This window comes from Antechinus flavipes, chromosome 5 (assembly GCF_016432865.1).
Source record: "Antechinus flavipes isolate AdamAnt ecotype Samford, QLD, Australia chromosome 5, AdamAnt_v2, whole genome shotgun sequence".
NCBI classification, from domain to species: Eukaryota; Metazoa; Chordata; class Mammalia; order Dasyuromorphia; family Dasyuridae; genus Antechinus; species Antechinus flavipes.
This window is the reverse complement of record NC_067402.1, coordinates 222,807,185-222,879,273: the sequence shown is the minus strand read 5'-3', so window position 1 is coordinate 222,879,273 and position 72,089 is coordinate 222,807,185. Positions and strand designations below refer to the sequence as shown.

Sequence of the window (72,089 nt, the reverse complement as noted above, 5' to 3'; positions counted from 1 at the left end):
CTGGGAGATGCAACAAAGTATAATGGAAAGAAAGTATTCTTTCAAATATTATATTTGACTGGGAGACCTGAGTTCAGATCCTGGCTATGATATCATCTATATAACCATAGGAAGGCTCTCTGTGCCACTTTGTTAATCTATGAAGTTGAGATGAAAATTCTTGTGTTAACCGCCTCAGAGGACTATTGCGAAAGATGATTAGAAGAGAAATAGCTAAAGAGTTATTAGGGTATGTGTCCAGCTCATAAAATATACAAACGAAATGCAGAATTAGCTTATATTGAAGATTAGGTGAATATCTCCTTGATGGGGAATGTAGTTCTGAATTTGAGGATTGCTTTGGCTCTAGTGCTGTGTGACATAAAACTAATTGCTCATCCTCTCTGGTCCAAAGACAAAATGATGTCTATCCTTTTCTCAAATCAGAGAAGATTAGCATAAGAATCTAAATCTAAATTGCCTAGCTCTGTATTATTGTAAATAATAATTCACAATGATATAGTGCTTCAAGGAACTGTATGTCAGTCATACTAGCATGTTCAAATCCCATTGCTACAGCAGTAAATGTCTTCAATATATGCTATCAGTGCATTTGGCACCATAAAAAGAAGTCATTTAGGAGGAAAAGTTTTGAACCCAACTCAGTTATTTCTTCTTTTCCCTAATTTTTAAACATTTTAATTTAAAGTTTCTCCCTCTTTTCCTTCTCTCTCTCTACTCCTTGAGACAGTAAGGATTGTCTTAGATCACTCTATTGTTGAGAGTAGCTAAGTCACTCACAGTTCTTTACTGAACTTTATTACTATTACTGTGTATAATGTTCCCCTAGTTCTGTTCACTTCCCTATATATCAGTTCATGTAAGTCTTTCTAGATTTTTCTTAAATCATCCTCTTGTCATTTCTTATAGCACAAGAACATGAGAATCAAAGCCCACCATTCTACAACCATATGCCCGAGTTTGGTTAGGACTTTCCCCCAACTGATGGACACCCCTTTGATTTTCAATTCTTATGTACCACAAAAAGAGCTGCTATAAGAATTTTAACCAAATAGGTCCTTTTCCTTTTTTTGGATGTCTTTGGGATAATGACTTAGCAGTGGTATTGCTGGATCAAAAGATATGAGCAGTTTTATGGCAGATTCCCAAATTACTCTCTGGAATAGTTGAATCAGTTCACAACTCCACCAACAGTACAATAATGTACTAGTTTTCCCACATCCCCTTCAACATCCAACATTTCTATTTTTTGTCATATTAGTCACTTTGATAGGTGTGAGATGATATCTCCAAGTTGTTTTAATTTGCATCTAACTGATCAAAAGTGATTTAGAGCATTTTTCTCATATTAACTATACATAGCTTTTATTTATTTGTCTGAAAACTATCTGTTAATATTCTTTGATCATTTATCAACAGGGGAATGATTTGTATTTTTGTCAGTTTGATTTGGTTCTCTATATATTTGAGAATGAGCCTTTTATCAGAGATACTTGTAAAAAATTCCTCCAATTTTCTGCTTTGCTTTTAATTATGGTTGCATTGGTTTTGCTTGTGTAAAAACTTAAAAATTTTATATAATTAAAATGAAATCTAGTTTACATTTTGTAATTCTCTCTTTATCTTTTTAATTCTAAATTCTTCTCTTATCCCCATATCTGACAGGTAAATTATTCCGACTTCTTTTAACTTGCTTATGGTATCACCCTTTCTGTATAAATCATGTAACATTTTGACCTTACCTTGATGTACACTGTGAGATGTTGATTTATATCTAGTTTCTGCAACACTGTTTTCTACTTTTCCCAGTAGTTTTTTTTTTTTATCATATAACGAGTTTTTGTTCCAAATGTTTGGAACTTTGGGTTTATCATATACTAAATTACTATGGTCATTTACTATAATATGATTTGTACCTAATCTATTCCACTGATCCACAACTCTGTTTCTTAGGAGTATGCACAGTTTGATAGCCCTTTGGGCATAGTTTCATATTGCTCTCCAAAACATTTGGATCAGTTAAAAAAAAAGATTAAAAGAAAAGCTATTATTCAATTTTACATCTAAAATAATTTTTCAGGAAATCAAAGCCCTGTTAAATACAAAGTTTTGGTTGGATCTTCTAGCAGCTATTTCACTAGGAAGGATTTTTAATAGCTCTGGATGATGTGAGTACATGCCATGGAAATCTTGACAATAAATAGTATGAAATCTGATGGTAATAGCCATCTTTTTGCATCATATTGCCCTGTTCAGCTCACTCCTGATCCAGTGGAGTTGTTCTCAGCCACAACAAGGAGAGAATGGAGAGAAGGCCAAAAGGTCTGCTCTGAGATGAAATATGGTAAAGTAGAGCAGTGGTGAGCAGAATGGTTCAAATTCTGACTCTGACACATTGTGGCTGTGTTATTTTAGACAAATGACTTGACTTCTCAGTGACAATAGGCAATTCTCTAAGACTATAAGTTGTATAGAGAATCTCAACCCGAATAATAGAGGGGCTTTCCTTATCTGGGAGATCCCTCTGTCAATGACACCATAAGTCCAGTCTTTATCTTTAAAATATACATGGAACTTTTCTTACAACATCACTGCTAGGTAGTGCAAGAATGATTATCTCCAGGTAAAAAAAGAAGCTTATGCTTTAAATTGTATGTGTACTCTGTTCCATTGATCTATTTTTCTATTTATTAATCAGTACCAGAGAGTTTTGATAATTATAGTTTAAGATATGGTATTGTTATATTTCCTTGCTTTACTTTTTATTATTTCTTTTGATTTTCTTGATTTTTTTGTTCTTCCAAATGAATATCTTTTTTTCTAATTATATATATATATTTATAATTCAGGTGGGATGATATTGAATGTATAACTTAATTTAGGCTAAATGGTAATTTTTATTATATTAGCCCTGCTTAGCCATGAAAAACTAAAAATTTTCAAATTATTTTGTTATTTTGTTATTTATTTTATTAATGTTAATTTTATTATATTTTATTTATTTTATTATGTTTTTATTACTATTAATTTTATTAATATTAAAAGTTTTACACACATAAAAAAAGAAGAAAGAAGCTTAAATAGTTTAAGTAATCAATTGATATTCTAATAAGATGAAATGATTTGCCTATGGTCATGAACTTAATAAGAGGCAGAAGGATTCAAATTTGGAGCTCAAACCAGCACTGAATATTCCATTAGTGTTTTTAAATTCAGCAGGTGATCAATAAATGCTTATTCCTAGGCTAACTTTGAGCAATTTTCTGAAATCTTTCTATTAGAAATGTTACCTTTCTCTCATCTATGTGTTTTTAAAGAGGCAAGATAAAGTGTGTTTATGTAAGATGTAGAGAGCAAAGATCAAGCCATCCATGAGATACACTTCCTACACTTCCCAATCAATACGTCAACCACTCCTTGACTGGAAAGAGAAAAGAGTGTTGATATAACATGATTTCTTAAGATGGATCTAGGAAAGTAAGGTCTTTGAACAATCTCAAATTTGTCCTTCCCAACCCCAAGAGACAATCAGATCAGGCAGGCATTAAGGAGATATGTTCAAAACCTCAGGATTTCAGAAAAGGTTCTAGATAAGAGGAAATGATGACAGGCAGAAGGCTGGAGACTTAGGGATGGACACATTTCTCCCTCCCTGATCCAATGATGTCATCTGCATCCAAACTGTGGAGTCTCTGGGGAGGTAAATATGACCCTTACACGGATCATAAGTGATACTGAGCTCATCCTAGTTTTCCCAACCCCATTTGATTGTGTCAAAGACTTCCAGAAGGACTAGGACAGCCTTGTCCAAATAGTTGTTCCATTATTGTGAAATTCTGATATCTCATTTCAATCCTTTCTTCTTATGCAGTTTTTCATGAAAATATAACACCTCTTCAGAATAAGAACCCTCCAGGACCTTGTCTGCAGTAGAATTGGTTTCAGAAGCAACTAGGTCACCTAGTAGATAGAATGATCTAATTGGAATCAGGAGGATCTGGGTTCAAATTGGGTTTCAGACACTTATTACCTGTGTTCCCCTGGGCTTTACTTCTGATGGTCTCAGTTTCCTCAACTGTAAAATAGAGATAATAATAGCACTTAACTCTCAGGATTGTTGTGAAGATCAAATGTAAAGTATCATGCAAACTTTGGAATGCTACATAAATACTAGCTATTATGATTATTTCCCCTCTCTTCCAAAATTCCTAATTTCAACTCTCGTCCCCTGTCCTTTTTCTAGGTTTATAGAAAAAGTCATTACTCTCTGCCAGTGACTCCTTGACATTATCCCTAACCTCCAAACTTCTCCCTAACTTTCCTTTCTTCACAACATTTGGAATTGGGCCAAATCCTGATAATAATATTACCCCAGCAGCCTTCTTGATCGTGTTGCTAATGGAAACCTCAGCTGATAGGTGGGAGCAATAAATAATAATAAAGATAAATCTTAATTAAAAAAAAAGATTCTCTCCATGTATCTTTGAATCAGCTTAGCCCTTCTAGGTCCCCCTTCCAGGCTTCATTCCTCTATTCTAGACTTCTTATTTTTAGCAGTTTCCTAACATGGCCTCTATATATCTGTCAGCTTGAGTCCTTCTGCACTAAACACCTGCTTAGAGTCTTTAGTAGTCATTGTATCAATCCCTTCCTCCCCATAATTCCAATTATCTTTATTTCCCATTTTCACAAGGGAGGCCTCCTCTCACTAACAACCTCTCTGGCTCTAGGTTGTCACATTCTCCTGTTCCCTTTTCTTTCACTTGTATATACTGACTTCTAACAACCAAAATATTTTTATAGTCATTTCTAGAGAGTATCTAGCTTTTCTTCCTCAGCAGAATGAGAGCTCTTGAAAGGCACAGATCCCTACTCCCTCTTCCCTCTGGATTTTCTCTGTGAGCCCAAGACAGGGCTGACTGGTAGATTGACAGATCGTGGAGCCCTTCAGACCTCCCCAGTTGCTGCTGTCCCCGAGCCAGGAGGAAGCAGCTCCCCTTGCCAAAGAGATCTTGGTGGACAGTTATTGAAGCCTCTCAGCTGGGGACTCCTCTCTGGTCTTAATCTGAACTGCCCTCAAGGAAATCATAACTAGCTCTTAAAAACATGTTCTGACTCAAACCTGTGTGTGTTTGAACAGAGTTTCAGACATCTACTTAACACGAGGGGCCTCGGGGCTTTTGATTTCTACCTGCTGCTTTGCCCTCTCCCCCTGTCTGGCTGGTGTTTATCGCCCAATAAATTGTTTAAATCAGTGTCATTTCTTATAAACATTTCACTCTGAACACTACCCCCTACTCCAGAAGTTCATCCATCACCACTTGAGGGGTCTACTTGAGAAACCACGCTTTGGGGCAGGAGATATGGACCCCTTCATCTGTCCTTCCTTAAGCCAAACCCTTCCCTCTCACTCCCACCTCCTGCCACTTTGGTCCTCTGCCTAAACTACCTTCTCAGATTTCACACTATAAGAGCTACCTCATTGCAATGAAATGGGGCACTTAGGACTGGGGGTTATTTATAACAGGCACACTGGCAACAAGCAATGGGATAACAACCAAGAAGATGGACACTTTCTCTTTCAAAGCTCAATAAATAGACATGGATTTCTTTTACTTCTTGGTGTTTCTGGCTCCTTTTTTTATTTTCCATGCTGGCTACAGGATGAAGAGGACAGAAGGAATTGACTTAGATGAATCAGCTTGAGGTTGACTGTTTAGGGCTCCATCAATTTCATCTTGATATTGTACTTTCTCTCCTGTCTCCCATTTAAAACCAGAAATTTCCTTTTTTTGAATGAACTTTTCCCCTCTAAATTCTGTGCCCTTCGCTCTCAGCAGAGGGAAAGACTCCTTTGCTATCCAGTTAAATGGAGAGCATCTTTCAGAAACAGGAATGTAAGACAACCTGAGCAAGAAAGAGCTCTTGTACTGATCAGGATTTCAGGAGAGAGTGAGATTTCAGGGAAATCTCTTTTTTTAAAGAATTTTGAGAATTGGTTGAAAAACACCCATTTCTTTTAGTAATTACATAATAGTGTGGAGACAAGGGAACAACTGAATTGACCCCTGAATCTGACCTAAGGATAGCCAGCATTTATATGGACTTTAAGGTTTGCAAAGAACTTTACAAATATCATCTTATTTGACCCCCTTTTCCCCCCCCCCAGTAGCTGGGAGTGTCATGGGAGGTAGGTGCTGTTATTATCCCCATTTTGCAGTTGAGGAAATTGAGGCAATCAGAGGTTAATTGCTTTCCCCAGGGTTATATAGCTAAGTATTAAGGCTAGATTTGAACTCAGGTCTTTCTGATTCCAGATTCAGAGCCCCATCCACTTTCCTTCCCCATTCCTCAAGGTCATCTTCATTAATCATTATTGATCAAACCAATTTAAGGATTCTGTTGACTTTGGGGCACTGGAAGATCTCAAATCACTCAACTTTCCTACCCCTCTTTCCTGCTCCTCTAGTACTCCATAAAGGAAAAGGAATAACTAATCCCTCAGCCCATCCCAAATGTAGTGTGAAATCTAGCCACTTACACACTGGCACTGTTACCACTGACTAGTCCCATTATATATTGTGCCCACTCCTGCAGATGGCTGATGCATCAGAGAACCCAGGTTAGTAAAGAGGATGAGGCAGGGGATATGGTGGACATGAGGAGAGGTATTCCTTGTTCTTGAGGATCAATATTTCCTGACTTGAGCGAAAGGAGTAGAAAAAAGTTGCTAGGGGAGAATATGACTCCATAAAATAAAAGGAAATAATTGGGAGCGATATCTAATTTATCTATTGAATGCCTCCTACGTACTCTTTTATCACTTAGACGGACAGACTATAATTGGTGTGCTGAATGCCATCAATCTAAGGGCCTGGGCTTCCTGCTCATGCTACACCTATTACTGTCACATTATGACACTATAATACCAAGATCAATGACATTTTAAATGCACTCCAGTTATGGGCAATCGCTGACAATAAAAACAGTGACAAATTGATGAAATTCAGGCAGCAATGATCTGGTGTCGAAAATAAACCATAAATAATCCACTTTCCAAACTGGGAAAAGAGTTTGAGATACCAGCTTGGGAAATGGTGGGCTGGGAGAAAGGGAAGCCCCATCCTGTTCCCATCACCTCAATGGTCTTCCTCCTTGAACTTTTGGTCTTGCACAGAAAATTCACCTTGCCTGGATCAGTTGACTTTTGCTGGAGAAAGATCAGAAATCAGAGACTGAGTTGCTCCATTATTCTCTCAGTTTAGTACTATGTGAAGCAGAGAGAATCTTTTCTTCAAAGATTCAATAAGAGAGGCCATCTTATGACCTATTGCTATTCAGGTAGGCTTCCTCATTGCCCGTAGAGGAAGACCACTGGGGCACTGAAAAGGAGTCTTTATCAGTATCCCAAAGAGATCATAAAAAAGGGGAAAGGACCCCCATGTACAAAAATGTTTGTGGCAGCCCCTTTTGTAGTGACAAGAAACTGGAAACTGAGTGGATGCCCATCAATTGGAGAACAGCTGAATAAGTTATGGTATATGAATGTAATGGAATATTATTGTTCCATATGGAATGTCGAGCAGGCTGATTTCAGAAAAGCCTGAGAAGACTTACATTAAAGGAAGCTTGTCTTATGTGGCACATTTACAATTTTAGAGAGTGTGTGTGTGTGTGGGGGGATGATATCAGGGAATCCATTCTCCCAAAAGTGCCAGAGATTTCCCATTGGGTCATCTCACATGTTAGGCAGCTCAAACCTTACCCAAAAAGGAAGCAGAAAAAATTATCTAAATTACATACTGTGGGGAGTGGATCATATATGAGATGAGAGGGGCTAGATTAGGAGTGGACTAGAGATAATGTGAGAATGAAGCACAGATATAAAATTGGTAGACGTAGTCCTATGCTCCATGGGCAAATTTCCTATTTGGCACCTTTCTCATCCTCTAATCATCTAATACTCTTCCTGCTGGTCTCTGACTAGTAGGGCATACCTAGACTTGGTTTTTCTTTTTCTCTCTTCCCTTTTATCAATATATGATTTCTCTATACTCAGCCACTCATCATAGAATTATAGGATCTAGAGCTTAATAAGACCTCAAAAGCCATGTAGGCCAACTCTCCCCCTCTTTATTGATGAAGAGACAAGGACTCTGAAACATTAAACAGCTTGCCCAAGCTCATTAATGTAGTGAGTAGCAGAGCCAGGGTTTGACCTGAAGTCATCTAAATTTGAATCTATTTGTATTCAATTCTCTTCTATTGTCTTTGTTGTTCAACTCTTGGTGACTCCATTTGGGGATTTTCTTGGCAATAGCACTGAGTGATTTGATTTGAAGTTTACTTCTCCAGCTCATTTTATGGATGAGGAAATTGAGACAAAGAAGGTTAAGTGACATCCCCAAGGTCACATAACCAGTAAATGTCTGAGCTTGGATTTGAACTCAATCTTCCTGGATTTAGACACCATGTCATCTACCTCTCCTATGAATGGGTTACTGTGTTATTTCTTCAAGGTTTATGATAACATGCATACTAGTGCATATTTCTTTCTGTGGACAATGACAACCCAGAGGAAGGATTTTCTGCTCTTTGGACCTTAGCCCAAAGAATGGGAATTTCAACTCTCAGGGGTTCTGAGTTAGATTTGGACAGGGGGCTGTGCTAGACTAATCTTGACTTGAACAGTCCATAGGATGATCTGACTCAGATTGCATGGCCTGATCCTAAATGGGTTCAAACTAACCCTCCTGGTCCCTAGAAATCTTTTCTTTTGGACAATTCTCTATTTCCAGCCTCAGCTGCTCTTTCAAGAAAAATGTGAAGAAGATAAGACATCTCTCAAGAAAATGAGGATTAGGGAGTAGCCAAGATAGTCAATTTCCCAGGATGCAAATCATGAATGAATACACTGACGAATAAATGAATGAAAGACTATTTAGCATTTATTACATACTTACTATGTGCCAAGCACTGTGCTAAGTACTGGGAATGTTCCTAGATAGTCCCTGTAATACATAACAAAAATCACTTAAAGGACAAGTAGAAGGACAAGTTCCAAGGCTGGAAGTTCTAAGGGTGAATAAATAATAGGGTGAATGGTAAGGCTCAGAAGTCCTTGGATTACTTAAGTAGTTAAGATCACAGTGTTAGAGGAATACAGTGAAGGCAGAAAAACTTGATTGTCTTCTATCTCCTCAGTCAGAATGGAGCTGTGGACTTCATCTCGTTCAAATGCTGTGGGGGTCCTCAGACAAGGGGAAAGTGAAGGGGATATGATGTCAATTCTTCCTTATGAACTGTATTAGGTTGGTTTTTGGACAACCCAGGCTAGGTGAAAGAGAGAGGCAAAGGGAGAGGCAAAGGGTCTAGATCTCAGTTTCTTAAATTCCATATGGGTTCTCCTAACTGAATGTTGGGGGGGGGGCGGTCACAAAATTTTGATTTATTATCAATGAATGTTTGATTTGTATACTTACTTTATACCAAGGGTCATGTAAACATTTTTCAGGTGAAAAGAGGTGGCAAGTAGAAAAAGTTTAAGTTATGGTATATATGCCATATATATCATATATATCTCTAGATAGCAGTGTCTCCTCCCTCTAGCTAGCTGAGAGTTACAACAAGGGACAATTTTTAATATGACTTTTTTCTAAGTGCACGAATTCTTCACTTTCAGTGATGATTACATGTTTTACAATAAAGGTTAAAAATCTCCAAGGGAAAATGACTTGTAAGGAGGGAGTAGGGGGAGTGGGAGGGAAACACTTTTTAAATTAAAGGGAATTAAAAAACAACAAACAAACAAATTAAGGGAATGCAATATTCAAATCTGGGCCAGATATATAAATGTCTCTGTCCAATAGTATCCAGACTAAGGCATAAGTAGAGATAGAGATGTTTAGTTCCTCTTCCTATGCCCATACTTCCTCATCTTAAAAAAAAAATCTTATTTTTTAATTAACAAAAATCTACTTTCTATTCTTCTCTCTTCTCTCTCCCTTTTGAAAAAAAATGAGAAAACAAAACCCTTGTAATAAATAATAATAGTGAATAATAACTAGCATATATATTGATTTAAGATTTGAAAATTGTTTTGCAAAAATTCTCATTTAATCCTCACAACTCTATAAAGTAGATGCTATTATTATCTCCATTATAAAAACAAATTAATTGCCACTGAGAGGTTATGTGACTTGCCCAGGGTCATAGTGCATGAGACAGGATTTGAACTTGGGTCTTTCTAACTGAAAAGCCAGAATAATCAAAGCAATGTGTATTATCAGTCAAAACAAATATGCTTAGTCAAATAAAGTAAATGCCCTCATGGTTAATGTCCTCCAAAAATTTTGTCTCATTTTATATCTTGAGTCTATCACCTTTCTTATCAGAACATGGGTTTTCCTTCTCTTCTTCCTGGTTTCACCATAAGATGAAAGCCCCAAATTTCCATTCCAGAGGCATTGAGGCCCTTATATTGAGGTAGCTGATTGTCTTGGATCTGTTTGGGTTGGACAGAGCAGATAGACCCTAAGACCAGGTCTCAGGGCAGTGGTCAATATGTAACTCCTTTGGTTACACATCCTATATCTCTGGGTGTCCTTTCTATCTTCTGGGTGTATTTGAGGTTGTGAGTTAACCCAGCACCTTATTCTGATATATCTAGGAAGGTAATCTAGGCATCATATTTAGTCTTGCTTCTCTGAACTCATGTTCTATGAAGGAATAGATCCTTTTTATACTGCAACATATTTAACATATATAGGACTGCTTGCCATCTTGGGGGGGGTGGAGGAAGGGAGGGGAAAAGACGAAATATAAGCGATTGCAAGGGATAATGTTGTATAAAAATTATCCTGGCATGGATTCTGTCAATACAAAGTTATTATTAAATAAAATAAAATTTAAAAAAAATTGGATAACTATCACTTATACACATATATTTTATTTGCAAACCCAACAGCTAACAAAAAACTTACACTTAATATTCAATGGATACCCATTGAACTTGCTAATAAAAGATAATTCTTATATGTCAATCCAAAAAAAAAAAAAGGAATAGATCCTTTTGAGAAAAAGAAATTAGGAAGATTAATCACTTGCTTAGAGGACCTTCCTCCCCTACTCTCTAGGAGTAGTAGAGAGTTGCAGAATACTAGAGAGTCTCCTTCTGATGGAAAATGTATTGTCATCATCAACATTATTATTATCATCACCTGGCTTGTCCTTATCTTTTTTTAAATAGAGGTCAGCTAGAAACCTTTTAAGGATGTCATTCTATCATCAATGTCATTCTCTTCCTTCTTCTTCTCCTCTTCCTCCTCCTCCTCCTCCTCCTCCTCCTCACCATTTTTAATGAGGTCTGTGATTGCATTGACTTAGGGAATTTTCAAAGAGAAAACTTACCCTTTCATTGCAAATTAAAGTTTGTTCTACAAATTATAGCCTTAGAGAGTAGTGTTGACCAACTAGTATGTGTCTTAAGTGCCTAGCACATAGTAGGTGCTTAATAAATGTTTATGGATTATATGTGAGGTTTTTCTCAGGTATTCCTGACATCTAAGTCAGCTCTATAGCCACTGTAAGATGGCTGCCAGATGATGACTACAGTAATAATTCGCCATGCTTCAAAATATTTGTGATTGGTTGATATTTCTATTGATAGAACTTCTACCTCTTAGTAGATGGTATTTTGTGAGTGTTTGTGGTCAAAATAATATCCTCTGATGACCAATCTTGTAATAAATTTTTTGAATAATGAGACTTGTGTCCCCTCTATAACCTTAGGAGCTAAAGAGTAGAAGCATGATGAAGAATCATGTTGATTTTTCATAAGAATAACAATAATATTAGTAATGGAACATTTTGTGGGTATGGATGTAGAGTGTGTGTGTGTGTGTGTGTGTGTGTGTGTGTGTGGAGTACTTTTTGTCTTTTTAAAACAAAAATCTCCCTCTGATCTCATACTTAATCGTTCTAAAACCAGGTGAGCTAAGAAGAGCACCTATTATTTGCAGCATTTTTCAGATGAAGAAATTGAAGCTCAGGGGACAGTAGTAATACATGATATAATGGAAAGATTATTATGAGGATAAAATAAGACAATATTTGTAAAAAGTTTTTAGTAGGCATATATACAGTTTGCAAATGTCTATTTTTCATAACAATTTCAGGGTATAAATGCTATTATAATCCCTATTTTATAATTGAGGAAACTGAAGTAATCTTGTCCAGGGTCACACAGGTAGATGTGACTCAGGTCTTCCCTCTCAATGCTGAAATGCTATTCTCTGCCTTGAACAGTAACTACTACTCTTTATTTGGATAGAAGAGATAGATGGAATTACCATTCCCTTAGATCTTGATTTTTAAATGTGGGACCCATGAACTTTAAAAAATAATATTTTGATATTTTTATTCTGAGCCATGACACAAAAAATAATTAAGAACTTTTGCTTTAAACAAACCTGTGGGGTCCTGGTTAAATTTGAGGCTCCTTTATAAAGGGAAGCATTATTATTAATTACTATTTTATATTTCAAATGATTGATGATTTTGTTAGTAAGAGTAGTGCTCCTGTTAGCAGCACTATCCTGGGTACAAGGAAGAGACCAAAAGAAGGAGTTTATCCCAGTTATATCCAAGTCTGATGGGGAGAAAAGGAATGCTCATCTGGAATAGAGATATCAACATCAGTGTTGCAGTAAAGAAAATAGGGGTTCTGATGGTCAGGATAGGCTTTTTGTAGGAGTAAAGTGGTTCAAAATAGGAAAAACCTGGCTTAGGTAGAAATATGGGGGGAACAGGAAAGAGTGTCCAACAGAGGGATGAATTGTTCATTGGCTTGTTCCTGAAAAAAGATAGTCATATGTAGAGTTGGTGGAGGGTACTCAAGGACCTGAGCTGGGTTTGAAGTTGCAGTGAAATAATGGGTGAGGGTCACACTATGTGTTATCTGAGATATGGGGAGACGGATAATATTTTAACATCCTTCTCAGAGTGGAGATGTGATTGGATTTGGTTGAGAATCAGTCCCTAAGATGCAATTTTGAGAGCCCCCCTCCCGTCCATCTTGTTGATGAATATGGAAGCGAAGCAAAACTGGGGAGCGTGGGAGTCTGACGAGGTCTTTATGATCCTGGAATCACTTATTACATTCTCCTCCTCCTCTGCAGCAGTGGCTAATGGGCTGCGGGTGCCCACGGCACAGAGGGCAGGCAGACATGGACGAGTTGTTTGCCGGTAATGGGGAAACCCAGCAGGCCTAGCAGAAAGCCAGCCAGCAAGCCTAAGAGAAACTACACAACAGGCTGAAAAGCACAAAAAAGGGGACCAACCAGGTATCTGTCCTGGCTATTGCCTGATAAGTTCAGCCTTTATGAACACTGAATTAGGGCCTTCTTATCTATCTGCTTGCTTCTAGGCAGGATTGTTCCTCATCTACCCCAAACTACTAGGGTTTCCTTCCCCCATCGTTCTTCTAGATACACAGAGGAAGATTCCATAGCTTCTCACATTTACCCATTCCTAGACACATTAGTCTCTCCTACTGCAGAGTGTACATTGATCCCTATGGACCAGCCAAGTAACAACTTCCCCAGAAAAAGCCTTTGCAGCCTTGAATACTATGATTCCTGAAAGTTTACCACCATCCCTAGCCTCATCCCACCACCTTAGTCCCCATCTTTCTCTCTTCCCTGTGTCAAATAACCACATGCCAATTCTTCTTTCTCCCCCCCTCTCCTGCTTTCCTCTCTCCCTCTTTCTCTTTTTTTTATCTCCCTCTTTCCTTCTTTCCCTTCTTCCATCTTTCCTTCCTGTCTCTCCTCTTCTTCCCTCCCTTCCTCCCTTCCTCCCTCCCCCCTCTCTTTCTTTCTTTCTTCCTTCCTTTCTTCCTTTCTTTCTCTTTCTTTCTTTTTCCTGTCCTTTAAACCCTGGAATCACTCCATTGTCTGGTTTGACTGGTGAAACAGAGGTGTTGTGGAGGGAATGAGGAAGGGGAGGAGGAAAGGGGTAATTTTTTCTCCCTCTGGTTTTAATCCAACTGTAGCTGAAAAGACAGATCACCTGTTCCCTCTTATTCAAAACCTGGTTTGTCTCCAAACTATGACCCAGGGAGGTTTGGAGGAAGGGGAACAGGGAGGAGGAGGGGAAGAAACCTGAGTCAGACTGCAGAAATAGCCTTCTCACACAACATAACCCTTCTCTTCTAAGCCCACCAAGAAAGGAAGTTTAGAAACTTCCTTACTGCTCTCTGTGGCTATCTTAACCCTGCCTTCCCAATGTTATAGAATCACTATTATTATAAAAGAGAGGGAGTATATCCCTTGGTTAGAGCTGGGAGGCCTGCCTATTGGATGGATACTTCCCACTTTGGTTTTCCACAGGCATCTCAAACTTGAGAAGTCCAAAGCACCATCTTGTCTTCAAAACCCTGCCTCTCTTTCCATCAAGAGCACCAACATTCTTCCACTTACCTAGAATGTAACCTTGGAGTCATTCTCTATCCCTACTCTTCCTCACTCTACGTATCCATCAGCTACCACACTTTCTTGTTCCTATATTCACCAGTATCTTTGGAATATCTTTCCTCTCTACTAACCCAGCCACCTTTCCTCCCCACTCTCCAGCTATTTAAATAACCACCTAATAGGTCTCCTGCCTCAAGTCTTTTTAAGCCATCCATTTTTCCTATAGCCACCAAATTGATTTTCCTAAAGCACAGGTGTGACTCAAGTTACTCCACCACTCAACAAACCCCTATGGCTCCCTACTATCTGTTGTCAGATAGAAACTATTTTGTTTGGCATTTCAAGTCCTTTATAACCTAGTTTCAAACTAGCTTTGCAGTCTTCTTATACATTACAATGTAGATATTTCAAACCAATTATAATATTGCTAACCCAAGATACACTCTGTCCTATCTTTGTACCACCTCACCTCTGCCTCTGAGAAGAATCCTAATTTCCTTCAAAGCTCAAGTACCATTTTCCACATGAAACATTTCCAGCTCTCCCAGTTGTTTGTTAGTGCCTTCTTCCTCATATATACATATAGGAATGGATGTGTATACACACACATGAGTACATACATACATACATATATAATATTCATATATCCATATTGTCTTTCCTTGAGGTGAGAGGTTTTGTTTACTTTTTTGTTTTGCTGTTTGTTATATTTTCTTGCCTTTTTTGTTTTATTTCGTTATATTCCACTCCTCAACATAAATTCTAGGATGAATTATTTTGGATATTTTTATCTTGGTAACCCCAGAGGCCAATACAGTGTCTTTCATAGGATAGACTCTTAATCATTGTTGAATTGAAAAACAGAACAAAAGTAGCAGTAGTAGATAGAAACAGTCGATTCAAGTTTATTGGGAGAAGAAGGAGTAAACAGGATTTATTATCTACTATGTAGCAGACATTGTGCTAAGTGCTTTACAAATATCTCCTTAGTATCTCACAACAATTCTGTGAGGTAGAGGATGTTATTATCCTGACTTTACATTTGAGGAAAATGAGGGCTTCTTGCCAAAGTCACACAGCTAGTAAGTCTGAGTTGTGCATTAAACTTAGTCCTCCTGATTAAATCCTGTGCTTACCTAGCTGGGAAGATATCCTCACAATTAGAACTATCCAAAAATGGAATGGGCCCAATTTATGGGTGATGGATTTCTCATCACTAGAGTTCTTTAATCAAAAACTCTAGGACCACTTGTCAGGTAAGTTTAGAATAGGGTCAGGATTCTTTTTCATTTGGAGTCTGAACTAGATGACATTTGAAGTCCCTACTTCCCAACTGAATTTCTCTGATTGGGTCCTTCCTTCCTAGGCACTGCATTATACCCCCAAGCCTTGGGCAATGTGAGAATGGGAGAATACAGAAAGCAATCTTAGTAACATGATAAAGATGGTTTGAGTCTGAATCAAGAGAACTGAATTTAAATTCTATCTCTGGCTCATGTTCAATTAGCTGGCTTAACTGGCTATGTTCAATGCAATTCAATTAACATTTATTAAGTGCCTATTATGTGCTAAGCTATGTGAGTTTAAGCAAGTCTCTTCTCCTTAGTATTTTCATCTCTAAAATGGGGATAATACTACTTTTATCACTTCTGAATGAAGAAATGAAGAAAACATAGTAAGGGGTATTTAAATACTTCTTTTTATTTTGAATTTAACAAACACCAAATAGTCTTCTCCATCTACATAGTAGAATAGAAAAAAATGATTGTATGTAAAATTGCAAATCTGTTATATACTGCTTGTTTTTCTCTCAAAATATATAAGAAATTTAACCTGTAGCTTTCAAAATTTCCTGATTTGTGTAACACTTTCTCATTTTCTTCTGATCTCTTGTGGATTCAAAATATATTTATATGACTTTAAATATTTTAAATTTATGTAATTTAAATTTTACATAAAATGTTTTATTTCATTTGTATTTAGAGATAGCTATATTTACAATGAGGACCTCAATGACCTCCCTTTCTTTCCTCTCTCCTCTTTCTCCCTCCTTTCCTCCCCTTCCTTCCTTCCTTCCTTGCTTCCTTCTTTCCTTCCTTCCTCCCTTCCTTCTTTCTTTCTTCTCTTTTCTTCCTGCCTCTCCTTCATTATCCTTATGTCTCTCTCTCCCTCCCATACACCTACTGGAAAATTAAAAAAAGGAAGGAAAAACAAAGGTTTCATTTAGCATGGTTAAGCAGAACAAATCCCCACATTGATCTGGTCAGAAAATGTATGTTTTGGGGCAACTGGGTAGCTCAGTGGATAGAACACCAGCCCTGAAGTCAGGAGGACCTGAGTTCAAATGTGACCTCAGACACTTAACACTTCCTAGCTGTGTGACCCTAGGCAGGTCACTTAACCCCAATGCCTTAAGAAAAAAATATGTTTTATTGTGCATCTTGGATCCATCACCTCTTTGTTAAGAAGTAGGTAACATGGGGCAACTGGACAGCATAGTGGATAGAATATCAGCTTTGCAGGAGAACCTGACTAGCTATATGATATTAGGCAAATCATTCAATCCCAATTGCCTCAATAAATAAATAAAAAACTTAGGTAATATACTTCACCATTGGTTTTTTGTGATTGTTTATTGCATTGATCAGAGTTCTTGGATCTCGTAAAATTGCTTTTCTTTATAATTTTGTTGCCCTGTGCATTCTAAACTAAGGTATTATATAATTAAGCTATTATTAGCATCAATCTTTGGGTCCAGGTCACCTAGGTCATTTCCTGACCTATATCTCATCCAGATCATGATTCTACCTAAATTTAAAGTTCCTGAAGAAAGAATATTCCATGCCCTCTTCTACTCACACAACCTATCATTTACCTTTGTCCTTTGTCGACAACTATCTTTTTATATATTTGGAAAAATAAAATCCTATAAAAAAACAACTTTGCCCTATATTCTTTCTTATGTCTACCTTTAATCTCCTTTGCTGCAATGTGAACTCCATTTCTTATTATCCTCGAAATATATAGAGACCAGTGAATTATTCTCTTCTTTGGTTTAGAAAATCAACTTATTTCTCTCTCTCTCTCTGCTACCTTCTCTCATCTGGTATGATCAGTATCTTTCTATTATTGTCATGTACCATTTCTCTTCTTCTCTTCTGACTCCTCATTTTCCTTACTATGTGGTTTCAGGAATCCCAGGGCCAGAATGGGACTCGTCCTATGGATTATGGGGTCTATATCTCTTTATCTATCTATCTAATGTATCTATCTATGTCTATGTATCTGTATTTATGTATCTTTATATCTCTATATTTGTATCTCTATGTGACTATGTATCTATTTCTATCAACCTCACTATTCTCTTATCTGGAGATGAAAAGAGTGAGTTAACCATGTTGTGATCTATGTAACTATGCCCATGCTTCTCATCCTATTATATTTGGATATCTCAATATCGTCGTTGTTTGTCCTGCTCCAAGAGGACCAAAATGACATCACAGCGTTGAGGTCAATGTATACTGACTGTAGCTGAGTTTTTAAGGCCCTATTACAGGTTGGATACAAATTGTATCTTAGTACAACATTCTGAATTTTCTCGATTTGGAGGGGGGTACTCCCTGTTCTCCAACACAATATCTATTCTTTCTTACTTCTGAACCTATATCAGAGACTGAATGCCCCTGCCTAGGAATTCTTTCCTTTCCCATCTGCCTCCTCTCCTTCAAAATCTTCCTTTGCAGGAAGTATTCCATTATTAAATCTGCAAGGTTCTGATCCTACTTCCGTTCCTTTCATTTTGTTGTTGTTTAGTCATTTCAATTGTTTGCAATCCTTCATGACCCCATTTGGAGTCTTCTTGGCAAAAATATGAAAGCCATTTGCCATTCCCTTCTCCAGCTCGTTTTACAGGTGAGGAAGCTAAAGCTAGTCACACAGCTAATTAGCTTCTGAGGCCAGATTTGAACTCAGGAAGATAAGTCTTCCTGACTTCAAGCCTGGCCATCCATTTGATACACCACCTAGCTGCCTTGAAAATTCCTAGAGAATATTTAATTTATATTTGTTGATAGAAATCATGGAAGAGAGTGGTGATATTCTAATGTATCAGCTTAGGAGTCAGGCTTCTAGTTTTAGCTTTATCCGTTACTAGTAGTGTTGACTTTTGATGCATTATTTAAGCTTTCCGGGTCTCAATTTCCTCATGTGTAAAATGAGACTGTTGGAGTCAAACATCTCTAAAATCCTTTTCAGTTTTCCATTCTATAACTGTGTCCTATTTTCCCAAGTAGCTTGCATAATCCTGGGCTATTAGCTCTGTGGGTCTTAGACAACTCCCTAGGATTTTTTCAGCAAGAGGTGAGTCATGAACTATTGGGATATTCTCCAGGCTCATAAAATCATTTTTGTTAGATATATGAGGAAAGAGACTTGAAAAATCCTTATTAATTAATACATTCAAATCTAAAGCTCGTACAAGATAACCAGCCTTGTGGTGAGCAGGAATCTGGATTCAGACACTTAAAAACATTAGCTATGTGTCTCTAGGAAAGTCATTTAACTGCTGTCTGCCTCAGTTTCCTCAATTGTAAAATGGAGATAATAATAGTAAGCAGGGTTATTGTGAGGATCAAATGAGACAATATTTGTAAAGTGCGTAGCATAGTGTCTGGCATATAGTATTATATAAATGTTTATTTCTTCCTCTCCCCTCGTTTAAGGGGGATAGGGAAAGAATCTATGAATTCATTGGTACAGGAAATGTTGATATAAGGAAAGTCCCTCCAGTGTATCTCAGCACTTTCTTGCCAATTTATAGTCTTAGAGAATTGCCTAAAAGAAACCATTTTTTTTTTAACCTAGGATTCACCATAAGACATTTTAAAACAGCAGGACCCCTGGAGTGTCTAAGCTAGAATTCCATTTCCATTTGCTCTTTTGGGAGCACATAATTTAATGGAAACACCTCTAAGAAACCCCAAGACAAAGATCAAGGGTTATTTTTGGTTCTTTGTAATTATTCTCTCAGTGCCATATACAGAACTTTGCAAACAGGTCCTTTTAAAAATCTTGTTTTTATCACTGCCCCATTTCTTTTGATTTAAAATTTTGAATTCCAAATTCTATTCCTCTCTTCCTCATTGAAATGGCAAGCCATTAGATGTAGGTTAAACATGTGCAATTATGTAAAACATTTTCATATTAGTCATTTTTGTATAAGGAGACTTACAGAAACAAAATGAAAGAAAAACATGAAAAATGGCACATTCCAGTCTGTATTCAATCAATATCAGTTCTTTCTCTGGAAGTGGATAGTATGCCTCATCATTAGTCCTTTGAGATTGCCTTAGATCACTGTATTGCTGAAAATTGCTGTGTACAATGTTCTTCTGGTTCTATTCACTTCACTATGCATTAGTTCATGTAAGTCTTTCCAAAATTTTCTGAAATCATCTGTTTGACATTTCTTATAGCACAACAATATTCTATTCAATACTATACCACACCTTGTTTAACCAACCCCTCCTCCACTGATAGACATCCCTTTGATTTCCAGTTCTTAGTCACCATAAAAAGAAATGCTATAAATATTTTTGTACAAATAGGTCTTTTTCCCGCCTTCTTTCTTTCTTTTTTGTATATCTTTGGGATATAGACCTAGAAATCTTACCTGGAGATAAAAAGAGTGAGTTAATCATATTATGATCTATGTAACTCTGCCCATGCATCCTATTTTATTTGGATATCTTAATAATTGTTGTTGTTTGTCCTTCTGCTCCAAGAGGACCAAATGACATCACGACGTTGGGGTCAGTGTATAGTGTGACTGGCTGTAGCTGAGTTTAGAAGGCTCTATTACAGGTTGGATACAAATTGTCATCTTAGTATAACATTCTGAATGTTGCTGGGTCAAAGGTTTGGTTGCCCTTTGGGCATAGTTCCAAATTGCTCTCCTGAATGGTTGGATCAGTTCACAAGTCCATCAACAAAGCATCAGTATCCTAGTTTTCTCACACCCCCTCCAACATCCAACATTTTCCTTTCCTCATCATATTAGCCAGTCTGATAGGTGTGAAGTGGTACCTCAGAATTATTTTAATTCACATTTCTCTGATTAACAGTGATTTGGAGCAGTTTTTCATATGACTATGGTAGCTTTGGTTTCTTTGTCTGAAAACTGCTTCAAACTGCCCCTTCTTTAATCCAGCATTAATTGACTGACTTGGGTTCAGCTAGAGACTGATTGGGGGTAAGGAGTTTTGGATGGGGTCCCTTCTGGAAGGCCTATCTCACGAGAAAGGGAAACAAGAGTTAACTAAATGACCTTAGAAACACAAACTTCTAATTTGATAGATGAGAAAGCGGGCTCAGAAAGTGGAAGAACCTTGCCCGGGATCACAGAGTCAATTGGTGGCAGTGCTAGTAGTTGAACTCAGGTCTCCTGTCTTCTTCCTTGTTCAGTATCCTTTGCAGCTGGTGCCATGTTGGCAGCTGGGGGTGGAGGAAGCAGGGAGAGTGAGGAAAGGGAGGGGAACAAGGAGGCTGGGCCTGGGCCAGCGGTTGCCCCCAAGGGAGTCCTCAGCACAAGCTGCCGGACGTTGATCCGTCCTTCCCGCCTGACTGATGAGTCTGCCCGGCTTGCTCAAGCTGTCAAGCCAGGAGCTTTGCCAAGGCAGAAACAGTGAAGCTACTGTGTGTGTGTGTACCCTCGGCTTCCAGCCTGGGAGTCGCGGGCCAGGGCCAGGAGAGGCAGGAGGGGGTGATGGAGAAAGCAGACGGAGTCTCGGGGCCCCAAACCACAGAAGCTGGGGCCACGGGAAGAGCTTGAGTTCCCACCCCCTCTCTTCCTCCCCAGTGGCCATAGAAATGGCAACAGACGTTGATAGTGATGGAGGAGAGGACAGATGGGAATGGGTACGCGTTGAAGGACGGTTTGGGGGTGAGCTCCACAACGTACCCCGCATCAATTCGGCATTGCATCTCATTTGCATTCATTCATTTGCATGATGTTGGTTTAATGGTCAGATGAACGGACCACCCTCCCTGCCCCCACCCTAGCCCCTGAGTCCAGGCGTAGGAACAACCTTGCCTGCCAAAAAAGCCGGGTAGAGTTCAAAATCAGCCTCGGAATGCTTTGTGGACCTAGAAGCCGCCCCAGGTCTGGCCTGGAGGCTTCCCCGAACCCGGATCTACATGGAAAAGGCCGTTTGGGGCTGCTCTCGGGCTCCTGTCCGGTCGCCAGATCATTCCAGCCTGGTTCGGACCCTCCCCGCAGCCGCAGTCGCTTCCCCCTCAGCTTTAATTAAAACCTGCGAGATGGAGAGCCTGGCGCGGGCGGCCCCGTTTTATTTGCAGCATCTTTCATGCTGCTGACGATCGTAAAGGGCTTTAATATTGAAATATGGGCCATTTTCCCAGCTCCAGCCCTTGCCGCGAGCTCCCCACACCCCCACACCCAGCCACCTCGGGCTTGATGAAGGAGCCCCGGCAAATCCATTAATAGGAGATAATTGAAAACTCCGGGGTAATATTTAAGACAGCGGGCCCTCGCTAGTGGCGGAGGGGTTTGTCTGCATTAGGCGCGGGCACCCCAGACTCAGCTGATTCTGCCTTGCCCGCAGTTCCATCCATCATCCGGTGCTCGTGACGCCGCCGCTGCCACCTAGGCCGGAGGCTCCAGCTCAGCTACAGCCTTCAGTCCATCAAGGGACAGCTCCTTCCCTTCGCCCTCTTCGGCTTCCGCAATCTTGGCCCTCCTATCCCTTACAGGCAAAGGCCCCGTAGGACTGTTTCCTGCACTTCCCTAGGGCTGTTTCCTGCGCTTCTGTAGAGGATGGTCATCTTTTCTAAACTGAAGTGGGACGGCCTGAAGTTAGACAGTGAGCAGGACTTCCAGATACAATTCTACGGAAGTTATAGTGTCCGTGTTCCTAAATGGAATTCCCAAAGTAATTTAGATATAATCTAGGGAAGAATTGGAATGAATGAGCTGGAGTGACATTGGAGAAGAGAGCCAGGGGCTTACGAGGTCACAGGGGAAAGAAGGGTAGGAACTTTGAAGAGATAGAGAATAAGGACCTGGAGCCTGAAGAACACTGGGTAAGAGTTTAAAAAATGTTGAGAAAACCCTTTAGGGAAAAGGGGAAAGTGGAGAACGTCTGTTTCTACCTCCAAGAAGTCACCTCTCTCCAGGACTACAGTAATAACCTCCCTCCTAATTGGTCTCTCTTACTCTTCTCTCCTATCTATCCTACACAGCTGCCAAAGTGATTTTCCTGAGGCAGCAGCCTGATCATGTCTCTCCCCTGCTTAATAAACTCTAGAGGCTCCCTATTACGTCTAGGACAAATTCCTGTTTGCTTTTTGAATCTCCTCACAACCTGGCTAGCAACCTACCTTTCCAGACTGATTATACATTATTCCCTTTACACACACTTATGCCTGGGCCAAAATGGCCTCCTTGCTGCTCCTCACCAGACACACACTGTCTACTTTCAGTACCTTTCCCAGATTGTTTCCACACCTGGAATGCATTTCCTTCTTACCTCCACTTCCTACAACTCTTAAGTTTTTTTTTGAAAGCTTTGTTCAAGTGTTACCTTTTACATGAAGCCTTTCTTCATTCTTGCTCATCTAAGAACTGATGCTTGCTTCCTTCCTCTCCCCTAAATTATCTTTTTAATGCATATATCCATATATTATATGTTTCCTGATAGCATGTAAACTTCTGGAGAGTAGATACTGTTTCTTTTTTGCTTCTATATCTCCAACACCTCATGTAGTACCTGGCACATAGTAGGCACTTAAAAAGTGACGTATAAGTTGGTTTACAAAGGATTGAGAAATTTGTATTTTCCCAGAAACTGATATGTATGAATATAAAAGAGCTACTAACATACAAATGATCTATATTAAACTCCCAGATTATAGATCCCTCTATCTCTCTTGTCTCTGTATCTGTCTCTTCTCCCCCCTCTCCCCCCAATCTTTTATCACTTCTCTTCTTACTTCCCAGCTCTTCCAACCATCATTATTTGCTTCTGATGAGCTGAGTCTTAGTATTTGTTGTTCTTAACTCTTAGAAACTTTAGCCTGCAGTGCTATCTGGATCTTACAAAAGGTACAGCTCAAGTATTTTGTTTAATTTTGTTGTTTTGCTTCAGATGGGATTTCTACTATTAGGTCACTATTTGTGCCTGGCTTCCATGGAATTAAGTAACAGATATAGCAGCTGGGGAAACCTTTGACTCAAGATTTAAATTAATTTGACTCAAGAATACCTAGGTACAACTCTGAGCAAAGCAGCACTTTAGTTTGTCATAAAAATACTCCGGACATGAGTGACTCCATCTTGAATTTGTAACAAGCATTTTCACTTCAAGCAAGTCTATGTAAATAATTTGGGTGTAAAATCTGATCACCAGATTCTTGTGATGAGTATGCCTTCCTACTTGACCATACGATTGTATTTTGTCAGGAAGGCCAAATCTGTTTGTCATGAATCATCTTGGAGTATGACATCAATATTTTAGGATGTTGGCATAAATGAGTGGCCAATAGTTCTATCAGCTAAAAGCTGATTGATTAAATTCCCCTTAAAACAAAGTCCAAGTTACCATTCCTGTGTTATGATAGGATGGCCTGTTGTTGTACTGGAGACCAAGTCTGAACAAGAATCAGGAAAGCATAACGAGGCAGTGGCCGAAGATTTGAAAAGAAATCACATCATGAACACCCAGCTTTCTGGAGTCTACTGGGGATAAGCTGCATCCTGAGCAAAGATTGGACCATTTGGAATTCTTCCCATACCCACTCAGTGTGCCTGCTCATACCATCTTCATTTTCAGCTTCTTAGAGATGATAAGATTATTTTGGGTGGCTTTAATGAAATGTTGGTCTGGGAATTGTACATCTCAGGGAACTTGGTTGATTTCCACCATGTGATGTGGGAATCAGAGTATTTCCCCTTTCTCTATTAAGTAATTAAGTGAAGTAACAGATTGTTTATATTTATTGAAATAAATAAAAACTATTTTGACTCACCAAAATCATTCAGTATCTTGTTTTTCCTTAGAGGGTACATTTTTCATTTTGGCTGCTCTTTTTTACATAATATTTTCAGGACTTTATACTCGAGAAGACAATAAAAAAATCCCAAAATGAGATACTTCTATCCTCCACCCCCATCAACTCCAACAAAATTTGACTGATATTCTCTATCCTGGATATCTTTGAGCAAGAAAAGATGGGAATTTGGAGGATGTTTTTTCTAAAATTAAGGACACTTCTCTGATTTCTTCCCATCACTTTTCTTAGTCCGCTGAACTGTTCAGGCTTTGAGACTTGTTAGTTGTTGGGGCTAGGGATTGGGAGGACAGAGTTTTGTGAAAAGATGTTATCTTCTCTTCTCATCAGGCTAGTTATAGAAGCTGGGCAGTTAGATGAGGGAAGCTTTGGGCACTTCTCTGCTCTTTTTTCAAAGAACAATCAAATGTCACCTCTTTTATGAAAACTTCTCTCACTACCCTCAGTAAGAAGTGATCAGAAGTGATCCATCATTGCCTTAAACTCAATTCAATAAAAACTAACATTTATTAAACACTTACTAAGTGCAGGTCACTGTGTAGAATCTGATCTTAAGGAATTTATAATCTTATTGGGGAGTCAAATGGTTGGGAGGAAGAAGTAGTAAAGACAAACAGCTACCTACAGACAGCTTGGTGCTTACAGTCCTCTACAATTTTACTTCTATCTTTATAGTCATTTTCATATTACTCTCCTTCACAAATTCTCCTGTAACAATGGACACTACTGCTGAGTCCAAGGCTTTCTTTTTCTGTCAACAGCTCTGTGAGACCAATGATTGTGGTCCTAATGAGTTTAGTTTTAATTAGAGGATCCCTTTAAACTCTTTTTTTAAAATTAAAGCTTTTTATTTTCAAAATATATACATGGATAATTTTCAATATTCACCCTAACAAAACCTTGTGTTCTAAATTTTTCCCTCCCTTCCCTTCACCCCCCCACTAGATGGTAAGTGATTCAATATATGTTAAACATATGCAATTATTCTATGCATATTTCCACAAATATGCTGCACAAGAAAAATCATATCAAAAAGGAAAAAAAAATGAGAAAGAAAACAAAATGCAAGCAAATAACAACAAAAAAGAGTGAAAATACTATGTTGTGGTCCACATTCCATTTCCATGTCCTCTCTCTGGTGCAGATGGCGTTCTTCATCACAAGACCATTGGAACTGGCCTGAATATCTCATTGTTGATGAGAGCCATGCCCTTCAGAACTGATTAACATATAAGCCCTTTAACTCTTTATAACTCATTGGCATAAATTATTTAAAATTGGGTGTGGCCTCATGTTTAGGTCTAAATAGATATAAAGATATTCAAATAAAAATAATGTGAATAAGATGTGGAAGTAGTATTTATTTTCTACACACAAAAGAAATGCTAAACATATAGTACCAAAAGTATGTATTTGAAAAAAAAAATTAAAACAGAATCCAATAGCTTAACTTATATCTACTATTACATTCTCCTAGGAAGCTGGTTCTTATACCTAATCTGAATGTGAAATAAATCACAGGATTGTAAATTGTGCAGTTTCCATTTCACCTTGACTCTGCGCTATCTCTTTGAAGTCTTCTGATAAGGCCGCTAGAAGCTTGAGTTCCTCCTCTTGGATTGGTTGACTTTTTTCATCTAGAACTTCCCCTGCCATCGCGTCAGTTTCATTCATTGGATTTGGGACCTCTTGAATTCACAATCATCTCTGAGCTCAGACACCTATTCTGGAAAAGAAACATAAAATAGAAAACACAATTGGAACCCTGGTACAGGTTCACTTTGATTACATGATTCAAATGGGAATTTGAAGTTCACCTCCTCACTTTAGATAGTATAGTGGATAGATAGAGCCCAGGCCTGAGGAGCAGGAAGACAAATCTTACTCAATTAAAATCTGGCCTCAGACACTGGCTGTGTGAACTTGGGTAAAATAAGTGGAAAAAGAAGCGACAAACCATTCCATTATCTTTGCCAAGAAAACTCCTAGTGAGTTCACAAAGAGTCAGACATGGCTGAAAACAACTGAACTGCAACAATTCTCACTTTGGAATTCAATGTTAGAGAGTAGGACTTGCCACATAGAAGAGTCTAATAAGGGCTGGAAGCCATCTCTTTAACTGAAGCAGCATCCCACCCAACTGGTACGGAGGTGGAGGCTTAAGGGACTTTTCAGGGTTCATCACATCTTATCAAGACACCAGTTTAATGGCTGTCAAAAAGCAATCCTGGAATTCTATGCGGAACTTTTGTCATCTCTGACTCATCCAGTGCAGAGTCACCCACTTGGTTGGCACAGAGCAGGAATGACAAATTTTGTGCATGTTCCATGGAATGGCCCTTAATATACTCTGTATACTATTGTTTCATCCTCTTTGCTTTCAAAAAAGAATTTCTCCATGCCTGGAATGTACTCCTCTTCTCTGCCTTCTCACTATCCTCAAAGCATAGCTTGGATGCTACCTTCTATACCAAGCCTTCCATCTCCCCTTTTCTGATCCCCTACCTCATCATTAACCCATTTTCCTTATCAAAATAACTTTATATTTATTGATCTATGTACATGTTACAACTCCTCTCCTCCCATTAAATGGAGCTCTGAAATCTCTGAGGGATCAGAAATGGTTTCATTTTTACCTTTCTATCACTGTGAACATATGAGTAGCAAATATGTGTTGCATTGATACAAGGTAGAGGAAGGTAATTGCAGACAAGAGACAAAAGAAAAGTATTATGGGAAATCTGAGGAGGGAGAGGTCACTTTTATCTGCCAGCATGAGGAGAAATTCACAAAGGAGTTTGGCCTTTTATGGTATTGGGAAAAAACTACTGGAGTTGAAGGCAGAGAAACTGAGTTCAGGTCTTGGCTCTTCTACTAATTATTTGTGTGAGCTTAGGCAAGTGGCTCTTTTCCTGAAGCCTCAATTTACAGAATGAGGGGACTTTCTAGTTATCAATATATTGTCTGATGGGGCAAGAAGAAGTATAGATGTCTCTGTATGTAATATCACCCTCATAATCTTTGAATCTCTCATTGATGGATTTGTTATTTAAAGTTTATATACACCTTGGAAACTAAGGTCTCCTGTGCCACTGGGGTCCAGACTGACCCTGCCACTGGACTTTGTAGAATTCTGCAGTATGAGGACTATAAACCATATGATTGGTAGTAGGGCTATTTGGCCTCAAAAGCACTCACTACCACCCACATCCTCTACTGTTTGACTAGGGAATCCCCTTTCAAAGAGAAATATCTCCCCCACACCCTCCCTCTTATCTATTGTCATCCATGAGCTCTTGAATCTGTCCAGTTCCCCAAAAGTCTGCCCTTTTTACCCCCTTTACCTCAATATGGCAGTAATCTGGGCCTGCCCGCCCACCCTGCTGAGGTCTGCACTGTGTCCCAACTCCTGCCATGAGATGCCAAATAGCTTCCAGATGGATGATTCCTCCAGGGTGGAGGCCATGAGAAACTATAGGAGCAACCATCAGAAGAACGAGGAGAGGGCCAGCACATTCTCTTTTCCTCAACCAACTCTGGGGTGCCTATATGGGATACAGGATCTCTAAATAATGAGTGGGTTGGGATAGATGTGGGCAATATAAAGGTAATGAGTCATGGTAGGTTGATTCCCAGCTGCTCCCAAGTCATAGAATCCTACGTTTTCAACCTAAGAAACTTAGAGAAATTATCTTGTCCCATTCCATCACTTTACAAATGATGAAATCAATCAATTGATAATTCACTAATAAGGTCATCTTTTCTCTCCCTCTCTTGGGATTCTTTTCCTGAAACTGGAGGATCTCAAAAGAGTTTTTTGTCTTTTCCTTTTTTTTAATACTAAAACTTTTCCTCCCTTGACTGTGCTGAGGTTTAGTCTATGTGTGGAAATAGCTCAATATAATAGAGCTCAGAGAGCTGTGCCAATTAAAATTTAACACACTCTTATTAAACATTATCTTCTTCCCGTAGGCAAGACACTGTTAGGTGCTGCCCTTGGGAAGTAAAGTTGACCAAGACCTGGTCTCTGCCCTCAAAGAGCCAACTAGGGAAGGTAATTACACAAATATTTATAATGTAAATTGTAAAATAAGTGCTTGGGATGTCACAGGGTTTTTATAGAAGTAGAACCTGAGCAGGCCTCTAAGCATGGATAAGTGGGATGGGGAGAGGTCAATCCAAACAGAAGGAACAGTGTGAGAAAGGCTCCCAAAGGCGGAAAGTCTGGAGCATGTACAGGGAAAACAAGCAGTCCATGGTGACTGGTATATAGAGTACATGGAGAAGAAAAATGTGAAATAAGACTGGGGCCAGACTAATAGTAACAGCAGACTTTATTGAACGCTTTATGGTTTGCAAAGTGACTTCTTTACAACAATCTTGTGAAGTAGGTAGTATTCATAGGATCCCCATGGATTTAAAAAAACAAAAGTCATTTTTTGGTCAGGAGGAAGATAGTTGGTTTGTTTGTTTGTACTTACGAATTCATAGGTGTTCCATAGATGAATGAACCTTTGCAAGTTGGAACCTTTTAGAATTATCTGGAGCATTGAGAGTTTTAGTGACTATGTGACAGAATCATACAGCAAGTATAAGTCAGAGGTAAGAGGGAAAGTCAGGTTTTCTGACTCCCACAGCTGTTTCTCATCTGCTGCAAGAGAATAAGTTGCAAGTGGTCCAACAGGCAACACATGGTCAGCACAAGTAGATATATTTCCATTGATAATCTACATTCAAGAAGTGGGGTAATCAATATCACTTAGGGCATATGTGATCTGAAAAGGAGAAAGTCTGGTCATGTGGCAAATGCTAGGAATAAAGATGGAAAGATAGTCTAAGAGCTGGACCGGTACACATGAAATAAATGAGAAAGACTCTGGGCTCCTGGATGGTTTGTTTTTAGAGAATCTATAGGAAAACATAGGAAATGGTGGCACAGGTTGAGAAATTAAAGATAGGCTGTGATCTGCGCTAATGGAAAGGATGTCTATTTCAGTGACATCACAGAGCCAGTTAAACATTGAAACATACAGTTGAGATAACAGGGTTGAGAAAAATGGACTTGTCAATGGTCATTTCCAGGAAAGCTTTTTATACTATGGGTCAAGATTCCATCTGGGGTTGTGTAACCAAATGTGGGGGTCACAAAAATTATGATTTATTATCAGTAACTGTTTGATTTGTTTACATATTTTATACATTTATATACTTGGGGCTGCATAAAAATTTCTTGAGCAAAAAAGAACTAAGAGTCGAAAAAGTTTGAGAAGCTCTGCTACGTTACTATCAGACACCGTAGAACTAGCTCTGTCCTTCTTCTGTGGCTCCTTGGGGCCTATTCAGTACAGTTTAAACTCCTTAGCCTGATGTCATCTAACATTCTTGGCTTTATTTCATAAGGCTATCTCAGTGTATTCGCTCTACTCAAACCAGATCATTCATCACCACTCATAAGGTCCTCTACTTGCCTATCTTTACTTATACTATCTTTTAAGCCAGAATGTCTCCATCAAAGCCTTCCTGTTGAGAAGCTACTAATAATTTCATCTGTCTTCTGGCCCCAATCCATACTTGTCCTCCTAGGCTCTGACCAGAAACTCCTTCTCTTCCCTAAATACTTTCTCTCTTGGTGATCTCATCAGTTCTCATGGTTCAGTTATAGGATCCCCAAATCTTTATGCCTGGCCCTAATAACAAGTCAAACAAGAATGTCCACATACAGAGCTTTAAGGTTGACATAACTTTGCTTTCAATATCTGTGACATAGATAATAGAGGTATTATTATCTTCATTTTATAGATGAACATGAAAGAGAAAGGTGAGAAAGGTTCAGCACAGTTAAATGACTTATTCCAGGTCACAAAGTTAGTATATTCTGCAATAAGGTGTAGTAATCATTTGTCACACTTTAAAAATGAGGAGAAAAGCCTATGAAGATAACTTTTCCTCTCTTCTCCCTCACTTCCCCTAGACTTGGGCTGCGTCTCCCTTTCTTCTCCCCTACCCTCCTTCCTCAAGATTTATGCACAGGAAATTTGTAGACATTAAATGACACAGCAAGCAAATGTTCTTCATAATAAAGCCCTGCCATTGCCAAGTCTCTATGCCCGCTTCTCTATTCCTGCAGACAGACTGCAAGTCCCTCGGTCATAAATCCAGAGGTCACAGCTCATAACCATTAGCCAGTGATTGTGCTCATCAGGACGTCTTTATGAGACTCGGGTCAGATAAATTGATTGTTCGAGGTCAGAAACATGGATCTATTCTCTGTATCAGTATTCCTGCTACCCCTGAACCTGGCAAAACCCAGTTTGCTGCCCCCATCCCCAATTACTGATGAAAGGGGCAACTCAGTGAGGGCGATATAGACTTTCTGATTATGCACTTCAATAAAGAAAGAAAGAATCAGTTCATCTATCAAAACATATATAATACTTACAGAGTACTTCTTACACAGGGAGTATTTAAGTATAGTGCCAGGTACTGTGCCAAGAACTATGAATGCAAATACAAGCAAAAAGAAAGAATGTCTGTCTTCAAGGAGCTTGCATTTCAATGGGGGACAATAACATATAATGGAGAATTAGAAAGCAGGAGACAGAAGATGGGAAGAGGATGGGAAGAGAGGAGCAGATACCAACTAAGCAAAGATGGCAGTTAAATCCAGGAAGTCAGAGAAGAGTCTGGAGAAGAATGAAGGATTGTTGGCTCAAAATGGAGGTTCAGAAAGAACTCACCAATGAAAGAACAAGGCTTTAGGGACAGAGGGTTCTTTCAGGATGAGAAGCTTTCTGAAGCCTGCCAACAAAGAAAAAAACAACATAGCATCACCTCCCCCATCCAAACTTGCTCCACCTCACTTTCTCGATAGTTTGGTTGAGGGTACCACTATCTTCCAGTTCCCCAAACTTGAAATATCATGTGATCTGTGACTCTTCCCTCTCCTTACCACCTATATTCTATCATTTGCCTTCTTCCACACTCTAGATCATGCCTTTAACTTGAACTATTATAAATACCTTTCTGACCAATCTCTAGTTCAAGTCTTTCTATTCTCCAATTTATTCCCCACACAGTTGCTAAAATCATTTTCCTAAAGCTTTATCATATGATCATATCATTTCTTTTCTCAGCTCCCTGTGGTCATGTTATTATTCATAGAATGGAATAGAAAAGCATTAAGTGCTTACTATGAGCCAAGCATGGGAATAGGAAGGAAAAAAAGAGACAGCTCATGTTTTCAAGGACTTCCCATTCTAGTGGAAACATCACTTATAGAAAGGTTTAGCTGCTTTTTTGTGGTGTCAAAGAATTGAAAAATGATTGGATGTCATCAATTGGGGAATAGCTGAATAAATTATGGTAAATGAAAGTAATGGAATATTATTGTACTATAAAAAATGATGAACAAGATGATTTTCAAAAGGCCTGGAAAGATTTACATGAATTGATGCTGAGGGAAACAAGCAGAACCAGGAAAACATTGTACCCAGTAACAACAAGATTGTATGATGATCAGCTATGCTAGATTGAGAAGAACCAAGCAATTCCAATAAACTTTGGATGAAAAATGATTATGGAGAGTGACTATGGATCAATGCATGCTATTTTTACCTTTTGTTTTCCTTTTTTTTTTCTTGCAGTTTTCCTTTTTGTTTTGATTTCTCTCTCAACATGATTCATATGAAAATACATAAAAATAAAAATGAATGTATAGCAGCTCCAGAGGATCTCTAGGGCACTGTGGAAGGGCATTTGATAAAGCCTAAAAATCCTTATGGTCCAGGGTAAGGGGAGATGGGAAAGCCTAGTAATGCTCCATCTTACTAGAATGTTGATAGTATGATTAACCATGTTTTCTCTTCGGACAGGGGCCTTATAGGGAGATGCACTACCACTGATCCTCAGTACTTAGTACCCTATTAATAATATAATACATGGCATTTAGTCTTAAGCTACTAAAGCTTGTCATATTTAATCTTATCTTCTCAAGTTTTAGGGTTATCTAAGGAGTATATTTGTCTAATGCCTCACTAAATAATAAAATTTCAACTTATTTATCTATCAACTAAGTTCAGAGTCTCCAATCAGTTTATCAAATATTGTTGATGTAATAAGCTGGAGAAATTAACCAATTTATAAAATTCCTTAATCTCCTAGAATGACATAAACACTAAAGTTCCTAACATGAAATTTCATAACAATGAAATAAATAACATGAGGATTTACAATATTTTAACTGAGAAGGATCACAATGCCTCAAACCCTAATTATAATGGCAGATGACTTTTCTCCACTTCTGAGAATGTGGTACTACATTAGTTCATATTAAATACAATAAATAAATCTTCTTTGTAAATATTATTTTCTTCTTTATAAGAGAAAGATTAGAATAGTTACATTAAGAAAGGTCTCTCCCTCCTCTTTCTCTGTCTTTTCCATCTTCTCTCTACCTATACAGGAAACTGCCTTCCTTTAACTTCTCTTAAGCCATCACTCTTAGCATTCTCACGAAACCAAAGAGTTAAAATTGCCTTTCCACAATATCTCTTCTAACCCTTGAAGATACAGTAACAATATCTAGTAACATATACATATATGTATATATAATACATAGAATATGCCATAGTAATATAATAAAGATATAGTAACAATAACAACAGTTACTATAGGAGAGCGGTGTGAAACAGGAATCACAGCTGCAAGAGCAAAGAAAATTGTTCTTTTCCTCCCCCAAATCAGCAATGTTGTCTTGTAACAGAATTACATGGGTAGCAATTAGAAATGGATATATCTAGTCTTAGTTGTCTCATGATTCAAGAGCTTCTCATATTGAGTTGAAGTACTAGACTTTCTAGAATGAGATGATTTCCTCATCCACCCTCTTATTGTAGAAAAAAGATCATTCCCATGGCTTGTATAACATCCTACCTGGAAAGTAAATTTAGCAAATTAGTCAATACAATTTAGTTTCTTGTTTAGCAAACACCAAATCATGTTTGCTTCTGGGGGAAGTCTAAATCTTGGGAAGACTGTATACATAGGATTTTAGAAAAAAGGAACTCACTGGAAAAAAAAGAGGGTTGCAAGTTCAAATCCTTCTAAGGGGATATCTTATAGGTTATTTTTTTATAGGTTATTTTAATGCTTTATTTTTGTACTTGTCTAATAAATTCCAAGTTTTTAGCATTTTATGTATTTTCTGTAGGGCAAAATAAAAACTATCTTATATTCAGCAGCTGCATTGTATAATTGAGTGCCTTCACAGAATTTGGGAATCCTGCCACTGACATTTGGGAAACCCTAAACATGTGATGAATTTAAGTTTTGAAAATTTTTCTTATATTAATTCAAGTAGGGGCAATGAAGCAAAAGAAGAAATATTGATCTAAAAGGTCGAGCCCCCAGGATGAAACCTATATATATGTACCTAGAGTCCTTGGTGTGGAGCCAAGCCATGGATTACGTTTGTTTAATTAAATTAAATCGATTCAATGGCAATCCAAAACCACTGGGGTTTGAGATACAAAAATATACATTATTAGGTACAAACATACACAGAAGCAATAGACTCATTCATACCTCACTCTCCCCTCACCAGGGAAAAAACAGATTTCTAGGCCCAACCAGTTTTATCTTAGAAATTAAATTTCTTATGGCTTCTTGAAGACTCTTCAGGCAAGCTAATCTATTTCCTGCCTGCAGTAAGTAGCTTGCTCATTTCTGCCTCCAAACTATCAGTTAGAGAAAAATGATACCATGGAAGCTAAATTCATCGGTGTGGAAGGGACAGACCAAGTAGCCACCAGGAAAATCCTGGCCATGGGAAAAGAATCTGGAAGGATTTCTGGTAGGAGGAGTTATAAGGAAGAGAGAGGTTTGATTTAATAGACAGAAAAGAAGTAGAAAAGAAATGCCCTATGGACAAGTTCAAGGTCTGAAAGAACACTGGAGGCAAAATTATTTTCAGGTCTGAGCTCACAACGAGGTGTTCATTTTCTCTTTTTCATAGTGTCTTCCCTTTCATGGTGCCTTTCTTATTACTCTAGCTAACTCTGGTTAGGCTAACCTGCCAACCAATGGCTTACTCCCACCTCACAGAATATTTCCTTTCTTCTAGTTAACTGTGAGTCCCCCTGGGGAAGTTGTCTTTTCCTTGCCACCTATATGCTCTTTCAACTTTATTTCATATTTGCACTCATGCCTATTTTACCTCTTATTTTTGTCTGTAACCTTTTCCCCTAAACAATCTGTCTTTTGCCAAAACAACAACAACAACACTGGATTTGGAGGCAGCAGCATTTCCCACTGTGTGATTTTCTAGCCCTCAGATTCCTGCTATCTAAAATGAAGGAATTGGCTGAGGTAGTCTCTGAGGCCCTTCCATCTCTAAATCTACAATCATGTGATTCTAATATGTTTGCTAGTGATGAAACAACATCTTTTCCAAGGAAAAGCTTTGTGGAGACTTCCTGAACCCCAAGAGTCACACACAGTTCTCTGGTGACTCTAGCACAGTCATTTGTAAAATATGTGCACTGTACAACACCATGGACCTCCCACCTCTGCCAAAGGATCCCTCTTTCACATTGTGACTTTCCCTATCTTGGTTTTGATATGTCAGATTGGCATAAGAAATTATATGGGAATTTGGAGATAGTTTTGCAGAAATTGAAGATGACACATGAAGGGCAGCAAGCAACAGAAAAACAGTTTAGAAATGCATAAAATACATGTATAGTATTGTATAACAGCAACCCAATTTTTGCAAGGTACTGAAAACACCCCATAAAAGAAAAAAATTTCAGACTTCTTTTCTGGTACAAAGAGAAGGCAAAAAATTTTTACTACGATTTTCCCCATCCCCTCACCTTCTGAGATGTGGAAAGGATAGTTGTACTGATAAATGTAAACCCTTCAAGGGGAGGAAATGATTCATCCTTTGGCAGATGTGGGAGTTCCATAGGTGTTGTATAGTGCATATATTTTCAGCTTTCTTTGATGTACTGATCAGTTATATTGATTTTCTCCCCTCTTCTCTTTCTTATCTTAAAAAAATATTATTTGTATGTATATATGTATTTAATACATTTAATATGTATTGGACTACCTGCCATCTAGGGGAGGGGGTGGGGGTAAGGAGGGGAAAAGTTGGAACAGAAGGTTTTGCAAGGGTCATTGTTGAAAAATTACACATGCATATGTTTTGTAAATAAAAAGCTATAATAAAAAAATAAAAATATTATTTGTTATATGGGATGGCTCTCTGGAAGAAGAAAGGGAGGGATTCAGGGGGAAATTATGGTGATGTAAAAAACAAAAACCAAATAATTTTTAAAATACACAATCTTTCTTCAACCTATCTTTTTCAGCTTTATCATACATTATTCCCCTTCCCACATGCTGCTGTCTACCAGACCAACTTTCTTACTGTTCCTCACACAATGAAGTCCGCTCTTTCATCTTTGAGCCTTTTTACTGACTGTCCCACAAGCCCAGAATGCACTTCTTCCTCACTTCCACCTTTTAAAATACCTTATTTCCCTCAAAACTCAATTTAAATGCCATTTTCTATAGGAAGCATTTTCTGATTCCCCCTCCTCTCCAACCCAGAAGCAAATTGTCTTGTATAATTACCTTGTATTTTGTATAAATGCTAACCCATGTACATACCCTTAATGGAAGGCAAGCTTGCTGAGGGCAAGGACTTGCCCTTTTTATCTTCATATACTTGGGGTCTATAATATAGCAGATGATAAATAAATCTTGGCTGATTGATGGTAATTTTTTGAGTTGTCTTATTTTCCTCCCGAATTATAAGCTTTATAAGAACAAGGACACTTTCATTAAAACTGGGTCTTAGTATAGCACAGATTCTTAAGCAACAATTACTGAATAAAGGAAATAGGCTTCCCTAGATGAACTAAGGGTTCCAGGACACAAAGGATAAAAAACCTTGCTTTAGTATATACAGGAAGTCCCAGGAAATGGAGTTGGTAAACTAGGAAATGTTTTTTGAAAGCTAAACTGAATATGTAACAGATAGGACAAGGCGTTTCCAAGGAAATTCAGGTCTCTCTAGTAATTTCCAGGTCTTTGAATGAAGACAATAAGGTCTGCAAAGTGGGAGCAGCAGAGTGTTTCCCCAATGGCTAGGGGAACCCACAGCAATGGGTCTCCCTCCTTATTCTGCAAGTATATGACTTCAGGTGCATTATTTCTTTAAGAGATACTCTTCTCTAGGAAAAGAACTGCCTGGCTCCAGCTCCTGCCAAGATTAGGTGACCATAAATCAAAGCTGGCACTCCCTTGGCATTAGCTTTGCTTTGAGCAGCCCAGATGGCAGGCACAACTTGCAGGGGCAGCCAAGAGTACTGGAGGGGAGAGATGGGCAAGAAGGAAACACCTGGGGGAAGAATAGGCACAGCCTATCTCTATATTAAATAACCAAATGCCCCCAGGATTCCAGTGCCCAAGAAAATGCTAAGATAACTCCATTTTTATTTCACATAGAAGATATGTTCTGACCCTGATCAAAATTATAGGTTGAAAGTGACATTGAAAGGTCATTTTGCCTCTTTTGTTTGCCATCCTTAACAACGTTCTCTCCAGTACTAACTATTATTTTAGAGAGGATTCTAGTCATTCTTTTCTCACAAGTAGACCCTTTCCTGATTTCCTCCTCTTCCTTATCTGCCACATAGACCCCTAATATGCCTTATTAGAAGGCAAGCTTACTTGTATTGGATCCCTACAGCACAGCGTAATGCTTGGCACACAGTAGGTACTTAATAAATGCTTTATCTATTGTCAAAATAGACAGGACCTCTAACCTTTGGGTATCTAGAACCAAACAAAGTAGGCTAGACAAAGGAGAATGAAGATTTAACAGAAGTTTAATTTCAAAGTGAGGGAAAGAGCTTGCAAGCAAGGACTGGTGCTGGAGCCCGGCCCTGCTTAGGGTAGGGATCTCTCGGGACTCATACCTATGGCTATGCAGTGACAGCAACAATGAGACAAATTTGATTCAAAGCAGGTTTTCATGACCAGAAACAATGCTGGGATTTTGATGTGGCTGAATCATCTGGAGGGTAAGCGCAAAGGATTGTTGTTATGCCAAGCTTGGGATACAGCCTGCTTATAACCATCCCCCTGGAAAACAGGGTGTCTCCCAATGTCTTGATTGCTACCTATCTTCCTGATTTCCATCATTTGTAAGTCCCTGGATAAGCATTTTCCCTTCCTTAGGCCTTATCTTCCCCATCTATAAAATAAGGGGGATGGTCTAGATGGCCTCCAATGTCTCTTCCAGTTCTAAATTTATAACCAGTAATCTCCATTATAGCTATGTGGCGCAGTAGATAGAATACTGAGCCTGGAGTCAGAAAGAACCGAGTTTAAATCTGTCTTCAGATAATTGCTTAGTTGTGTGACCCTGGGCAAGTCAGTTTATTTTTATTGCCTCCAAGAAACAAAAACAAAAATAACCTCCATACTAAAGTGTATATTGTTGGTTTGCAGCCCTTCTTTTCCCACAGTCCACTGCTGGTCTAAGACAAAAATTTTTTCCTGTGTCACCTTCATCTAGAGCTCCAAAGTACCTTGGCGATCATCTAATCCAACCCTGCATTTTACCTCTAAGGAGAATGAGCTTCAGGTGCAATGACTTTTCCAAAGTCACTCAGTGAGTGGTTGACAAGAGTGGGATTTTAACACATATTCTCCAATTCCCAATCTATTGTTACTTCCTTGAGCTCCTGCAGCCTCTGCCTTTGCTTGTGTCTGGAAGGGAAACAGGAGGATAGGTGAACATCATCTCTCCAGGTGAGTTCAGGTGGATTTACTTAGAGCCATTTCCCAGGCTTCTCAGTCACTTGTCTCAGTGGAGACAACTAATGATGTCAAGGCAAGGAGCTGGGATGAACTTTCAGACCTGAGAGGGACATTGGTGGCCCTCTGGTCCAATCCATATGTGAAAGGAACCCCTCCTATAACATGATAGACAAACTGTCACCCACCTTGTTACTTCCCATAGACACACTTCCACTCTAACCGGGGTGGCAATGGAGAAAGCTGTGTCAGTGCTTCAAATTATGTGTTCAAGGCTCCAGGATGGAAGCCAAATAGGGGACATCCTTCAAAAGAATCCTGGAGGAAAGTTTGTGCTTTGTCCCACTGCAAATAACCAGTAATAGCACCTTAAAATACTTGTTTTGTTTTGAACTAGACATGTGCCCGGTATAGGGAACTCCCAGGGAGGAAATTCTTGTTCTGCAACTTACTTGATGTTTTTTGTGCTTGTCAGCTTCCTTCTCCAGGGAAATTAAGTTATTTGCCAGGATCACACAGCTAGTTAGTGTCTAAGGCTGGATTTGAACTCAGTTCTTTGTGATTCCACTTCCAGACTTTTATTCATTCTATAATTTTTAGACAATTGCTTTAAACAAGCAAGCTAGAGATAAAATACACGTCAGAGGCAGGATCTGAATCCATATTCCTGACTGTGATGCAGTCTCTACCCATTGTGCCATGCTGACTCTCAAAGTATTTTGTTAACAAGAGGTTTTATACAAATAAGTTATTGCTTGTTATAATTAATAATCATATTATTAATTATTAATTATTTGCCTGACCCACATCCTTTCTTCCTCTGATACTCTATGAATACATTGGTTTGGCACATTTTGGGGTTGATAACAAGAAATAATATTATGAATAATTAGGACCATTAAGGCTTTATTTAGGAAGATGGCTTAAAATGAGATGCCACAATGGATGGAAGTGGGAGGTAGCTGACAGTGGGTTGGCAAAGGGGTCATCAGTGGGACTGAGTTTGAGTGGGGTTAGGGCCAAAACCAACAGCAGAATAGAATTGGGGAATTGTGCTGAATCCGAGGCCAACTGTGTGGGAGGGTTTGAGGTCAGAGTCTTGGGACTCTGATTTATTTCTGGATGCTAAGCAATACCCCTCTTACCTAAACATTTATTCATCTCACATGATCACCTACCCAGAACTCAGGGTCAGGCTCAGGTTGGAATAGATGACCGGCAAGGTTCAGCATTTTCAGTATTCTTGGATTTTCTAATAAATAGCACAGATGTAGCTAGGGAGAGGCAGCCAGGTCTTTGTTCCAGGTGCTGACATCTGTGGAGAGCAGAGCAGGTTTTTTTCTTAGAGTGATCCAGACTCTCTCTTCCTCAAGCTGTGAAGTCTTTCACTTGATTGTACTCTTTTTTGGAGAGAAGGTGGATTCTAGAAGCGGTTCAAAGGCAGAGGTCAGGGGAGGAGAAGAAAGGAATGGGTTATTCTCTCTCCTAGCATTATTGACCCAGGGGTAGAGGTATCTCTTCTGGAGCTTGACTAAGCTGTCTTTCCCAGCCCTTCTTCCCTACTCTATCTCCTTCCAACCAATGAAATTTGACCCAAGTACCCAGCTTCATAGTGACAATTCTAAAAGGGCATCATATCCCCTGATCCTGAAATCCACCCAGAGAAAGGGACTGTCTACTCCAGAGGTTCTTAACATTTTGTTTGATATGACAGCCCCCTTTAGTCAGAGCCTAACTGGAAGGGTTAGGTTGGGCCTATTAATTTCTTCTCAAAATAATGTTCTAAAATGCATGGAATACAATACATAGAATTTTTTAAAAAGGAAATTGATTTGAAGTAGCATTATCAAAATATTATAAAAATGAGTTAATGACCCGGGATTAAGAACTCTTGCTCTAGACCAGGGGTTCTCAAACTACTGCCCGCAGGCCAGATGCAGCAGCTGAGGACGATTAACCCCCTCACTCAGGGTTACGAAGTTTATTTCAAGACCCACAAAACAAAATTTTTGTTTTTACTATAGTCCGGCCCTCCAACAGTCTGAGGGATAATGAACTGCACCCCTATTTTAAAAGTTTGAGGATCCCTACTCTAGACTGTTCTCTTAATTACAATAGATTGAAGATTTAAAAGCATAGGATGGTGATCCTAACACTTTGCCCAATCTAACACAATAAGCATCATCAGAAACTTGCCACCTACTTAAGCTTGACTCCCTCCCACTGGCATCCAGGATAGCTACCCATTCACCACCCAAATGGCTCCAAGGACAGCAAGATGTTTTCATATTAGATAGCAAGATACCAAAATGGATTGGGACAAAGATGATTTTTGAATCCATTTTTCTAGAGAACAATGGAGAAAAAGATCTGTAGCTTTTGAGCAGAGGGAAAGACAGAGGAAGAGAGAGACCTATCAACTCCTGAGTTGGCTGCAAAGGAGTCAAGGCACATTGGCATCGGAACTCCTAGTTTTTGCTGAGAATGGGATATTTTGAGGGTTTTTTTCCACTGAAAAACTCTAGATCTGGTCCCAGTATAGGTCACTTAATTTTCCTGAACTGAATTATAAGCTCTACCCTTGCTGATTTTCTGGGTTCTGTTCCTTGCTGTCCCTCTCTCACTCTTTCCAGCTTATGTTGCTGTCAAAATCATTTGCCTTCCATAATTTATGTTTATATTTGTTTCCTCAAACAGAGGTTTAATTAATGTGCCATTACTCAGCATTCCCTGGTTGAGGTATAAGAGGCTGGGGGTGGGGTGGGAAGGAAATGGTTTTTAGATACTAGATGTGCTGTTTTTAAATACTAGATACTTAGGATCTGACAGTGGTTTATCACCTTCTCTGGTCCTTAGTATTACTAACCATAAATTAGGAAACAATCCTCTTATCTATGTCAGGGGCTACCAAATGACTGAGATTAGTATTTTTTTTGAAGACCAAAAAGTCAAAGCACCTCTAATTTTGCTCCCCTTTATTCCAATCTTGGGGGGTGTGTGTGTGTGCGTGTGTGTGTGTGTGTGGTGTTCACTCTAGCTCTATATGTGGACAATTCACTCAGCTAGGTGAATATCCTTTCCAGTTCTAAAATAGCTGTTTGGGGAACATTGTGAAAATGAACCTTTAAGGAATATGGAGTATGGAGTATGCTCCAGAGCTCCACATCTCTAAGAGCTGTCACAGAAATGGCCCTTATGGCTCATTCTTACTCACGGACCAACCTCCATGACACTGAAATCTTGGAGGATCCCTTTTCAAACTTGTCATGTCTCTGTGGCTCCTAGAACTCCAAACTGCAGTCTCAAGGACTGGAGCAAAGATTCACCTGATTCACTCCATCAGGCGCAATTATCCCCCCCCTTCCAAAGGTCTACCCCTTCTCAGTCCAGATGCCTCTGAGGTACAAATAATATCAAATCTTTCACCTGTCCCAACACCTGATCTCTTTAAGCATCTAGCTTGTCTGAGATAACCCACAATCACCTGCTCTCAGGAACTAAAAGGGAAGCTTTGAGGTTCTGTCCTTTGAATCCAAACCACATCATTCCCTTCTCAAGCTCACAGGGGAAGCTGAGAGGAGAAAGCTCTGCCAAGGCTGGTATTTTTCATGTAGTTGAGAAATCATGCCATTCATTCCCAGCATGGAAAGGGGAAAGGGTAGATATTGAGCCAGAGAATACATATGAAAACTGGATGACTTTCATCACCTGACAAAATACTTTCATCTCACCTTTATATAATGTTTTGAAAGATTTACAAAATACGTTTCTCCTAACTATCCCTATAAGACAGCACAGATATTACATATGGCAGCAACAGCTGACACATAATAGCTAGTATACAATAAGCACTTTAATGCTTGTTGTTTGACCTGGCATATAGGAGGTACTTAAAAATGCTTGCTATTTGATTGATTAGGATTTGACACATAATAAGCATTTAATAGGCAGCTAGATAGTACAGTGCATAAACTGGGCTTGAAATAAGGAAGACAGTTCTTCATGAATTTAAATTTAACCTCAAATAGTTATTAGCTATGTGATCCTGAGTAAGTCACTTAACTCTAATTCATTTCCTCATCCATAAAATGGAGAAAGAAATGACTGATTACTCCAGTATCTTTGTCAAGAAAACCCCATGTGGAGTCACAAAGTCAGATGAAAATAAACAATAAGAGCCACTTGTTTGATATAGAACACTAATTTACATAAATTATCTGATCCTATCACAACCCTGTGGGTTAAATACCAAATGTATGATTCCCATTTAACAGATAAGGAAATGGAAATTTAGAAAGGATAAGAAACCAGTCTTTTAAAGACAATGCTGGCATCTGTTAGAAGCAAACTTCAACTCCCAAGTTCTTCCTGACTCCATTTCCAGATCTCCTCTTGCTCTATCACGTTGGTGAAGTATAAGTTCTCAAGTCATTGGATGCTGTCAGCCAGCAGTTCATGGATAGCTTTGGTATCTCTACATACTCTCTTCCCTACCAGGAGCCTAACACTCCGACCTAGAATCATGTTCACTGTAACACTGAATGCAGTGGCACTGAAGAAAGTCCTCCTGCATCCTCATTTGGATTCTCCAGGCCAGGACTCCTGCTAATTACCAATCCCTTGATCTCTTCTAAGTTTTAGGGCCATGAGCCTGGGTTCTTTGAGGCCAAAGTCAGTGGTGAGAGTAGAAAGAAGAAGAGAGAAAGAAAGGGAGACAGACAGAAAGAGAGAAAGACACAATGTCAGAGAGAAAGAAAGAGACAGAGAGACAATCATACCAGGGAGAGATCTGGAAGATGGCATGGCAGTCCTAGAACCTGTAGTTCTCAATTGCTCTTTCCACTGGGCCATAAAATTAAGGGAAGCCTGGGAAAAGATTCTAAGGGCATAGTCCTCAAGATATTTGCCCCATTTACCTCTGGAGATAGTAGGAGAGGTGAAAGGAGATGTTTAGTGTCAGCTCCTTCTTCTCTGCCTTTCTTCCCTCTCACCCCAAGTTTGAGACATCAGGAAATTATAGCATAATGGACAGAACCCTGACTATAAAGTTCAAGGACCTGTGTTATATGTGTGACCTTGGGCAAATAGTATCTCTCTAGATCTCAATTCCTAATTTATATAAAATGGAGAATTAAAGAAAAGTATTTATGGAAGAGAGAATGAAGGGAGAAGTAGCCAAGAGAATAAACAACAATTATGTAAAGACTCAAGAGGAAGATAATTTTGATTACATGAAATTAAAAAGGGTTTACACATATACACACATATATATTGAAGCCAAAATTAAAAGGAAAACAGGAAACTGGTGGAGGAAGGGAAATTTTTATAGCAAGTTTCTCTGATATGACTCATCCATCCCTCAATTGATAAGGCAGTTTTCAGAAGAAGACATCAAAGCTATCAATAATCACATAAAAATGCTCTAAATCAGTAGTGATTAGAGAAATGCAAATTTAAACATCTACTTACTAGATTGGCTTACTTGACAAAAAAGGAAAATGGCAAATGCTGGAGGAAATGTAGAAAAAATAGGCCCACTAAAGTACTCTTGCTGAAATTGTGAACCAGTCCAACCATTCTAGAGCACAATTTGGAGCCATGCCCAAAGAACCAGAAAACTGTGTGTAAAACTATTTATGCTTCAACCCAGCAATATCACTTCTTTCTATACTCTTAAAGAAGTTAAAGAAAAAGGAAAAGAATCCATTTTTACAAAATTATAGGAGCAAGTTTTTGTGTGTGGCGGCAAAGAATTGAACATTGAGATGGCCATCAACTGGGGAATGATTAAACAAGTTGTGGTAGTAGATTGTGATAGAATACTATTGTGCCATAAGAAATGATGAATAGGCTGGTTTTAGAAAAACCTAGGAAAACATATATGAACTGATGCAAAGTGAAATGAACAGAATCAGAACACCGTATGTTGTAACAGCAATGTTGTAACAATAGTCAACTGTGAAAGATTTAGCTACTCTTAACAACATGATGAGATAAAGGACACACAAAGAAAAATGCTATCTATATCCAGAGTGAGAACTGATGAACTCTGAATGTAGATTAAAGCATACTTAATTTTTCCACTTACTTTATTTTTCTTGCCCCTCCCCTTCTATAATGTGGCTAATATGGAAATATGCTTTGCATGACTTCAAATTCATAATTGATACAATATTCCTTGCCATCTCAATGGGCAAAAAAGGGAAAGAAAGAATTGGAAACTTAAAAATCAATAAAGTATAATTACTTTTTTAAAAAAACCCAAGAGAAATCAAACACTATGAAATATAGCAGAAAGAATTTGAAATTAGAAGTCAGGAGGCAAACTCAGGGCTGTCCTAGGCCCAGAGCATCATTTACCCTCTGTGCATTTGCTTTCTCATCAGTGAAATAAGAATTATTACCTCCAAAAGCTACTTTTCAGGGATGTCATGAGTAGCCAATGGATAGTGGTTGTGAAAGTGCTTTGAAAAAGCTACAATGCTATCCAAAGAATGATTATTATTCCTATAAATCAGTCATCACACCTAATGAAAACCAGGCAGTGGAGATAAATGAATTTTGACAGGTAATTCAACAGAAAATCAAGAGTATCTAACCCAACTCCTACATTTTATAGATGAGAAAACTGAGGTGGGGAAGAAAATTGGCAGAAAAGTCCTTTTCCCAAGGTCACCAAAGTAGTAAGTGGTAAAGACCTGGGTTCAAATTCTGATGCTACTTCGTGTAGGAAATTATACAATTATTATTTTTAATCTCATTTTACAGAGGGAAAGGATCTAAGGTTCTGAGAAATATGAATTTTATTTAGCTTTCATTCATTTATCTATTTATTTGGCTTATGGTAATTATGCCACTTCTTTCCCTCTTGGTTTGTTGAATTCATTAAAGACTATTTAAATGACCCCTCTTCCAGGAAATCCTATCAGCTTACATCTAGGAGTATGCTGGAATCAGCTGGAACTGACTCTCACATTACCACTTGTCTTCTGGAATGTTTGAAAGCTGATGTCCCAAAGTCACTTCAAATTCAACATGTGCAAAACAGAACTCATTATCTCCCCTAAAACTCACCCCTCTTCCAAATGTCTCCATTTCTGTCAAAGGTCCTACAATTCCTTCAGTCTCCCATGGTGTTATCCTTCCCTTTATCCATGTCTAATCAGTTGCCATATTTTACTGTTTTCACTTTCACCGCATCTCTTCCATTAGATCTCTTCTCTGGTCTCACACAGCTACCATTTGAGTTCAAGTCCTCATTCTCTCTCACCTCAATTACTTCAATGGCCTTGTACCTGCTTTGTCTGCTTCAAATTTTTCCTCACTTTGAAGTGAAGCCATTCTCCATGTTGCCATCAAAGCGCAGATGTGACCTTGTTACACTCCTCCTCAATGAACTTCAGGAGCTCCCTATTGCCTCTAGGATCTGCTAGATTTGGTTGTCAGGTTTTTCTGCTGTTTTTTTTTTTAATTTTAATAGTATTTTAGTGGCAAGGAATATAGTATCAATTATACATTTGAAATCATGCAAAGCATATTTCCATATTAGCCACATTGCAGAAGGGGAGGGACAAGAAAAATAAAGTAAGCGGAAAAAGTAATAGTATTTTTCCAAATACTTGCAAAGATAGTTTTCAACATTCATCTTTGCAAAATCTTGTGTTCCAAATTATTCTCCCTTTCCTCCCCCCCCACAAAGATAGCAAGAAATTTGATATAGATTAAGCATCTGCAATTCTTTTAAACATATTTCCATAATCATCAGGCTGTGCAAAAAAAGAAAAAAATCAAGATCTGCTTAGTTTTCAAAACCTTTTCCCTCACCAATCTTTCCAACTTTTTTGTATGTTATTCCTCTCCCTTGCTCTGAAATCCAGCCAAACAAGTCTTCTCTCTTCTTTATACAGAGCATTCCATGTTAAAACTCTTTTCCTTTGAACTGGCTATCCCATATATCTGGAATTCACTTCCTCCTTTCCTCCCCCTCACAAAGATTCTCTCTTCCTTCAAGACACAGTTTAAGTACCATTTTTTATATAAAATCTTTCCTGACCCTGCTCTAACAAATATTAGTAGCTCTACTCCTTAACCGCTTTCTAGATTACCTTTATTTGAATTTATTTTCTTTTACTTATTATTATACATTTTCCCCTTTTGAGAGTAGAAATTATCTCACTTTGTTCCTTTTGGTATATAATGTGGCACATAGTAGGTGCTTAATGCTTCTTGATTGATTTCCACAGATAATTAAAAGTAGACAGTATGATTCAATATATCTGTTGTGGTTTGAAAGACAGACTCTGTAACAGAGGAAGATGCTGAAGTTATGACTTGGGTTCACATTTATCTTCACCCAATGCTTTATTTCAGCCAACAGTTTTTTTGTTGTTGTTCAGTTGGTTTGATTTTTTTGTTTTTGTTTTTGTTTTTTTTGCAAAGCTGCACGGGTGAAAAGATGGAGAGACAGAGTACTTGAGGCAGTTCACGTAAAAGAGGAGAGCTCAGAGCTTTTATCTTGGATCCTGGTTCTCCTAATTGTCATTTCACTTAGCATCTCCCTAAGATCAGACATGCTTATGCTCTAGCACTTACTTGCTGTGTGACCTTGGGCAAATGATATAACCTCTCTGAGCTATTTCTTTAGCTATAAAATGGGGATGAAAAGTACTTGCAACCATTACCTTGAAGAGTTGCTTCAGGGAAAGCATTTTGTAAACCTTAAAACACTACAGAAATATTATTATTATTATTTATTATTTCTTGGTTTCCTCAGGGAGCTTAGTTACTCATTGAATCTGGAGTCTTAATAATCCTATAAAAAAGGCCTTCTTTCCCCTCCCCCAGCAGAATAGTGAGTGACTGAAATAACAATAAAGATTAAAAAAAAAAAAAAAACAGGGAATCAATAGAGAGAGAGAAGAGAAAGCAGCTTCACCTCAAAGCATATTTTAAAGCCACAATAAGTATGAGGGGGGGAAAATCCAGTCACAGACATGTTATGGATACTGAAGAGCACAAATCAATAGATCATTTTTTCATGGATATGGGGTATTGCTCTATATAAGGCACATCCACTCTTCCTCATAGGGCTCACAGGACTCAGATACAAAGAAGAAATGGAATGGGTTGGTGGATGTGGAATAGAATAGGAAGAAGGTTCTCAGTGGGCAGGGCCATATCTTAAGGTTCTTTAACTCTAGCAGGCCCCTATGCAAAGATTTGCATCTTGTATATACAACATTATGGTAGCTTCCAAGCAGTGTCTCTAGAAGATAAATTGGCCCCAGAAGGGACAGGGCTGGGTCCTTTCTCCACGACAGCTCCCTCTCTGAGTATTTACTGGCCCAAAGAAAAAAACCCATCTCCTTATATAAATAAAGAAAATTTATGGTAGTTTTCCTTTTTCTTTCTACGGGCTGCTGTTAGGAGGCATTATAGAGAGAAGGCCCTTGGATTCCAGAAATGGATGTGGCGGAGCAGGAGGGGTGGGAATCTGTTTTCATGCATAGCATCTACTTTGGCCTACTTTTTCCTTTCCTTCTGTACTCTGGAGAGTCTCAGAGAAAAACCAGTTATGATTTGAGAGGAAAAGAGAGGAGGATTGGTTGGTTAGGTTTTGATGACTCATTAGGAGGACATAGAGAAACCATCACCTGAGCATCCCCAAATACCTGTCTCTGTATCCTGTAGATTTAAGGGGAGAACAAGACAGAACATTGTTATATTCCTATAGATATAATCTAGAACCCAAGGTGTCAGACAAAATCAACACAACTCCCTCAGCAGAATTTCCCCAGAGTATGATATTTGAAAGTAACAGGGTTCTAAAATTTGTCGAAGTCCTCTCCTTGCCCACCCCATCCCCAAAACAGTTATCAAAACCAGTATTGTGGGTCCTGCTTTTATTTTCTTCTTCTTCTTCCCTCACTTTCTCCCCTCTGTCCCTTCCCACATAACAACAGATCATCCCATCTCAACCTCTTCTGCAGAAAGCCTGGAAAACCCTGGAAAACCCCTTTCTTTCAAAGGACTAAGAAGATAACCCCACTGGGGTCTATCATCTCTCTCAGAACTGAGATTTTCTCTGCTTCCCAATTTATAGACTTAAGCAGCCCCTGATTCTGCTAGTTCCTAGCTGGGCAACCTCAAGTAAATCTTTTCGTCTCTGGGTATAGCTTCCTCATCTGGAAAGTGAAGAGCTAGAAATGATGACCTCCTATGTCCCTCCAACTCTGACATTCTTTGATAGAGTTGTTGAACCATGATCAATAAATGTTTATTGGTTGTGATCAAATCATGCTGATGCCATTGAAATGGAAAAACTGAGGTAAGGGGAGTTCTTTAGCCAAGTCTCTCCCCACCTCCTGGCCCCTTCTCTTTCTCCCTCATGGGAGGAAGACAGAGTTATCAGCAACCTTCCTAGTCCTGGAAAATCACACAGAGAGACAGAGACAGAGACAGAGAGACAGACAGACAGAGACACAGAAGGCCCAAGGTAGTTGTTACCTGAACTTCAAATATGATTCTGGAAAAGAATAAAATAGTTGAAAGAATGCTGGGTTTGACTCTATTTGGCTCTTTTAATTTTTACTCATATAACATTGAGGAATTAGTTTCACCTCTATGGGCCTTGGGGTATGTGTGTGTATGTGTGTATGCATATGGATGTATGTGTGTGTTTAATCAATAAATTGAGGGGATTGCATTAGATAATCTTTTAAGGTTTTTTCCAACTCTAAATGCTAAGATGTCAAACCTAATGGTTTACAGTCTTTGCAAGTATGATTCTTGACCCAGAGGGCCTCCCTCCAGATAATAACAATTGACATTTTTATAACGCCTTAAAGTTTGCAAAGTACTTTATATTCATGACCTAATTTTAATTTCAGGACAACTTTGAAAAAACTACTACAAGTATTACAATCCTCATGAAGAAATTGAGGTTCAGAGAGGTCATCCAACTACTATGTGTCTGAAAGGGGATTCCAATCTGGATCTTCCTGGCACCAAGTCTAGTTTGCCCTGCTTTCTTTCAACAGCTCCTGTTCCTGTAACTACTTATTCAGACTAATACCTACCATTATGAAGATTCCCACCCTAAACCAGTGTCCTACATGATATCCCCACATTCCTTATCCTCTTCCAGCCTTCTTCACTGAGATATGGGTATAGCTCCCAAATTTCATTTTGTACCTCTCATCCCTCTACTGCATTCACCTCTTTCCCCCACATTTCCTACAGCCTTTCTCCACTCTAGTCCCCTCATCTTTCCACTAGGCATGATTTCATTGACAGAAAGTCTAGAATCACTTGAAATGGGAATAGAAGTCAAACTGAGTGATCAGTAAAATCTGTTTCTTATTTACACTCCCTCACTTCTGCCTTTCCTACCTCTTACACTTCTCTGGTGTCACTTTGATCACCTGAAATCTTCCCCTTCTCTCCACCCTCATAACAATCCCAGGTTCTAACTCTTGCTTCCTATAACCCTGAGCCACAGATTTCTACTTGGTAGTGTCCCTGAAAATCCTTCCATCCTACTTTCACTCTCAAACCTCTCAATGATTCCAGCCTCTTCTTGTTTCTTTGTCATTTAAGAATTTAATTCTATTCAATTATTAAACTGGGAGCTCTCCATGTGACTCCTCCTCCCTCTGGGCCCTTCGGTCCAGTATTCAGGACAAACTTTCTGGATTGTCATTCTACCTCTACTGAAGAAAAAGATGCTACACCAAGGAAGCTTAGCATACTGCCTGGCACATAGTAGCATTTGGTAAATGCTTCTTGACTGACTGAATGATTAAGAAAATTACATTCAGATTATCATGGATCATTGAGCAGGGATGATATTGCCCTCACTGATGTTGGTCCCCTTCCATCCCAGGCTTCCTCAAGATGAAAGGAGAGAGGAAGGTGATTTCCTTTGTTGAGATCACTGAGAAAGAAACAATTCTATGAAAGTCATACAGCAAAAGTATAAATCCAGCCTCAGACACTAATTGTGTGACTTTAGTCCCTTAACATAGGTTATATGTTATACGCACACACACACACAAATATATATATATATATAGAGAGAGAGAGTCCCTTAACATATGCCTCTGTCTGCTTCAGGTGTTCAACACTAAAACAGGGCTATACTAATACCTACCTCCTAAAGCTGTTCAAATGATAAAATGAGATAATAATTGTAATATGCTTGGCACACAATAGGCACTTAATAAATGCTTGTTTCCTATTTTTCTTCCAAAAGAAGGAATATAGGCATTCCACTACCAGATCACAGGGTCACTCTCTCCCTATTTTTACCTTTTTTTCTTTCCTCATGGAGGCCAAACTTTTGGTCTTAGAAAAGGAACTTTGTTGAAAAAATTGACTCCAAGAACAAAAATTGTGTTGTCCAGTAGTCAGGGCTGTGGGCCTGCCTATGTGACTACTTGGATTCCCAAATTGCCTGGGTTATTTCATTTTTGCCTCTACCTCCTACAAAAAAGATCATGAGGGGTCTCTTCTTGTCTATAAGAAAAATTGTAACCCACTTTGGGTCACCCACCATCCATCTTATCTTGACAGGAACCAGGGAATTATTTCTGGTATCTAACCTCTAACTTTCCTGATGTAGCTTCTAATTGCTGTCCCCTCTAAAGTCCTTAACATGTACAGTAATGGATCACATAGTGGTTGCGCCATGCAAAGCAGTTTAAAGATATGATCTCACTTGATTCTCACAATAGACCTATGAAGGCAAGAACCACGGATTTATCTCCATTTCCCCGATTAGGATACTGAAGCTGGAAAATGTTAAGTTTTTCTCTTGCTCACATACTTAGTAAATATCAAAACTCAGACTTGAACCTAGATATCTTCTCACTTCAAGTGCTACTCTTTCCCTTCCATTAAACTTGAGAGGAAAGCTGGTAGATAGTCTTTCCTTGTGGATCATAACCATGTGGATAAAAACTGGCCACTCCTTAGATACCCCCAGCTCCACACTGATCCCATCTGTGTCCAGTTATGGGTTGATGAACAAAAGAAGCCCTTACTGAAGAAGCTCTGAAAGGATGAACCAAAGCTCCCCCAGCTTTCCCCTACAGGAAGTCAACATATGAGTAAACCCTTCTTCACAGCCCAAGAGCCAGATGCCTTCACCCTAATGAACCACCCTTCTAAAATGGGTCTCCTCAAAATAAAGGGCACTAAAGTTCACGAAAAATTGTAATCTCAAACCTGCAAGTGCCCTGCAGAGATCATCTGTTATCAACCCCATCTTTTGCCTTAGATGGGAATATAGCCTATAAGGACTTGCCACCATTCTCCTGAACAATGCAATTTAATAAGCTAAATCTCCCTGATTAGAAATTGTTCCTTAATTTTAATTCAATTCCCTCTTTTTCTCTTGCAAATAGTCTCTTTCTATTTGGCAGTCAAGGGAAAGGGGAGACCAGCAAGTTTCCCTTTTCTGTAGAAAAATAACTTTCTAGTTCCCATTCTCTCCTCCCAATCTTCTCTTTCTCTGGATGGATCCCAGCTCTTTCCAATTTTTTCATCCCCTTATTTTCTAATCCTTCTTTTCCTTAGCTGAACTCTGTTCCTCCCCACAGTAATCCCTACAATCTCCATCCCTCTCTTCTTCACTTCTTCCTTTAGTCTCATTTCTTGCTTTATATCTCGATAATCAAGGATCCCTCGTCACTGCCTTGATACCCCCTTGATACCTGCTTCAGTTCTTCATACCCCTTATATTATCAGAGATCTTGCAACTTGCCTCATAGTTCTGCCTGTAACTTGCTTCTCTCTCCCTAAATTCCTGATGGACAGCTCCTCCCTCCCTCCCCTCAAGTTTCCAACCCTTTCCCATCATCTGCTCTTCTACTCTCAGGGTTAGCATGGAAAAACAATGAGTTGGGCCCTCTACTTTGGCCCCCATCTCTATCCTCAGTCCAACTCTCTTCTCCACCCCCACACTCAGCCTTGTTCTCTAGCAGAGCTAATGGAGTCTGGCGGTGAGGGTCAGAAAAAAATCCTATTCTCTATTCTTTCCCCAACCAGCTTCTTCCCCTTTCCCTCATGGCTCATCAGGAAAGAATAGGAGAAACGAACTAAAGTACACTGTGTTCATTTAATATTAACAAATTGAAATGAATTCTTTTAATGCCAATTAACTTGGAACAGTCCCTTTTAATAGTAATTTAGATTCATATTTCAGAGAAGTAGAACATGGAGCTGGCTGAATGTGATCAGAATGTCAATGTGAGAGACAAGCGGGAGGGCAGAGAGAGAGGGAAAATTAGTTTCACTTGGACAGAGTTTGAAAGCTTTGGGTAAGAGTCTCTCTGATGGTTAGTCCAAAGTCATCTTCTGAAACTTTATTGTGGTTAACATGAACGGTGCTGTATTTTTATGGTTAGGGTTCATTTTAGTATACCAATTTAATATACCATATTAATACAATTTAAAACATATTTCTTAACCATAACCATCACAATATCCAGAATTATTGCTTCTTGAGAAGCAGGTTTTGTTTGAAAGTAAAATGCGTCAAGGTTTTGAAGGAGTTTGTTTAAACTACAATAATCTGTTCTCAACCCTTTTCTTTTATTGGTTCAAACTGGAAGTAGCAAGGGTAAGAGAAGAAAATTTTTAAGTCAAAAGTAAACAGAGTTCCTCAATTACCAAAGGTAAGAGACACATATGACAGTGACAAGAAGATCAGGACAGAGAAAAAAAATAACACAGCAGTAGCTGACATTTTGAAAGAAGGTTGATCAAGTCCTTAGAACTTATCAGAGATCCATTGGGATGGATTTCAGCTAGGACTGGTGGACCTAAAGAACATCTTACTCCTGCCTTTACAATCTTGGAGTTTGGGAGGAAGTGAAATTGAGATGTTATCTTCTAAGAGGGAGCCTCTCTTTCTCTCTCCCTCCTTTCTTCTCCTCTCCCTCCTCCCACAAATACACATCTTTAACAATTTAGTTCTGAGGGTGAAAAGGAGTGAAAAGTAAAATTATGTTTGAAAGGATCAGTAACACTAGGCAAAGATTGCAAGAAAGGAAAGGAGAAAGAAAAGAGGTTGAGGAAAAAAGATATTTACTAAAATAAATCTCTCCCTAACATGAAATTGATCAAAACACAATAATATGACCCCCTTTCCCAGAAGTCAGATTTGTAAAAGAAATGAAACCAAAGGAAAGCAGGATTAAAAACAATGAAAGACAAGAGAAAGGCTGGAGAAGGGGGGAGGTGAAATTTACAAAAGAGAGAAAAACACAAGCATCTTTTAAAAAAGGCTTGAAATTACCGAAAAGAGGTCAGTTTTAGTTAACCAATTCCCGAATCTTCTCCCCAAAAGAGTGCTATTTCCTACCCAAAGTATAAATTAAAACATATTCAAAACAAAACACAAAAGCTAAAGTGTCTCATACACACACACGCAAATGACAAAGGAGGTAACATGTGCCAAAGCTTGAAACTTGGGGGTAGGGGAAAGGAGGAGAAAGTAGTGAACGTGGAAACTTCCCCAAATATTATTTTTTCAAATAACTGAAGAGATCAGCGGGGAAAGACTGGAGAAAGAAAGAGGATGAACTTGGTATCTCTAAAGAAAGAAAACTTAGCAAACTAAAATGAAACCGATATCTGAAAAAGAAAAGAAAAACTTCGATTAAGAAACAAACTATTCCTCCGCAAGAGGAGTGAAATGAAATTAATCGAAAGAAAGTTACCTTCAAAAGGAAAAAAGAAATAGAAACAAGTAAAATGTTTACAAACATTATCCCAGACCAGAACGAAATTGAATGCATCAAAGGAGATGATTTCCACCTCTACTTCCCCCCCTCCCCATCCCACCCCGCCGGAAACTTAGAAACTCGGGAGTGAAAGGTATTAATTGGGGATGAAGTAGTTTGCAGGTGTTCTGGGAGGGATCCCAGAGCCCAAGTGAGAGATAGTGGGAGGGAGGGGGTACATAGCTTACCTTGCCCCGGAGCCGATGCATCCTGAGAAGGAGAGTTGCTAAGGGAAATATAGAGGGGTAAAGGGGGTGGGGGTGGGGAGAGAAGGCAGGTTAGGAGTAAGGAAGCGAGGTGTCCAGGGACTTGGTGTATAGGGAGGAGAAACAGGGATGGGGGGCGGGGTACAAAATCTCTCCCCGACTCTTTGCCCACCTCCCTCCCTCCAGTTCCCAGGCCGAGAGAGCCACTGAAAGTTACAAATTGCTTCCATTATTAGCTCATCCCAGGCGGCCTGGTCATTGGTCAGAACTGGATCACGTGATCCCCAGTACCAATCGATCGAATTTCTTGTTGCAATTCTCTGTCCCCTGACTCCTGGGAGGGAAGGGGGCGGGTGTTCCGTATTTCTGGGACTCGGGGGGGGGGGGAGGGAGAGGGAAGGAATGGGGAAGCAAGGAGGGGGTCCCTTAGCCCCTTCACCCTCCCTCTCTACCATGCCGGGATCATGAGCGCCGCCCCAGAAGGGGTAGAAGGAATGCTCTGGGCTGGGGCATATCCCAGAGGGCCAAAACGGGAGAGGCAGAGAGACATCGCCAGGGACCCAGACTCCATTCAGTCCAGCCCTCCTGGTGCCACTGACCCGGTTCGTCACACCCTATACAACGCCTTTTCTACTCCAAGCTGTCCCCGGGAGACCTATCTGCCTCCTGGTCTTACTGACTTTGGCCGCTCCTCTCCGGGGTACCTTGCTGCACCTCCTTATATGGGCGAGGATGTGGAGCTGTGCTCATCCTATAGCTTAGGAGGCTATGCCCCCAGGGAGACCGGCCAGGGGCCGAGTGAGAGAAATTCCTTGGACCTTTGGGGAGACGGCCAAACTTTTGAATGGATGAAAACCAAGAGGAGTCCGTCCAGAGCAGGTGAGCTGGGGATTGGCACGGCGTTACAAAGAGAGGACACGTTCTGATACCATTTCCAGTCCTCAACTCTCACTCCTCTATTGGGATGCAAACAAAACAAAACAAAACAAAACAAAAAACCCACCGATCTGGTCAGCATTGTATTGGCTAGGGAGGTAATGGGGAGGAAAATCGGCATGTGTCTGCATTACGTGGGAGAAAGGAACAACTTTAAAGTTTTAATTTTAAGGGGCAGGGAATGATCATACGATGGGGGTGGAGGGGAGAAGGTGGACGGTTCTACAAATGGAGAAAAAAGAAGAAAAGTATGGAAGAAAGAGGGATGGAGGGAAAAGGAAGGAGTCAAAATGTTCTCTCTGATATCCTGCCAGGAACTTGAGGAAACTTCTGAAGGGAAATAGAGATTGGAACTTATTCGTTGCTTTTAAAGTTTAAAGTGGAAGGAGGAAGTGGGGAGCCTTATTGGGCTATTACTCAATTTTTTTTTCCAGACACTTAAGGATTTTATTTTATGTTGGTCCTGGCCTGTTAGCTTTTTAAATGATTTCTAATTTTCCTTGACAAATATTCCATTAGTAGAAGAGTTGCCTCCAGGTCTATCCCTGGTAGGGGGTCCAGTGTATTGGGGAGGAGGGAGGTGTCGGGATGGGGAGTTGAGAGACTAACCTTAGTAAAGAGTCTGGGGCCGAGTTCCTTGGCTCAGTCCAATTGAAAATAAAGTTCCCTACCCAGAGGCTCCTAGAGAAAAGCTTCACGATTCACAGAGCCTTCTCTGCTGGGTCTTCCAGTGAACTAGGGAGAAATTCCTTTGGGGCAAGAGCAATGTCAGCCAAGTTGGGACAGTTTGGGTGAGTGCTAAATTGACCAACCCCTCTGGGGGAAAAATATACTTTGAAGTTCAAAACATAGTGTAAACGGAAGGATCAACATTTCCAAGCTTAGTTCGGGAGTAATGACTCTGCCCCCTTCCTTCCTTTCACACCTCTTCCCGGATTCTTCTTCCCTACCCTTTTAACACCCTCCCCAAATATGGGGGGGGGGGGGAGGTTCATATTCTCTTGGAGAAAAAAATGACGGAAATCTGTCGGGATAGATCGGGAAACCATGGTCAGTAGTGAACTGAGACTGGAGGTGAGTGTCAAGGGAACCCCGAATCAGAGAAGTTTGGAGTTTGGGGCTCGAGGTTAGCCAAACACCTTGCCTTCTTTCCAGTGTCTCGGAAGCTAAAATGTCCCTGAACTTTTCATGGCGCGGAGAAGAATTCCGCTTACGGCTGAGATGACTGAATGGAAAGCTCCTAGCTCCAGTTTGGATTTGGGGGACGAGGGAGATTGACAGCTCACACCCAAATGGAAGGAAAATTTTGCCTACTTCCCCATGAGGACTCACGCCTCAAAAGGCTTTTGACATTCTAAAGCGGATGAGTGGATGGATAGACAGATGGAAGGACATATGGATGAAAAAGGAAAAAAAAGATTGAAGAGAAGAGAGAGGGAGAGAGAGAGGAAGGAAGAGAAAAGGATGAAGAAAGGAGAAAAAGAGGATCAGAGACAAAAGGAAAAAAAAGGAAGGGATACTAAGAAAAGGGGAGTGGGGGAGACTAGCCCTCGATCTCTCTATTCCTGGAGATAATTCCAGGGCCATTACCTGCAGCCACGCTCTTGCTTTGTTTTTCTGTTTGTTTTTTTTTTGTTTGTTTGTTTGTTTGTTTGTTTGTTTGTTTATTTTGTTGTTGTTGTTGGTTTTGTTTTTGTTTTGGGGGGCTTTTTTTTTTTTTTTTTTTTTGGTGAGGGGTTTTGGTTTTTATTTTTTATTTTTTTTACGGTTTCTTTTCGGACTCAGACTCAATACAGGGCTGAAGGAGGCGGATGTTGATACCCATCCTCCGGATGATTTGAAAGTTCGCCTCTAGCAAAATAAACGGTTACTGCGATCATTGTTATTGTTTCTAAGGATATTTAAACATTTTGAACGCGAACCTTCTGGCTTTCCATAAATAAACAAAACAATTCATCCAACTGTGGAAGGGGGGATCAGGGGAGGAGAATCTATAGAAAGCTAATGAGGCTGTGGCCCGGGCCCACAGGTTTGTGGAAATTTCTTTTTCTATTGACTCGGGAAAACATGGATATGAGAATTGGTCTCAATACTTAGAGGCTTTGTATAGCCACAGCATTTCTTGTGAGACTAACTCCAGACTTCAGATTCAAACAAATAAACATAAATAGAGGATTTTTGTACCTTCTTTTATGAAGTCAAGAATTCATCACTCTGTGCAGCCCTGCTTGGTCACATGATCCAAGACCCCATTACTGTGTAGTAGAATGATTAGTCCCCTCCCTGAATCCCGTGGCTAATGTGGACTTCGGAGAGGAGGCAGCTGTCTTCAAGGATGAATGATGAGGCAGGGTCTACTAATAGGTTCGGTGAAAGGCACTGAGATTCCCCCCTCCGTGCCAGCCCCCCTGGTCCCCACTTCTAACCATTTCCTATAGCTGTCCATTTGCACTTGGCCCTTCTCCCCCTTCAAACCTCTTAGAAGCACTAAGTTTTCTCTCATGGGTTTTACTGGGATTTAAGCTGGATGGCGTTGGGCACGCTTCCCCCTAAGAAGCCCTATAGTGATGGTAATAGTGACCTAAACCTGCAATGGGGGGAGGGAGCACAAAATCTGGGGTGCAAGAACAATGAGTCTAGGATTCTTTGAGACTTAAGAACTTAGGCAAAGGATGAATGGCAAGATGGAGCGCTAGGGGTAGGAGTATCTTGTGAGGGCAGAGAACCTAAAAAAGGGTCTTGAAGTATTGAATTGAAAAAACTGGGACTAAGACACGAAGGAAGACAGGGAAAGGAAATTTTAAAGGGTAGATAAAATGACAAAATTACTAGAAAGAAAGACTAGAGGTATAGGTCAAATTGAGAGAAAGAAAGAAAACAGATGAGGAGCAGGAGGAGAAGAGAATGAAGAGACTTAAGAGGAGAAAGAAAGGGAAAGAGAGAAGAAAATTAGTATGAAAGGAAAACAAGAGAAAGAACATTATATAGAACATATATAATACATAATCGATACGTCATATATAATATACATACATAAAATGTAATGCATCCAGCCATAATATTTTTATATAATATGTAATTTTTTAAAGACAGAAATGAAGAAGGAGTAAAGAGAAGGAAAGAGAAACTGGTAAAATAAAAAGGAGGGAGATGGGGAGAGAGAGAGAGAGGAGAGAGATTTATTGTAAGCGGGGAGGATTGCTGGTGGTTACTGGGATTCTGTGGGCTGCCTGCTCCCAGGGGTCCCCAGTGGCTGGATGATCTCAGGCTCTTAACTCTTTTCCTCCTCTGTGCCCAGCGAAGCCTGGAGGGGACAGCTCTTCTGGGGAGCCCGAGGCGGCAGCAGCAACAACGATGGGCAGTCCCCGGACCAGCTTCTCCACCAAACAGCTGACTGAGCTGGAGAAGGAGTTTCACCTGCAGCATTACCTGCCCAGGGCCCGCCGGGCAGAGATGGCATCGGCACTTCAGATTAGCGAGACTCAGGTCAAGATCTGGTTCCAGAACCGGAGGATGAAGCAAAAGAAGAGGGAGAAGGAAGGGCTGGGTGGGGGTTGGATTCCCTCCAATGCCTCTTCTCTGGTTTACTCAGCCAACACAGTGCCCCTCAATCCCACACTCTAACCTTCCTATCCTACCCACTATTCTGCCCCCAAAGAATTGCTAAGGCAGTAGCATGTGTATATATGTGCAGAGTAAGGATCTCTGGGCTTCAATGGACTGGGAAGCGTGTATTGCCCTAATTTCTGGTTTTAAAATCTCACCAAGAGTGTTTGGGGAGTTAAGAATATACTAGCCAGGTTGATGAAATTCATATATCCCAGAAATATATAGTCCTTCCTGAGGCCATATCCTTCAAAATCATGGACTCTGTAAATAACCCCATAGTATCAAATAATTTTATGTTTGGCTCTGATGGAGCTTTTTAAAATCCTGAAGAATACATGTGTGTATGCAGTGGGGTGAGGGATAGAGATGGGAGTAACAGTGAGAACCTTGTAGTTAATTCAGGAAAGGAATTCAGGAATAACATATTTATGGTTAAATTTCGAATTTAGGAACTGGAGCCTAGGTATATATCTTCCACTGAATAATTATTTGCAACATGGCTTCTCCAAATGTATAGATACATATACAATATTTATACAATACAAAATTATTCAATATTATAATATTGTACAATACAAAATTATTCAATATTTACTGGTTATCCAATCATCTCCCCATAGAATGTATTTCCTTTAGTATATCCACCCTTTTCCTAGATTCCTTAAGTCAATTTGGCTCTGATTGGTTGCTTTCCAATTAAATCCTCAGGTCCTAGCCTAGGTCTCTTCATCAAAGCAAATCACTTCCCTGGGACCATGAGTCTTCAGGGTACTGAGACCTAGATCCTATGAGACCCCACTAGGATGGTGAACCAATACCCAGGTTTATTATGATGCATGATTTATCAGAAGCCCTGTCTTATGTACCTTCATGCTTACCTTCTGCATTCCCAGAGCTATCCAGGTTCCAGCACTCCCTTTCCACTCTAGCTACCTTAGCTACCTAACCTTTCTAAGAACTTTTTCACTCCCTCATAAATAATTTTATTACCCAGTCCCAAACATGTTTCAAGAGGCTTTTCTATGTGGCCTCTGGGCAGGATGAAACAGACGCTGCCTATTAACAATTAATTACACAGACTGCAACTATTGGGATTGAAGAGAGCTAAGTGAAAGAATTGGAAAGCTGTGGTAATCAGGAGCAGGGTGAATAGGACTGTTTGTTGTAATCACTGTCATTATACTTGCTTCTGTGTCACCTTTTTATTCCATCTCTGCTCTACAACTTAGCTGAGGAAATAACTTCTCCATCATAATCTAGCCAATGTAGGCTATTACACACATGGCCCTTCCACATTAGTACCCATGGTGCTATGTGTGGTACAGTTGGAATACTGTACTATATGTAGGGCTCAACAGGGACTTGAAGACAGCCATACCAGTGAACTTATTTCCACATTTCAGATGTATTTCATAGACTCCTTTTCCTGAAAATGGACAGACAAATCATATTCGGCACTTTAAAAACCATTCCCAAGAAAATATATGTAACAGGGAATATGGTTATCCACAGACCTGAAACAGAGACCCAACATCCCAATATCCATGCAACTCTGTTAGAGTTCTCTCCTTGTTCCTATTTGTAGACCTGGAAACCTGCCTAAAAATTCCCTGCTGAGGAACCCAAATCAAGGGAATGCTGCTAATTTGGAACAGGCAGTTTCAACTTTGATCTCTGAGATAGGGATGTAGTATTGTCTACTCCTCACCCTTAACTGAATCCCTGTCCCTTGGTGCTACTAATAGAATGGAATGGTGATTTCCCAACTCTGGAAGACTTGACCAGGAACAAATTCAAATCTACAAGAAAAAGGATAAAAGCTCTTGCATTCCAATCTGCTCATTTATCTGTTTTGAAAGATCTTAGGAATTAAAGTTATAATTTCTTAGTTGGTCAAAAATAGATATTTTATATTCGGGCCAGATTTCTCACAGTGGGAGGTGAAGAGAAATGCTTCAAAAAGATTTTCCCCCGCCTTATCCAGGGTCAAACCATTAGATTTGAGAATTTAAGACAAGGGACTTTCAAAATGTAGAAAGCATATGTCTGCCTCTGTTTTTTTATGACTATCAAAAATATTTTTACAGGTTTGGGGGAAGAGGGAGGGAGAAAAGGTCCAAATGTGATGTGGAATAAAATAAAATAAAATAAAACCATGGGACTTAAAGTTTTGTTTGAATTTAGGTAGTGGGGAATTGAAAAATTTTGCTGCCCTTACCAACAATGTTGGATTTCTTTGTTCTGAACAAATTCTATTGGTTGGAAAATAGAAAAGATTTTTTTTTCTAGGGCTGGTTTAATGAGAATCGAGCTAACCGTCCCTTTTTTCTGTTATCTGGGGTTAACTGAATAAAAAGGAAAGACCTCATAGTGAGGGGATTGGGCTCATATTTGGGGATTTGGGACAAAAGGTAGAAAGGCCTTGGAATGAGGGAGAAATGTCTCTTCACCTTTGGATTTATAGGGTGTGGAGGGGAGTAGTGCAGTGAAGATAATGCTATATCTATATGCTATATCCCATATCTATATGGGAATAATCTATATAAATTTTCTTGTACCTGTAAATGTATATATGAAGGTAACAAGGAAGGGATGAGGTCAGATTGGAGATCTCGGGAGGAGGTGTCCCTAAATAGAATTTTGTACTTGTGTCAGAGAATTTAGGGGTGTGGTATATATATATATGTGTGTGTGTGTGTGTGTGTTTCACTATTTCTTGAGGGTGTGCTGCTGTGTGTATGCATCAGGATACTTCTCTGCATCTCTGTGTGAGGACCAGCTGAATGATTATAAAATTACAACACTCCTTACAGAAAATCCATATCAGCCTCTGCCTTTCACCCCTGACCTCCTGACCTCCGATGTGCCCGAGGACAGAGCTGACCCGGTCACTGCCTCCCCCCAGTCAATGAGTCTCTAGCCATTAGCATAAAACATGAATCTGTTGGCAGCTTGACAAATTATAACTTCCAGCCTGAGTTTTGCCAACTGGCTTGCTCGGCTGCTGTCTATTTATCACTGGAAATGGTAAATCATAAGAATCCAGATGACTTAATTATTCAAATCTAGGATGGAGAGAAGCTGCAATTGAGTCAATCTCAAGCCCTGGGCTTTGGGGAAAGGGATAGAAAAACAACAGCAATGTTCTGCTCTTATGGGATGTGAGAGGCAGGCAGGCAGTGAGAAGTAAGACAGTCCTATTGTATCTGGCCCAATCAATGTCCCCCGCCTCCTCCTCGACCGCCTTCCTTTCCCACTTCTCCCCCCTGTCATTCTCTGTTCAGTATTTTTCTTTCATATTTCTTTCTCATCATTTTAGATTTTGACTTTTTTATGTTATCCTTTCTGACCTCTTAGAAATCCTCATGTTCTTCCCTTGTGGCTACTGGGGGCAGTTTTGATTTTTCATTATTGCTGTTTCAACTCACTCTCTCTCTGTCTCTGTCTCTCTCTCTCTCTTTATCTGTCTGTCTGTTCTCTGTCTCTGTCTCTCTGTCTCTCTATGTCTGTCTGTCTCTGTCTCTCTCCCTTTCTCTCTCTCTCTCTATCTATACACACACACACACACACACACACACACACACACACACACACCTTTTTCTCCTTGTATGTCTGGTTCTCCACATCTCCATTGCTCTCCTTTCTGTATGCCAGTTAGTCAGCAATTTGTATTTGTACTATCTGCAAATATTTGCGTGTGCATATTAATATTTCTTTGTGCCTGTATTGCAATTACATATGTGTAAATCTCCCTGATAAGTCTTTGTCTTTCAGCAAATGACAATGTCCCCACCGGTAGGACATTTGGTGAAACATCCCTCATGATATTATCAAGTCCATCCTCTTGCCTATAAACATTGAGATCACAGACTACAAACATTTTATAAAGGAACAAAGTTCCCTTCCTTCAGAGACTGTATTAGTACCTCCCAAGACCCACTTTTTTTTCCTTTAATAAGTTTTATTTTTACATCAGTGATTTCTGGAAACATTCTTCCTCTACTCCCAAAAAGTGGCTCACATCCTCCCAATAGAAAAGAAAAATGGTGAAATGAAAACACTATACAGTAATCATATTAGATAATATATCCAATATTCTTAATAATTCCCTGCCTTTCTACAGAGAAGAAAGTATGGATGCTTCATTATTTATTCTTTAGAACCTTTATTAGTTTTCTAATTACTTAGAGTTCAGTTTTTTTTCTTTTCTGGCCATCTTCTCATTTACATTATTGTAGCCATTGTTTATTTTGTTATTTTGGCTCTCATTTCATTCAGCATCAACTGGTACAAATCTCCCAGACCTAATTTCTGGACTCTAACCTTCAATTGCTTTTTGAATAACCAGTGCTTAGCACAGTGCCTGGCAAGAGACATTTAATGTTTATTGATTGAAACCCCCCATCTTTTCCTCTCTTCCCTTCAAGAGTTGGATAGAGATATGTATAGACAAATCTTGCTTATCTTTGGTGGCTATTGGTTATCCTTATCCTCATTTCTATCTCCATCATGTCCCACTCCACCTCTGTTCTTTTGCTATGCCCTCTGAAATTTTTATTTGTCATCAAATTTCTCAGTTTTTCATCTTTTCTGTTCAAAGTCCTATCTTCTGAAAGCCATCAAAACTATGCTCACCTCAGATGACAGTACATCTGAGGATATCCTTTTTAGTGCTGGTTCTGCATGTTCTTTCATCTCCTCCTCCAATTCGATGGTCCTAGATAGGAGCAGGAATACTTCTTGCCTCCCCCACACACACTGCCACTTCAAAATTCCCTGCATATTACCATTAATTAGTAACTTTATTTTCACTGGATCCAAATGTACCACCCAGTCCAGATCCTGGTGACTGTATGAACTGATTCCCAAGACAGTCTTCCTCCTTATTCAACATATTCAGTGCCTGGCTCAGTCCTTCAACTTCAACTCCTGTCCTCTCACTAGGGGACTTCAACATAGATGGTATCCATTCAAACATATCAACTTTCCAGTGCCTTCTCTACCCAATTTCTATGACCTATTCCTCCAATACACCTGAGCTATACAAAGGGATAATAACACCATCGATCACCCACAGAGGTCCTGCTTCTATGGTCAAAAACTCAACTTCCCTTTTCTGTCTATAGTGTATCAATACATCTGTATGTGATACTCTTTCTAAACCTATTATTCATCCTCACTGTGACCCCCAGTTCCTCTGTACATACAATCTTTTCCAAGTCAACCCACCCCCATCCCCATTCTGGCTAAATTCACTGTCTTTTCCAGTCTTGAACCCTTGGTGAACCAGTTTTACTCTTCTCTCAAAAAACTCGCCCTAATGATGTACAAGGCTTTGCTCTGCAAAGTCCCAACCTTAGGTTAAACCCATTTTCTTCCTCCTCTGCTCCTATGCACATCATACTGGATGGAGGATGGAGGATGGAACTGCAGGAAATCACACAACTGTTGAGCCTGGGTTCACCACAAATTTGTTATTTAATCTCATTTGAGACCCCACTACAGCAAAGAAACCCTTTCACTCCTCCTTAATTGTATCCTACTGACTACAGTGGCTTCACCAGATCTCCTTTTCTCTCTCCTTAAGCACTCAACAGCACCCCCTTTCTCCACCCTCCAGATCTAGAGCTTTGCCTCATTTTTCATAGAAAAAAAAATTAAGACCATTTCTTATAAGGTCCTTTTTTTTCTCCCCGGTTTACAAAACCTTGACATCTTTCGCTGCTATTTGCTCCTTTGTTCTATCTCTGATAAAAAAGTAGCTCTTCTTTTTACCAAGGTCAACCAATTTTCCCTAACAGATTGTCCCCACTATTATTCTCTCTCTCATCTTTAATCTTTCCTTATTGGTTCCTTCCTTGCTGTATATAAACCTACTCATCCATAACCAAACATTAGTATCTCTCAGTTATTTACAATGATATTTACAATGAATCACTACTACACTTGTGGAAAACATAGAGTGCTAAATACAGTGAATTTTAAGACTCAATTACAGTCAATTCTACTAGACACAAGCCAAAGTATATATAGGTCTACAAAGACAAATGAATATGTTAAAACTTATATTTTCAAATCAGGGGATGAAATTTCACGCACAGCTTTTGCCCAACAAGTAGATGGTTTCAATCAGAGCCAAAGAAAAGGACTTAATTGTAGGCAACCACAAGAAGGCCTCCCTTTTAGCTGTTCACATCCTGGGACTGAGCTCACTCTGCTTTGATGGAGCTAACACATCCACAACTACAAACAAACAAAGAAGACCTCCCTAGATCTGGCCATCCATATTAATTATCATTCTATCTCTTTCTCCTTTTCTTCAGCTAAAATCCTTAAGAAAGACACCTATATGGTACTGTCATTTCCTTTTCTCTTTCTTCTTACCCCTGTGGAGATGGTTTCCAGACCCTTCATTCACTTGAAACTGCTCTCTTCAAAGTGATCTTTTTTTAGTCCTCATTTTGATTGACTTACCTGTGACTCTTGATACTTCTGACCTCAATTTGCATTCTGTGCTTTTGGAATAGTATTATTATTATTTTTACCCCTCTAAATGCTCCTTCTCAGTTTCCTTTGCTAGGTTACCACCCTTATTGTCAAAACTCTCCTAGAACCATTTCTCTCTTTATACTCTCACACTCATTGATCTTATCCACACCCATGGGTTCAATCGTTAGCACTATGAAATAACTCCTGGATTAATGCATTTAGTTTGAGTTTTTTTCCTGACTCCAGACCTGAATCACAAATTGGCTATTAGATACATTTGGTACTAGATTTTCCATAGGTATTTCAACAAATCTAATGAAAATAGTAATAATTAGTAACATTTATAGAGTGCTTTAAAGTTTACAAAGCACATTATGTATTTATCTTTTTTTTTTTTCATTTTTATCACTACAACCACCTTTTGAGGTGAGTGCTATTATCGTCCTTTCACAGATGAGGAGATCAAGGCTTCCACAATTTAAGTGAACAGAATTCATTTTATTTCTTCCAAAATGCACTCTTCTTCTGAACTTGCCTATTATTGTTGAGGCCATTATTATCCTTTCAGTCACCAGGTTCAAAACAAGTGTCATTCTCAACATCACTCCAAATATTTAATAAGTTGCCAAATCTTATTTATATCATTTTAATCCCTCTCAGATATGCTCCCTTTTCTCCATTCAGAATGCTACCATCCTAGTACAAACTCTAATGACCTTTACCATGAACTATTGGGTTAGCCTTTTATTTAATGTCTATTATATCTTTCTCTATCTTCTGCATTCCTTTCAAATTTATTTTCTTAAAATGCTGGTCTGATCATGTCACACTCTTACTCTATAAACTCCAGTGGCTCCCCATTACCACTAGGATCAAATCATCTGCCATTTAAAACTTCACCACCAGGTCCCTTTCTGTACTACTTATTCCCCCCCTCCCCAATGCCATCCTGGACAAATTGTTGTTCCTCATATATGAATCTCCATTTCTCATACTTTTGTCTTTGCCCCAGATGTCCCCCATGCCCTCCTGGAATGCTTTTTCCTCACCTGTAATTTCAAATTTCCTTCAAAACTCGGCTCTAGCGCCATCTGCTGATGAAGGCTCTCACATTGGGCTTTTTACCCCCCTCTCCCTCACTAACACCTCCTTTCCTGTTACTTTGTATTTGATTTGTAGACATCTTGTGTATTCTGATATATGTATGTGCTATCTTCATCATCAGGAGGGAGACTGAGTTTCCCTTTTGTCTTGTATCTGATACAGAGTAGGTATTTAACAAGTCTGGTTAACTGCAGTGACTAAGTACCTTGTTGCCAAACATTGCCAAACATACCCTGGTCTTAGTTTAAGAGGGAAAACAGCATAAAATACATTAATAAAAGAAGAGAAGAGTTTTGTACACAATAACGTGGAGATAATCTTGGAGAAAAGGGGGATCAAGAAAGGTTTCTTACAGAAGGTGGGTCTTTAGTTGGAGTCTATAGGAAGTCAGCAAAGCCAGAATACAGAGATGAGGAAAGAATTTCATGATATGGCGGACAGCCGGTGAAAATTCATGGAGGGTCTTGCTATATGAAGATGGGGGAAGCTCTGCTTGTTGATTGATGGAGCCCTCTTCCCCAAACATGAGGCCTGTGGGGTGCCTTTTGCTAAGGCTGGATGGGACCTGGGAATAAAACTGCAAATATGTCCCCCCCCCTTTCCCTAAGCCCAGAAACCGGGTTGATTTACAGAATTGGGGGTGTAGAGAGGATGGATCAAGAATCAAAAGCCTCTCTGAGTGGTTGGCAATCAGAGATCAATAAGAAGAGATAGATTGAAGACAGATTTTTCTCACTTTCTCTTTGCTGGAGCAGGCACTCAGCCTCTCTACTCCCCTTCTGTCCTCCTTTTCCCCTCCTCTCCCCCCACCCCAGCTCCTAAGAGCAGGTGGGATCCAGGACAGAAAGCTGTGGCCTCTCTCTGCCCTTCTAACTCAAACAGGCTCCTAATCCCTGGGCAGAGGGTAAACAGCCTTCAAGCACGGCCAGGATTAACCACAGAAATACCACTAATGTATTCTGATGCACTTTCCCCAGGCCTCACTGCCACCCTGTGTTACTAATTAGCCAGCTGGCTTGGGGGGGTGGAGGGGAGTCATTGATATCTTTGTGGGGCTCCCAGAAGCCCAGGTATCACCTGGGGGTGACACACACAGCTCTATTGCTCCACACTGGTTGGACAGTCTACAGAGACCTACCCTAGTCTGGCCTCTTTCAGAAATCCCCCTTCCCACTACCCTCCAGAGTCAGTTCAAAGGCATTGGGGATTATTTTCTCCCTACCCTCCCTGGGTCCCCTTTTCTCTTCTTGGTTCTTCACAGCTGGGAGACAGGTGGGAAGAAGGAGAGGGAGGGAAAAGGAGGAAGAGAGGGGAGGAGGAGGAGAGGAGAGGGAGAGAAAAATTCGCTCAGGAAATCAAACAACCAATAAAAAATTAATTGTCTAATTAAAACCACCAGGAAGCCCCTTGCCAGAGTTTGGCTCTGAGTCATTGGGGCTATAAAGGGTGGGAAAAAGGATCTTGGCTCCTAATGAATTACTGATTTGTTACATAGTCTTCTATCCAAGACTTCTCAGTGGCATTCTGTCTTTAGATAGGAGGATTCTAGAGGTCATCCTATCTCTTCCCCAGCCACTAGATCAAGCTTTTAACTAAAATATCCAAACCTAGACACATGGGAAGATTCTCTAAAGGCCAGTGGGGGTGGAAGGATACTGAGTTCCAGGGTTGTGGAAGTTTCTGAGGACCAGTTTTAATCTTCCTTGATGTGGGAAACACTAGAGTACTAGTCTTAGAATCAGTCCTGTCTTTTAATACTTTCTTAGTTTTAATCTTTTCATTTATAAAATGGAAACAATTATAAATGCACTAATGATCTCACAAAGTGGTTTTGTTGTTCAGTCATGGCCAACTCTTCATGATCCCATTTGGGATTTTCTTGGCAAAGACACTGGGTAGTTTACCATTTCTTTCTCTGCCCATTTTGTAGATGAGGAAACTGAGGCAAACAGGACTAAATGACTTGTCCAGGATCACACAACTGGTAAGAGTCTGAGTCTGGATTTGAACTTGGAATAATGAGTCTTCCTGACTCCAAGCCTGGCAATCTATCTACTGCCCCACCTAATTATCCTCTTCTGAATCTTAACACAACATAGAAACTTGGTTAGAAGTAACAGAGCACTCTCTTATTCTTAAAGTGGAGGAAGGAAAAAGTCACATGTTCAGAAAAAGATACCATCTCCTCCTACTTCTAAGAAACAACCATTTACAGATTTGGGAATTGTTTTTGATAATTTCCCAGTCAGTGATTCTCAAAGGGTGGTCTGGAGGACCCAAGGGCTCTTAGAGGTAAACAAAAAATTTTTTTCACAATAATAAGATGTTTTAATTTTGAATACATTAAACATCAATGGATCAAATCATATTAACAAAAGCTCTTGGAACATCCTCAATAATTTGCTCCTGGAACCAAAAAGTTTGAGAACTATTGCACTAGACAAAAGTGAGTATCGATTTTTGTCAGTGAATGCAATAGATTCTAAATACTTCTATCCCTTCCCTTCTACCCATCCACCCAGGGTATGTCTATGTCCACTCCAGAGTTCCAGGTTAATTCAGCTATAGAAATGGGATAGCTGCCCTGTATATATAGGAACTCTTGTTCACTCCGGCCTCATATTCTCCTTTTCTCACTCTCCATTAATACAGGCTGGCCTTCCTGAATTACCTGGATCACTGTGCCAACTGCCCAGTGGCTTCTGCCCATTTCAACACAGCATTAGTGTCTCCACTCCCTCATTTGGCCAAGATAAATGTCTTCCACACCAAGGGCAAGGTGCCGGTGATAGTCCCCAAGCCATGTAATCACTGGATCATGTCACATTCGCCATTGCATTAAATCCTGATATCACATAGAGTATAATACAAAACCAGAGGGTAGCTATGAAGCAACAAGACTAATTTTAAAGGATATGTCAGAATTTATCCATCTAAATGAGTATTGCTCCCTTATAAGTAGCCATTTCTGTCAATCTCAAAAGTAACCCCACCCCATCACTTTTGGAAGAGGGTCAAATCATGTCAATAGGCATTTATCAAAAGCATTTGCTATGTGCCAGGCCCTGTGCTAAGCATTAAGGATATACAGAGAAAAAAATTCTACATTTGTAAAGTATAAGAGGGAATAAATGGAAGAAGGAACAAGCATTTAGTAAATGCCTACAATATGCCAGGCACTGTGCTTAAGTACTGGGGATATAAAAGAAAACAAAACAAAACAAAAAAAAAAAAGCCACAGTCCCTGCCCTCAGATAGCTTATACTTATTACTAGGGAGACAATGTGCGGCAATAACTTCTTCTTGTAGAAGAAGATGAGATTTTAGATTCAGACTTAAAGGAAGTCAGGGAAGTTTAAGGCAAAAATAAGAAAAGAAAATCAGAACACTGAGGGCAAAAGAACCTAAACACCCAGAAAATGGGTGGCGGGGAGAAAGAAGGGCTAGAATTTTAATGATGACTTGAGATAAAGGGTAAATTTCCTCTCTTTATTGAAATCCTACAGCTTCATAAGGTTGTAGATTTAGACTTAGAAGAGACATTTGGGATTGTCTAGTTCAAAACTCTTCCTTTTACACATAAAGAATCCAGTGGTTGGATATCTTGCCCCAGATCACACAGGTAGCTTATGTCAGAACTGGGATTTGAATCCATATCATCTGACTTCAAACCCAAACTATTTCCACAGCATCACTTTATGTTCTATGACTCTTCTTTCCAGAAAGAACAATTCTGCTCCCCTTGGGAGAGTTAACTACATTGGTCCAGTTATTTGTTCTCTCAAGGCCTCAGTCTTCTTATTTGTTCAACGAGGCAAATTAAACAAATTAACTCTAACATCTCTCTAGCTCCAGTGGTTTGTGAGTTTTCTGTCAGACTGGATTGATCTGCCTCAGGCACTGAGTGGTTGATAAAACTTCCTAGAGAGCAACCAACTCTGAGAGAGAATTTCACCAAGAAAAGCTGGCCAGCAGCATTATACAGTGGGGAAAGCATAGGACTTGAAGGTTTACATTCAAATCCCATTTCTGCCAACTGTCCCTTAAACTCTCTGGGTCTCAGTTTCCTCCCCTGACCCTTATACTCTAAGATTCTAAATCCTGTGATGTGAGTCTGAAATCAGCGAGAGATATAATATATTATATAGCCAGTTTAGCTCTGACATGGATTATTGTTCATCCTTCATTCTAAAAGAGAACCAAAAATGTCAGGAGGGGCGATATCTTGACTTGCAAGTGAATTGGATTTGAGAGAGGCAAAGCTATCCAAAGTTATCATCAAGAATTCAGTGGCAAAACATAGAATGACTGGCAATGCGGTGGAAGACCTTGGCCTTTTTAAGTTAAGATCCTTCCCAGGAGTCAGTTTCTGAAATCAAGAAAATCAAGACCCTTCTCTTACAGATACTGATGATGGGACTCTGGGCAAGTTATATAACTTCTCATTGTTCTAGGCAATGTGAAAGCTATAAAGTCCTTCAGAGGTGATTACTTGCATTGATAAAGGGACTTTCCTTGCTTGGGAATTTCCCAAACCAATGAAATTCCAGGTCTGGTCCCAATTCCCCATAATCTGTAGGCAAATGTTTAGTTCCTTCCAATAGGAAGCCACTGTATAAAGCACTAAGGGAGAATATATAGCAGAAGAGATAGTGTCCCTGCAGTCCAGAAGCTGACAGCTTAGTTGTAGAGATAAAAATTATAGCAAAAAGAAGTGAATTAGAACATAAAACAGTACATGAGAAGCGACAGAGAAGTGAGACAGACTGGAAATTCAGGAGGCACTGAGGTGGTGCAGTGATCCTGGGGTCAGCAAAACCTGAGTTCAAATTGAACCTCAGACATTTACTAGCTGTGTGAATGTGAGCAAGGCACTCTCTGTGGGCCTCAGTATACTCAACTATAAAATTATGGTATGTATTTCCCAGGGTTCTTATGAGGATCAGATAAGATCACCTCAAGTACTTGGCAGTGTGCTTGCTATATAACAGATCTTTAACGTTTCTTTCCTCACTCCCTCTTTCCTTCCTTCCTTCCTCCCTCCCTCCCTCCCTCCCTCTTTCCCCCTTTTTCTCTCTCTTCCTTCTTCCATATTTGTTAAGGGCCTACTATGTGCTAAGCATGATGCTAAACACCAGATTTTGTTGGACAAAAATACATGATACATAACTGAACTCACCTTTTGAATGGTCAGAATGTGGTGTTCTGAGAACATAGCTTTGGGTGACAATCCAGAGTCACTTCCCCAACTGCATAAATTTTTAATGCCAGAAATTCTGCTTTTGTGACACGTCACCATGGAAGCTCAAAGTCTTCAGTGCACCATCACCCCCAGGGAACACAATTTTCAAACTGCCTAAGTTTCATAAATCCCTTTTTTCAGGCTCAGTTCCACGAATCTCTGAAAGATCACCATACCAAATAACTGTCTGTCTCCACAGAGCATTAATCAAGAAAGTAAGAAAAAATTGAAGTGAGATTTAAAGAGTGTCCTGACAGGAAAAGTTCAAAGGTTCATATAAAAAAATATATAACACTCAGGGACCTTAAAAGGCAACCAGTTTAAC

General features: G+C 39.5%; 1 protein-coding gene and 1 long non-coding RNA gene across 2 annotated transcripts; one reads left to right on the top strand and one right to left on the bottom strand.

Annotated features, from left to right (window-relative positions):
• Window positions 1-25,901: 25,901 nt before the first annotated feature.
• LOC127564148 (uncharacterized) lies at window positions 25,902-54,680 on the bottom strand. Its single transcript, XR_007954199.1, has 3 exons — window positions 54,367-54,680; window positions 39,569-39,813; window positions 25,902-26,286 (listed from the first exon to the last, which is right to left on the bottom strand). It is a non-coding gene; the product is annotated as an uncharacterized LOC127564148 (long non-coding RNA).
• Window positions 54,681-54,766: 86 nt separating this feature from the next.
• Window positions 54,767-61,085, top strand: LOC127564147 (homeobox protein Hox-B1-like). Its single transcript, XM_052000475.1, has 2 exons — window positions 54,767-55,263; window positions 58,619-61,085. The coding sequence occupies exons 1-2, from the start codon at window positions 54,849-54,851 to the stop codon at window positions 58,942-58,944; spliced, it is 741 nt and encodes a 246-aa protein (XP_051856435.1). The 5' UTR covers window positions 54,767-54,848; the 3' UTR covers window positions 58,945-61,085.
• The last annotated feature ends 11,004 nt before the right edge of the window (window positions 61,086-72,089 follow it).

Coding starts and splice junctions, on each gene's coding strand:
- LOC127564147 (XM_052000475.1), top strand. CDS start 54,849: ATGAGCGCCGCCCCAGAAGGGGTAGAAGGAATGCTCTGGGCTGGGGCA. Junction 55,264..58,618: donor GAGGAGTCCGTCCAGAGCAG/GTGAGCTGGGGA, acceptor CTCTGTGCCCAG/CGAAGCCTGGAGGGGACAGC.